Source organism: Phacochoerus africanus, chromosome 8 (assembly GCF_016906955.1).
Source record: "Phacochoerus africanus isolate WHEZ1 chromosome 8, ROS_Pafr_v1, whole genome shotgun sequence".
In the NCBI taxonomy this organism is placed as follows: domain Eukaryota; kingdom Metazoa; phylum Chordata; class Mammalia; order Artiodactyla; family Suidae; genus Phacochoerus; species Phacochoerus africanus.
In genome coordinates, this window is record NC_062551.1 from 77,014,348 (window position 1) to 77,085,268 (window position 70,921).

Here is a 70,921-nt window from a genome sequence, read left to right on the forward strand (position 1 = left end):
CACAGATATCGAAATCCAGCTTTGCTGGAGTCACTTACAGAAAAGGGCACAGTACAGTCAGCCCTCCCTATCCGAGGATGCAAAACTTGCAGATTCATAGAACCAACTATACAACAAGTGCAAGTCTTAGCAATGGTAAAAGTAAATCGGGATTGGTTGTGGCCGTTTTTCTTCACCCTTAAAGAAAACCCTAGTCATGAAGCCCAGATCACACAGGCCAATGTCTCCCTGAATTCAGCCATTAGCAAGAAGAAACTAGAACATTGGATGGTGTCAAATCCAGGGCCTGGGAGGTGGCCTTTCAAGGACACTGTGAGGCGGTTTCAGAAATGGGGTCAATGTGATTAATAGGACCTCAATTCCAAACCAGCCTGTGCCAGTTATTCAGTCTGTGATCTCTGTGGCTCACTCGTCCTCCTTGGTAAGATGCGCAAGATAATTCCTGCTTTAACTACTTCCAAAGATTTCGTTGTGAGATGCAGCTATAACAGGTGATGTGACATTTCTGTATTTGATCACTAATTGGCTAATTACTGTTTTACAGTTTTTATGTGGCCCTCTGTCTTGTCCCTCCCTCATCGCCACTTTATCCCTTATTTATTTATTTTGCTTTTTAGGGCCGCACCTGCAGCATATGCAAGGTCCCAGGCTAGAGGTCCAGTCAGAGCTACAGCTGCTGGCCTATGCCACAGCCATAGCAATGCAGAATCCGAACCCTCATCTTCATGGATCCTAGTTGGGTTCATTAACCACTGAGCCACAAAGGGAATTCCTATCCTTAATAAAAATTAAAAAAAAAAAAAAAAAGCACGATCAATTCCAAGACATTTCACTTTATTTAAAAGAAGCCAATATACAGGATATAAAGGGCATGATATTTACAACAGTACAGTAAACAGGTTGGTTTCCGGTAGGATCAGTAGTCTTTCAATGAGTATAAACACCCCCCTTCCCCTCGACGCTAGACCCAGCTGGCAGACAAACAGCCACAGTGGGGTGGGATGGGACAGGGGGATAGAAAGTCTCCCCAGATGGGACTAAAAATCAGGTAGATGCTAAAATGTCCACGAAGGGGTCTGGGTGAGCGTGCCTTTGCTTCATTTCTTTGACAGCTTGGTGCAGGGAACAGTGAGGGATTTGCCCAAAACTAACACACAGCTCACCCTGAGCCCGAAATCTTCCACGCGTGGAAAATTCCCTTCCAGAGCGACTCTGCCTTTACCCCTCCCTGGCCGCCTCCAGACTAACCACTCTAGTTGAAGGCCCTTCTAGAACCACAGCTCAGTGTCCCAAGGTGGGACGGGGTATAAGGAAGCCCCCAACACCTTAGTTCCTCATCCAGGGCTCTGGAGGAGCATTATCAAGGATGATATCCCAGGCATTGGCCTGGGGGAAGCACAGCCAGGGCTGGGTCATGGGCATCTCATGGCATTTCCACTCCTGCTCCAGCTGCCTGACCACCGGGGACCCACAGGAGCCCAGGCCCCAAGGAAGCCGTGCGCTCCCTGAACCAACAGCCACCGTCACCCACACTCTGCTGCTTCTCAACCCTCTCCCAAACGCAGCTGACTGGGAAATGCGTCTGGGCAGGCCAGAGCTGAAGCAGAGCGTGTCCCCTACCCAGCACCCCTTTCCCCTCCCACCACCCGTCTCCATTCTGAATGCCCCATTGCCCACCCACTCCCACAAGTGCCCATCCCCTAGGCCTCCAAGGACCAAGGAGCTGGGGGATCAAGGGACAGGGAAACGGGGTGAGGGGGGGAACTCCACTCTGCTGAAGCCGATCCTGGGTGTGGGTGAGGAGGCAGTGAGGATGGGGAAACAGGGTGAGGGGAACTGATGATATTAAATCCAGCAGCAACATGCACCTTGTCCACAGAAAAATGCTGGGCTACCACAACTGCCTACCCTAGATTTAAAAAAAACCTTTCCTTTCATAAAAATAGATGAGTGTCTCTTGCTTTATAAATAGATTACATTTAGCTTAAGTTACACTTTATATTACCCCCTGCCCCACACCCCCTCCCCCATCCCAAGCCAAAGTGGTTTCATCTGAGCTACACCGACAGAGCCAAGGCCAAGACAGATGGGCCTGTCAGAGACCTCTGGACATGTCACCGCAAGAAAACACAATGTGTTTACTTGCGAATCATGTTTTTCCCTGTTAAGAGTCTCAGAGTAGTGTGTGTGTGTGTGTGTGTTCCACAGCCAGGGAGCCAAAAAGAAGCTACACTCCCTGCCCCTCCCCAATCCTCTCTTTTTTATAAAACCCCCCAAAATAGGAGAGTGAGAGAGGGCAGCACAGGAGAGCCCATCTGAGAACAATTCTAAAATACCAATGTCAATATGACACTGGGCTGAGAAATAGAAAACCGAAATTAAGTATTTACAGCTTTACAAAGGACGGACCAGTTTGTCCCAACTGGACCTGGTGCTGCCCCAGCGAGCGTTGGGGTCTTTCTTGGCAAGCTGTGGGCTCATGGCGAGGGAACAAGCAGGGCCCACTGGCAACTAACTCAAAAAAGAACTTGGATGGAGAGGGAGGCAGACATGTTAAGACCCAGGACCATACCCAGGAGGCAGGTCACCAACACTCTTGCTGTCCACCCCTCCGTCTGCCCCACGTCCTTGCTCCCCCAGGAGAACAGCTATTGAAAACCATCAGGATGGATCTTTCTGGCCAGCATCTGTCTCTGGCTCCCGCCGTTTCCATACACCCTAGGCAAATTCGGAGTACCCTAAGCCCCCAAAGACAAACATCCTATGTATCCAAGGGGAAAAGCAAAAATAATACTACTGGACACCAGTCACCATGGTAACCTTCGTTACCCCCAAATACTTACATTGTTGCCTTATTGTCTTAACTCTAAAGACAGGTCACCCTCCCACCACCTTGAGAAACAACCCAGGGCTGGCTTCCACTCTGCCTGCCTGCCCCTGGCATTGGATGCCTCCCTCATCCTGGTCAGAGGAGGGCCAGGGGGCGGTTAGTTTCCCGCCCTCCTGGAAACGGAAAATCTTTTCAGCAGCTGAGGTCCAAGCCCAACTGGCTCTGGTAACCTTTGGTTAAAACACAAATTTAAAAAAAAAAAAAACCAACAATAACAATCATGACAATAATAACCAGGTATGTTTGAACCCTGTAACCTTTAGAACAAGGGTTAATGAGGAGGAGGGGAAGGGGCAGAATCTCCTCCAAAAAAACCATCGTCCCTTCATGTACCTAACAAGGGACTGTTTGGTTAACAAGAGATGCTAGGAAAGGAAGGCTTTCAGCCAGACTTTCACAGGGAACCAGTAGAAGGTTTCCCCCAACAACAACAACAACAACCAAAAAAAAAAAAAAAAAAGGAAAAATTCACAATAAAGGCCACCAAGTTCTGATAAATAAAAATGACACACAATCACTAACACTCTCCTCTCTCTCCATATATATATATATATGCATATATTACGAACGTAATGTACATTAGTTTTAAGACTGAAAAACAGGTGGGGGAAACAGAAGAGAGAGGACGCCCTTACAGGTCACTGGTACCCTGGGGAGGAAAGACGGGACCTCATCTACTCAAGGCCGGAGCCCCTCCTCTGCCTGCAGACACAAGCTGCGAAGAGCCAGGGGTTCTGTTCCTTGGGCACATTTTGCTCCTTTCACCTCCAGGGGGAGCGCCTGAGCAAAAAAAAAACAAAAATCACACCCACAGGAGTGGGTTCAAAACAGAAATTAAAAACAAAAAGCAAAGTCTGTTCTGCTGGCTCCAAGTTGAGATTTGGGGGCAGCCTCCACACAGTGCCTTTGACTCAGGCCCACTCAAGTCTGGGGAGACACTGGCTCAGATTAACTCCCCAACGGGCTGGTCAATCAAAGAATTATGGAAAGAGGTAAGCATATGTCCATGAGCAGAGCTCCGACTCCCCCACCTCCTCTCTGCCAGCAGCCCTGCTGCCTCTCTCCCTTTCCTCTTCCAGTGCCTTCCAAGAGCCAAACAGTGGGCGACTGGGGCCCAGTGGGGGAGAACCAAGATGGCAGGCGGTACCTACCCAGCTCCGTGATGGAGGCGGGTGGACACCAGGCCTGGCCCCCTTCAGACTTTCTCACAGAGAAATGACAGATCTATAACCTCTTATTGTTGGCTGAGAAAAAAAAAAAATCATCATCAGGACAATAAAAGACACCTCCCCCACAACCCACAGAAGTCCCAGGAAAGCAAGCAGCCGGGTGGCTGGGGGCCTCGCAGGACCCAGGCCTCGCTACCAACCTCAACCCAAAGCCCTCCCAAGTCAGTGCTCACCCTCAGAGTTTTCGAGAGACATCACTCTAGCTTCGGCCTCCCTCCCAGCTCCAGGGGAAGCAGGGACCTGGGAGAGGGCCTACCTTCCACAACGGTATAAGGCAAGCTGCTTTTTTTGTTTTGTTTTTTGCATAGTAGTTTAAACACAGTGAGGTTCCACCTTCCCCCACAGTGCCTTGTCCCTCTGCTTTTGCCACTCGATCCAAAAACACAAAATAAAAATTTGTCTCCCCCCCCTCCTTCTTTTCTCTCTTTTGGTAAAGTAACGAACCCTTGGGAAGTCCCCACCCAGGCCTGGAAAGGTCAAAAAGGCAAATAGCTCTTTCCTGGGGGGAGGTTGACCATCCCAAGCCCAACTGCAGCAGAGGAGGGAGGGCAGCATTTATGGCCAATCGGAGGAGCAGGTGGGAGGGTAGAAAATGGCATTGAACACGCCAGGGGCCCCCGCCCTCACCTTACAGTTTTGTATAAAAACACCTGCTAGGAATAATTCTTTGGAGCTCAAAGTGGCTCAGCTTAAGGGAAAAGGCACAGTTAACACCGCATCGTCCGGACAGAAGTCTGCATTTGTAACGTGGAGAACAATAGAAATTGACAGCACCATTCCTTGGGTGGGTGGATGGAGAGGGGCACTGGTGGGCGGAAGGGAGGGAGGGAGGAAGGAAGCAGCGGTCCCTCGGGGCCTCCAGAGAAGGGAGGGCAAAGGAAGTCTGCGTGGTGAGGACTGGACCCCACTCCGAGGAGCCTTCCCGGCCCCGTGGGGAGAGGGTGGCAGAGGGCCCATCACCAAGACCACCAGGCACGGGCTGGGGGGGCCTCGGTCATCAGCTGACCATGGGCTCCACATCCGCCTCCCGCTCAAACTCGTCCTGGATCTCGTCTGTACTTCCTGAGTCACTGCTGGCCACGGAGCTGGGAGACGGTGAATTCCTGGAAGGCACAAGAGAATGGGGGACATCAGTGGGCAGCCTGGGGACCATGGAAGGGACTCAGAGAGCAGGAAAGATGGAGCAACCACTCCTGGAAAACCTAACCTCAGAAGAGGATCCTGCCCTGAGACCCGCCCTTGCTCTGCTTTCCCTAGAATCTTGGAAGCTCAGGAGTTGAACGTGGCACTTGAGACCACTTTGGATGCCCTGCGCCAGCCTCTCTAATTGCCCTTGGTGCTGAGAGCTCCTTGGGAGCAGGAACCGTGGGTCAAGTTCAGTTCTTACCCAACCATCATCTAACACAGGCCTGGGCAAGTAACTCGGAGCTCAAAGGGAGGCCATACAGCATAGGGTTTAATAGCACAGGGTGCAAATCTGGCTGTCACTGGTGAGCCAGGAGGTTGGGGACAAACTATTTTCCCTGCCTACATGTACGTACCTCCATCTGAACAACGGAGATAACAGCAGTGGGTTCTGGGAATCAAGCCGCCAAAGGTGTGACATGCTAAGCGCCCCCCCACACACACACAACTTCCCTCTGCCTCTCCCACTCTTAGAGCCCAAACCACAGCCTGCAAGGACAGTCATAAAGAGAAGCATCAGTGCTTCATGCCAAGCATTTTACATGTATCATCTCGTTTTATTATTCGCAGGTCTGTCTCCCCCAAGAGGCTGTGTGTTCCTTGAGGGCAGGGGCTCTGTCTTTATTTTGATGTCCCCCGGCACATAAAAGAGGCCAGGTACATATCTGTCTCCTGGGGACACACCCACGTGGCCTTGGAAAAAGATGGAAAATTGCTTCCTATGGACACACTTGAGCCCCGCTCACTGCCTCCACGCACCGACTCAGCAGGAAGTGGGGCATGGGCTCCAGGGGGGGCAGGGGCTATGACGGTTCTGGTCATCACTGTGTCCTCGTGGCCTTGCACAGAGCAAGCCTTGCACAGTAGCTGTTGTATCAATAGGGGCCGGATCATGGTGGGAGTCTCATGAACTTAGATGTGGAAGGCATCCGCACACAGTAAGTGACCAGTAGTCACTGGACCCGTGGACAGGTGGACGGACAGATGGACAGAGGGGCTGGGCAAATGAAATGGCCAGGCTATAAGCTGCAGCCCCACAAATGCCCTCACCGCCTGCCCCCCTAGGTCACCACCATAGCATCGCCAGGGAGGATAGGGCCGGGTACCTGTCTGCGGAGCCTTTGATGAGCCGGCGGCAGGTCTCCATCTGCACGTCCAGGCCCCGCTTCATGCTGCACATCTCCATGTACTCATGCAAGTGTCGGTTCATGTCGCTCTTGGCCGTGGCCAGCTCCAGCTGAGAGGAACCAACATGGGATGAAGGGGATGCCGGGTCATCCTCCCAGCAGACCACTCAGCAGCCTCCCAGCCTCAGTGGTGGTGGCATCGGGGCCACCCTGGGACACCACGCCCTCAAGGCCCTCCCTCTGCTCTCTGCTACTGGTTCAGGGCCCCTGGAACTGCTTCTGGTGGAAGGGGAATGGTTGCTTAGCAACCACAGGGGCAGCCCTAGTGACTCCGCGCCATCCAGCATCCCTGCACTCCTCTAGGCGGGCTGGATTAGAAAACTTCTGCAGTCTCTTGTTTCTGACCCTTCTCCTCCAAAAGTGACATATCCCCCAGGGAAGGAGCTGGCCTTCTCTTTCTCTAGCGTGACAATAGTAGTGACTATCACTGATAGAGGTGGCCAAGTGCACAGGCTCCAGGGCAGGGAGAACTGGGCTTGAAGGCTGCTTCCTCGCTGGGGGGCCTTGGGCAACTCACTTGGGCTCTCTCTCTTTTTTTTTTTTTTTCTTTTTCAGCTGCCCCCGTGACATATGAACCTTCCCAGCCCATGGATCAAATCCGAGCCGGAGCTGCAACCTACACCATAGCTGAAGCAACCCCGGATCCTTAACCCACTGCCCTGGGTCAGGCATGGAACTAGTGCCTTTACAGAGACAAGCCAGACCATTAACCCACTGTGCCACAGAGGGAACTCCCCACTTGGTCTTTTTAATGTCATCTCCTCCCCTATAAAACGGGGGCGCACAGTACCTACTGCATAGGGTGAAGGCACCTAGGTCCCTCTAGGCACTTGTGGCTACCAGGGAGGGTGTGTTTGTAAAGGGCTGACTGAGTGCCCAGTGTCACTTGATGTCACTCAAACATCAGGTCTTGTTATTTTGAGATCGCCATCTCAGTCAAATAACCTTTTTTTTTTTTTGGTCTTTTTAGGGCCGCACCCACGGCATATGGAGGTTCCCAGGCTAGGGATCAAATCAGAGCTACAGCTGCTGGCCTACATCACAGCCACAGCAACGTGGGATCCGAGCTACATCTGCAACCTACACTGTAGCTCACAGCAACACCAGATCCTTAACCCACAGAGTGAGGCCAGGGATTGAACCTGTGTCCTCATGGTTACTAGTCGAGTTCATTATTGCCTAGCTACGATGGGAACTCCTCAGTCCAATAACTTTTGAAATAAACCTCTCTGAAGCAGACAGGGACCACCACCCCCACTTTACAGATTAGGAAACTGAGGCTCTAGGAGAGGTGGGACTTGCCCAGGGCCAGGTAGGGGATCCCTAGTCATCCCGACTCCGGATCCTGTGTCTGCCCAGCTCTACCAGCCCCTGTCCACGTGGGCACTTAACCACCAAGGGGTCTCGACCAGGTCACCAGGGGGCGCCTCACCTCGATCTGGCCTATCGTTTCCTGGTACTCCTTGTCTCTCGTCTTGAAGAAGGACTCCGTCTCGTGGATCAAGTTGCCCAGGTTTTCCTCTTGCTGGGAAAACAGAACAGAGGGGACAACTTAGCCGGGCGCTGGGGGCTCAGGGAAAGAACAGGGGATGAGGGACCGTCAATCCTCTGGGAAGCTGGGCCCGGCTCACCTCGCCCTGCAGGTCGATGGTCGGATTGCAGTTGGTGAAGTCTTCCCAGAGCAGCAGCGTGTCTTCATTCTCTTCCCACGTGAGGCTATCACAGTCATCGTCAAAGTCAAAGGTCTCTCGCCTACGGGGAGACACGGAAGGGCATGACTGAACAGAAGCCAGGCTCCAGGGGTCTAGACAGGGGATAGTGAGGGCCACTGCCCTGATGGGCAGGCTCCTGCCAGGTGGCCACCCAAAAAGACAGGGGACGGTGGCCAAAGGGGGCAGGCACCTGCTCCATGGAATTTAAGTCTTTTCAAATGCAGAATGTATTTTTATTTTTATTTTTATTTTTTTGTCTTTTTGCCTTTTCCAGGGCCACTTCCCATGGCAAATGGAGGTTCCCAGGCTAGGGGTTGAATCAGAGCTGTAGCCGCCCGCCTACGCCAGAGCCACAGCAACACGGGATCCGAGCCGCATCTGCGACCTACCACCACAGCTCACGGCAGCACCGGATCCTTAACCCACCGAGCAAGGCCAGGGATTAAACCCGCAACCTCATGGTTCCTAGTCAGATTCGTTAACCACTGAGCCACGACAGGAATTCCCAAATGCAAAATGTATTTACATATTATTTATACAATTTAAAGTGTATATTCCTAAAGATGCCAGGCCTTCATTAATGGAGGCTAAACATATTTTTCTCCAGAGTCCAATCTCGTGACTGTTTTCCAGGCATTTAACAGCTCATTTCTGGAGCCCCTACTATGCCCGGGGTGATTCATATCATCTTCTTCACAACTCGGAAAGGTGGGTACTCTCATTCCCATTTTACAGACTAAGAAATTGCGGCTCAGAAGGAATAATTCACTTGTCCAAAGTCACATAGCTAGCCTGTACCAGGAACTAGGCAGATCTTTCTGTTTCCTACAGCTCTTTCCTCCCACCAAAACATCACCAAGCACCTACTATGTGCTGAGCACGAGACCAGCCACTAAGCATATTCAAATGCAATTCATTCCATCCTCTCAACAGTCCTATGAGGTTAGTGTGATCATTAGTCCCATGTTACAGGGTGAGGAACTGAGGCACAGAGGGATTAGGTGGACTTCTAGAACAATACATGCTGGAAATCAGATTTGAATGCAAAGCCGGAGCGATTTCTGGGCTCCCCTATTCACTAGACCCGGAGGGAGGGTGATGGACCATGTAGGAACTGGGGTTTCTGGAGATGCACTGGTTGCCCCAACTGGAGAGGACCATAAAAACCAGTCACCTCAAATGCCCATTATTCCAATGGGAAGCCTGAGGTCTGTAGGACATTCATTCATTTGACGCAGTGAATCAGCCACAGAGGAATATGTGGGTCCCAAGTCCTCAGACTCCCACCCCCAGGCTCCTCACTGCCCACGCTCACTCCTTCAATTACCTCCTGGATCCTACAGAGCATTGCTATCAACTTGCTGACCATGGGCCCCCAGGCAGAGCCCAAGAATTCCAGGAAAAGAGCTGCCCAGAGCGCCCCCTGGAGCCAGGGTCCCCACCAAAAAGCAGTTCCTGAAGGAGCCTGCAGGTGGCTCCCTGCATCCAGGGACCAGAGCTGGGGCAGGGCTGCAGGGGGCCAAGGGGGAGGCACTGCCTGGTGGGTGGGAGAGGGAGGAGCAGCAGCTCCAGGAGAGCCCCTGGGTCACTGGTGGACCCATTGCCGCATCACATACTAGACTGCTGACTTCACTTCCTTCCCAGTGGCTGGGACCCGAAGGAAACCCCAGCTGAGTAATGAGGAACAAGAAAGGACAGGAAGCTGGACAAGAGAAAGGGCTCAGAAGAGGTGCCCCCACTCCCCCCAGACCTGGAGGGCAGGGCTGAGGAAGAGGGCTGCCTACTGCAGCAGAGAAAGTAGCAAATTCCTCCCCTTCTCCTTGATCTGAAGCCCAAGCAACCGATTTTGATCAAAACAAAACAGCCCTGACACGGGTGCATTATTCAAAGACTTCAGAGGAACTGGCCGGGGGGCAGCTTGTGGCTTGGGTCTCAGCCCATAGCTAGTGGAGACGTCGGCTGGAGGGGGCCAGGGCCCCGCCTAGGGTGCGGTCTGCCGGTGCGCCCTTGGCTCAACTACAAGGGAGGAGGGGTGATCAGAGGATATACATTTTTTGAACTTAGCTTTACAACCAGATGAATCCAATTGGATACTGAACCCAGTTCAGACCTGGCAACGCTCAGGTGCCCATTTCTGCAGCATCAGCAAGTTCCTTCACACACACGGGAGCACAGCTCTTTAGAGCACCCCCTTCCTGGGCAGCCTGGGAATTCCTGGTGACTTTATGAAAACCGGGGACCACGGTTTCTTCAGAGAAGCCCTTGAATTCAACCAGATGAACCCAGCTGTGTCTCTGGGGCGTACAACCCTGCCCTACACTCAGGAAGGCCCACAGCAACGTTCAGAAAACCCACGTCGGCCAAGGGTTCTCTCCCAAAGCCGCTCTCGTCAGCGAAATACGAGCATATGAGAATGGGGGATGTGAGAAGGGGAGTCAAGCTCAAAAGATAATGAAGAATCTAGGAGTCCTCTTGTCACCCTCAAAACAGCAACAACCCCCACCTCCCAGACACAGCCCCGTCTTAGTTCTGTTTCAAGGAAACAGCCGGTATCCGAAGCGTCAAACCATCCTGCCAGCTCTGACTCCTAAGTCGACAGGGTGAAGCGAGTATGGCAAGGGCAACGAGGGAAAAATCCTTCTGAGCAGGAAGACAGCCAGTTGGGAGCAAAGCACTGGACCAAAATTTGGGGGCCTGGCTCCGTCCCCACTCACACAGCCCTCTCTGAGCCTCAGTGTCCTCCCTAGGCCATAAGGGGACCAGATGGAGTGATCCTTGGACTCTGCCATGCGAGGCCAGCTCCGAGCAGTGCAGGAAGCAATGGGACAGGCCTGTGCCCCTGGCTCTTGAAAGGAGTATGAGGCAGGAGCACCAGCTGATTGGGGGCGCCCTCCTGGAGGGCCCCGGGAGGTTTGTGATGGCTCATTAGAGCCAAGCGCTCGAATCCAGCCCTGCTTTTGGAAACCCAGGCGTCCCAGGAAGGGACATCAGGCCAGAAGGCGTGCGTGGCCCTGAGAGTCGGATGCAAGGGGGCGGAGGGACGGGACGTAGGGGTGGAGAGGGAGAATGGCATTCTGGGCAAGAGCTGACTTCCCAGGGCCCCAGGGCCCAACTACAAGGGATTCTGGGGAGAGAGCAGGTGAGAGCAGGCCAGTGGGGCAGAGGGAAAGGTGGACTCCAGAGGCCCAGTCCCAGCCTGCCCTCTGACTCAAGGCCTCAGGTGAGTCAGTCAAGGCCCGCAGCTGGCTGCTCCCCTCCCCTCCCCCACCCCGCCCGCGAATACTGCACAGATTAGAGCGAAGATGGATCAGGATTGCAAGTACACTGCATCCCTGCCCCAGATGACCATACCCAGCGAGGTTCTAGTAGACCAGCTTGTCCGAGAGGGGCGGGAGAGGGCTGCTCACACTGGCAGCATGTGGCAATTTCCCACTGTAGCCAATTTGAAGCTACAAATGTGCCACCCCTGAACCTGGTGTGGGCAGAGATGCATACAATCCGCTTTCACGAGCTGGTCCAAGCCGGCTCAAGCCCACCACTGACCATCCCCAGCCCAGACTCTGCCTCTAACCCAGGCAGCAGTGCATCCCGAGAGGGAAAAATAACCAAAAAAACCAACTTTGTATGGTGATGGAGGTGAACTAGACTTATTGTGGCGATTTCCCCACGCACAGAAGCATTGAATCATTACACTGCATACCTGAAACTAACACCATGTTACACATCAGTTACGTCTTGATTAAAAGAGTCACCCACAAATAGGACCGCCATTTGGCCCTTTCTGAAAATGTAAAACTCCCAAATGCTAACTGTTGGAAATGAATCCAAATTCTTTCTAGAACACCATGCCGGCCAACCAAACACCTGCAGGCGACTTTCAGCCCCGGCCACTGGTTTGCCACCCCTGCACTAGGGCCCTCCCAAGCGCCTGAGCAGCCGGGATACTCACAGCTGGTTAAACATGCGTTTCATCTCGTCCGTGATGTTCATGGAGCCGACCTCGTCGTCCGAGAACCGGTTCACCTCCCCGTCCTGCTCAGAGATGTCATCGTCCGAAGCCACCTTACGCTCTTTCTTTTTGGGGACCACCTGACCCGGAAAGGAAGAGATCCAGGTAACTGGGAGGCTCAGCCAGCATGGAGGGCGGGTGGACTGGGAAGGGGGCCGGCGTCCCATGGGATGGATGGAGGTGGCTGGGGCCAGCCGCTGCAGGATAGATGCGCAGGGCGTCTAAGAAGCAGGCGACGTTAGCAGGAAGCGTGAGGTGGGAGGGAGACATGCAGGATGGAGGAACAGATGGCCTGGACCCTTCCCTCCCCTGGGATGCCGGGTGGTTGGGCCAGCTCAGCTCACCCCTTCACCAGGGAGGCAGCCCCATGATTTGGGACGAGGCCAGGCTGGGACACCGCGTCACCCAGGGTGTCTCAGAGCCAGCCAGAGAGACAGAGAGCCCCTGACAGAGGCATGGACGGCCCTAGGCTTCCCAGGGTCATCTGCTCACATGCAAAGGTGACCTACAGGCAGACAGCCCCAGGTTCAACAAGCCTCCACGCCAAGCAGACAAGACGCGACAAACCAGACAAAGGTTGAAATGGTCTCCCCTGCTTTGCCGCTGAAGGGCAGTAAGAAGGCACAAGATGGATAATGGGCCCGGCGGAAGCCCAGACCTCACCCCACAACATCCAAAGTCACACACTTCAAGCGACAGCACGCCACATGGCCCTGGGCTCAAGCAAAAGCCAAACCACAACCCCAAACTCAAGAAGCAGCCTTCAGAGAATGACACAGGCCCTTCGGGCAGCTGGACGAGCCCCCGGGCCCCTCACCAGTGCTAACCCATTGCCTTTGCCCAGGACACACACACTTGCTCATCGGCATGGGGGAGGGGAGCATCGAGAGTGTCCGCCGTGGAAACGGAGAAGAGTCAGTGGGCAAGGGCTCTTCTTCTGAAATCTGAGGCTCACGGGCCAGGGCTCAGGTCAGCTCACCCAGCGCTCCCAGAGCCTTGGCCAGGGCTCCCCGACCATGGCGCTAGCACCCTGTTCTGGTTCCCAAAGGAAGAGCCAGGAAGCAGGGCAGTGGACTCAGTGGTCGGACGGACCAAGCCCTGGCAGATCAGACCCGAGTCCTGGTCCCAGCTCTGCCGTTTCCTTCCTGGAGCCTGTTCCCCCACCCACCCATCCCGGTGGGTGGTGTCCTCAGCCATGTGATGACGTGGTCAGCCTTGATGATGGAATCAGACGGGCCTATCCGTCTACGCATCCCTGAGTCTATGTTTTCCTGCGGCGGCCAGAGGGCTGGGGGAACGCTACCTGGGGGGGAGGGGGTGTGAGGGAAACGGGGTGACCAGGCAGGGTGGAGTGGCGGCTGGTGAGCAGGGCGGCCCTAGTCACCTGGAAGATCTTGGACACGTCTTCCGAGTTCCGCTGCTGTGCGACATCGCACAGCTTGGCCGTGATATCGATTCGGCGGCAGATGTCCATGTCCACCTTCATGGCCTTTTCTTGGATCTTTGTGTCCAGGTCTGTCATGGGCTGCAGGGAGGACAGCAGGGGGTTACGTGAGCGAGGGATGGAGCAAGCGTGGGGGCGGGTGGGGGTGCTCCCTGGCTCCGGCTGGGCGGAGGCGGCGGGGAGCCCTAGGTGTCAGGCGGGAGGCCCGGGAGTCCAAAGAGGGCCTTGAGCCTTTTCTGGGTGGAAGGGTCGGGACAGCCGCTCAGGTTCAGGGCAGGGGGGCGGGGGGACTCTGGGAGCTAAGGGCTTCGGCGCCAACTGGACAATGTGAGACGGTGTTTGCCGGTCTCCCTAAGGGCTGGAAGGCATCCTCGCAGCAGCCGCAGAGTCAGTGTTTATTTTGTCAGAGCAAAGAAAAAAAAGAAAGACAAGTCCCGCTGTTGAAAGAGCTCCCTGCTTTCCCACCCGGCCTGCCCCCCACAGAGACTCCTCCCCTGGCTCTTGGAGGGGGCTGCCTAGGACGAGGAGGGGGTCCCTCGGACCCCACTGGGGGTAAGCCAGGTGGCCTCTTCCAGCCCCAGCCTCTCGACCGTCGGGACCAGAAACCACGTCAGGCTGAGTCACCTGAACTAGGGCTCCTTCTCCTTTCTGAAGACTTGACATACTACCCACTGCTGGAAGGTGGCGGGAAACTGGGTCCCCAGCAGGAAGGAGGCCCTGGTTGCCAATGGCTGCCCCCACCACACCCACGGTTACTCAGAGGGGCTCCGATCATCCCAAGGACACATACACTGGCCTGTCCCAACTTCCAAAACAACCCTGCCGAAGGCCGCTGGCCCGGAAGCCTCTCAGGCAGGCCCCCACGGCACCCAGACTCCGAGACCCAAGGCCACCCTCCACCCGCCCTCACCGTGGTGAGCCGGCAGGAGGCGGAGCAAACACACACAGACCATCAGAGGAGCCCCGGGAGGGCAGGATGGGTTAAGCAGCAGATTAATGCATCTCTACTCAGACCAAGGGGAGCGGAAGTGGGGAGGGGGCCGGGAGGGGGGCCTGGTCTCCAATGATGCATCCGTCATCCTCACGGGGCAAACGCAGCCAGCCAGGACTCTAACTAGAAGCCGAGCTCTGGAGCCTCGGAGTGAATGAAGCGTTTTGCATGATGGGTGTGGGGGAGGGCATGACGCCTGGGGTTGGCTGCCGGTGGCACTTACGTCACTCATGAGCCCCTTAAACACCACCAGCTCGGCCTTGAGACGCTCAATCTTCTCGTTCATCTCCTCCTGGATGGCTTCGGCCTCCTGTGCTGCCTACGGGGGATGGAGATGGCGGAGGGTTTAGGGGGGCTGCGCTCCCTGGTGGGGACGCCTGATATCCAACTGAGCCGGGCACCTGAGTGCCAGGCAAGAAAGGGGTGCCAAGGACCTCGTCCCAGCCTAGCCCCCCACTCCACCCTTGCTCACTGCAGGGCACTGCTCAGCTTAAAACAGTTCTCAAAGGACTACTTATTGTATGAAAAAAATGCATGGCACGCATTAAGAGAAAAAGAACAGGTAAAGGTAAAAGTGATCCCAATAGGTTAAAAGAGTAGATCCGTTCATGTGAAACTGCTCGTGTTTGACCATCTCTGGTCTCCAGAATGGCGACGTCACATATGTCAATGGACCCAAATATGCATACCCAGGGCTTGTGTGTGACTGCACAGAAAGGACCAGAAGGTCACACACCAACTTATCAACAGTGGAGAGGGGGAAACTGGGGGTATGTTTTATTTTCATCTCTGCATTGTTCTGAATTTTCCAAATATTTGAGCATCAGATGTTATGTTTGTAAAGTAAAAAGCACTTTTGTCATAAAAGAAAAAGAAGGCTGTTCATCCTTTGCCTCCTACATATTGACATTATTTAAATCTGTCTCTAATTTTGTAGAAAATCAATGTTTAAATATCAGAAGGCAATTTTTTTTTTTTTTTTCCCGCACTTGCGGCATGCAGAAGTTCCTGGGCCAGGGATCAAAACCTGAGCCACAGCAGTGACGACGCCGGATCTTTAACCCACTGAGCCACCAGGGAACTCCCAGAAGGCAATTTTTTTTAATGCTTGAAAGAGCTTTGCATGCCTTCTCATGGGGTCACCACACTGGTGGCTGAGAGGAAAACAAAGGCTGAGAAGGTAAAGTTTGCTGCCCAGAGCACACAGCTGGCGAGTGAGGAGCAGGGCCCAGAGCACAGAGCCGCCGAGTCAGAAGAGCAAGAGAATGTCCCCAGACCCACCATGGACCGCCCGCTGGGGCTGGGAGCCCACCCAGTGTCACACCTACCACCCTCTTCAGAGCTCTCAGCCCCAGGTTGGTGCCTGCAAGCCAGGGGCAGCACCTGGACTCCCATACTGGAGCTTTCCACAACACTGGGTGGTGCCTTCAGCCCTGAGGCCGGGGAAGCGAGGCTCCACCGAGGAGAGATTGAGGAGCAGGAGGTAACGCAGCACTGAAGCTGTGCTGGGAACTGCCCCTGGCTCTGCCCCTCGGCCACATGGCTCTCCTGAGAGCCTCCTCAAGCCGGGATCTCTTACCTCCTGCAGTGTGTCCACCATGGTCTGGAGATTCATGCGCTTAGCAAGCTCCTCCTCCCATCTGCAAAAGCCAAGAAGGACAGTGGTCAGAGGGGCCTCCTGAGGTCAGTCCCACCTCAGACACAATGCCAGCACCCACCCTGAGCCCGTTCCCGGGCTGGGCAAGGACCTGACTCCATCCCCATCTGTCCCTTGGGAGCTGCCAGTCTAGGGTGGGTGGGTGGGTCAGTCAGGTTGACCCATAACCATAATACCAGGTGGTACTGACACATGCCAGGCTGAAGGCATGAGAGCACCCCTGCAGGTAGACGACGGCAGAAGGGACCACCACCCCTGCTTCACACAAACTGTGAAGCGCTATACAAATACTACGGCTCCTTCTGTTCTGTAAGAGGGAGTGCTGAGGCTGCTCTCAGGAGCCAGGCTGCAGCCAGCACCACGCTCAGACTCTCCTTTGCCCCCGCAAGAAGTAAACTTTTATTGTGCCAACCCCTCCGTCTTGGAGTCTATTTGTCCTGCAGCCTGCCTGAACCAACAGCTATCTCCTGCCTCGCTGTTATTATCCCCATCTTACAGACAGGAAATTGAGGTTCAGAGAGGTTAAATATCTTGACCAAAGACACACAGCTAGTTAGTGGGTGGGGCTGGATATCTCAACTCAGATCTGTTTTATTATATTAAAACAAAAAATAAACACAGCTCTCGTCTATTTAATATTTATGAAGTACCAGGCTCTGTTCCAGGGGCCTTACATGTATCATCTTCTTGGCTAAAGCTGGACAGGAAAGGACAGAAGGGAGAAGGCACACGGGGGCCCACAGTGTACCCCCCGCCTTAACTGGAGGTACGATGGGGTGATAATCACAGGAGTTGCCACCACAATGCCAGCTCGCCTTATCTGACTGCTGACTGGGGACCAGGCACTGCTCCACCTGGTGCCATTCAATCCTCACAACAACCTCTAATGTAGGTGCCACCAGGATCCCCACATTATGGGCGAGGAAAACAAGGCAGAGTCAGGTGCCCAAGGTCAGAGTGAGGACAGGTGAGGCTCAGACGCAAACCAGGCTCCAGATTGAGTGCGTCACCCTGCCAGGCTCCCTGTAGACCCGGGACGCATCAGAGCCCCATCCCGCTCCCCACACAGATCCCCCTTGCTCCCCAGAGGGCAGGTCCTTCTCCAGCCTCCATCCTGAGACGGGCAGGCCAGGAGCTTCTCTTTCCTCACCCCACGGCTGCCTCCCTACATGGCCTCAGAGCAGGCAGGTCTGGAAGCCTTTTAGGATGCTGTCGGGGCCAGCTAAAAATAGGCCAGAGGGGAGGGATGGATGAAGAGTGGGTTACGTCACCGGCCTTTGGAAACAAGAGAAAACGGATACTGTTTGCACACACAGAGGAAAATTCCTCCTCTTTCCCACACAAGACACGATGGCCCTGGCTAGGGCTCCCAGAGGACACGCACACACTCCCTCCCCCGTCCCCTTTGGTCCTTACCAGCCCCCCCCCGCCCCGGCCCCGTGGCGGCAGCCAGGCTGAGATCTGCCCTGGGCTGCAGAGTTCAGAACCCAGTGGCAGCGGGGCTGGGTCGGGGGTCCTGGCGGGGCTGAGGGGCACGGAGGAAGCTAAAGGGGCAGCAAGAGAAGCTAAGGGTCTAACGCAGGCAGGAGCATCTCCCTGAATACCCTCCTTGTACAAATAGGGAAACTGAGTCCCAGGGCGCACGAAGAATTTGGCCAAGGTCACTCAGGATGGCAGCGCAGAGGCAGCAGTCCAGGCCCAGGTCCACCATGGGAACAGGAAGTCCAGGTGGGGAGACATTCACGGGCCACCCTCACCTCCTCCCGCAGCCGGGGGCACCCGGAGCTTCCCTCGGGAACACAGGTCCCGAGCTGAATCATCTCTCCTGGCCGTGCCATCCTGGCGGGGGCAGGGAACTTGGTTCCAAAGCCCCTGAGCAGAGCGGGGACAAGGGAGCGCCTGGTGTGGCAGTGGCCGCAGCCTGGCTCCTGAGGCCAGCCTCGATACTGTGTCTTACAGCAGCAGCAGCAGGGGCAGCAGAGGAGGGGAGCCAAGAAGGGCGAGGCGCAGGCACCCAGGGGCACGTCACCCCCATGCACGCCCATTTCCCAGACAGGCTTTCGGGAAGGAGGCCCTGCCTCCCCCCTGCTCATTTTTCCTTTAAGCCACCTTCTCATGAGGAAGGTAGGGCAGGGGTCAATAGACCCATTGAACAGACAGGCAAAATGAGGCCCAGCGAAGGAAAACAACTTGTCCCAAGTCAACCTAGAGTGGGAACTAAAGCCATGGCTTTGGTGATCTGGACACTTCAGCTGCCATGGCAGTGGCTACTGAGTGGTGAGCACAGTCTGGGTCCCGAGCACTGGCTCGGTGCTTCATACACATCACAGCAGCTTCCGTGTGAATGATTAACCTTCTCAAGTAAAGAATTTTCCCCCAAACCCATTTTTGCCGATGAGAGACCTGAGGTTCAGAGAGGTGAGGTAACTATCTAAGGTCACAGAGCAAGTAAGCAGGGATGGGACTGAAGCCTAGCTTGTGCTCTAAAGCAACCAGGTTCCCACTGAGATGTGCATGGGAACCTCTGAGGTATCTCGCTCTCACAGAGACCCAGATCCCACAGGCCTGGGATGGGGCTCACTTCTAGCTAGCTGCCCTGCAGAAGGCACTGTGGCAGCCCCCTCGCCTGGCTGAGCTGCACCCCAGCAGATGAGCTTGCACAAACGATTTCACGAGCCTACAATTTCCAGAGCTGGATGGGTGGGCAGCTGGTGCACCTGCCCCCAGGAGACCGAGGAAGGACCCCAGTGTATTGATAGCACCTGGCTTGACAGACCAAACCTGCTGCTCGTACTGACGTCCCCTCCCAGCCGCGGCGGGAAAGCTTGGCTTTGCTGGCTCTGAGGTTGACAGTGCAGAAAAGCTTTGCCCTTCAGCTGCACCAGCTGACTGGGATGAACCGATGGATGGGCGATGTTTCTGAAGGCACCCCAGATGCTCTGCATTCACTGCAACTCAGCCCAGGGGGAGGGAGCCTGCAGCTTAACCACAAACTGGTCCACCAAGTTGTGGGCTCCAACATTCCACAACCTGCTTCCCAGGCCCTGTCTTGTCCCCTGACCTGGATCTGCCCACGGTAGTAAGGTTTCTGTAGGACGGGTGTCTCAGGCAGCAGGACCCACATAAGCAAAGATGGGCCAACAGGAAGGCCAGGGGATGGCCAGTTGCCACCGAAAGGGACACACCTACGATGGGTTGGGGCTGGTGCATGTCATGTTCTTTAACCTTTTGCCGTCCTGACTTTTATGTCCGGCCCACTCCTGAACAAGGGAGCTCACACAGTGGGCTCTGAAGCTGGAGAGAAATCGCCTGCCCATTTCATGGGTGGGAAAATGAAGACTCGGTGCATGCAGACAACTCCAGTCAAGGCCAAGATGGCCTGAAGCCCTTAGCCCCACGCTTGCCCACCCTGACCCACCAGCTCATAAAACTTCCAAATTCTATTCTCTTGAAGGGAGAGGAGAGAGGGAGGGTCACTGGTCACCTCCTAGGTAGTGTTCACCACGCTGGGTCTTCATATGTTTGTAAAATATAAAATGTCACTTAATCCTCCTCTAAAAATGGTCCCCATTTTGCAGATGAGGAAACAGACCATCAGAGGTAACGTGATGCCCCTTTCGCTCCCTCCTCCTCAGCCTCCTCAACTCTATCCATTCTCCCAGGCTTGTTTCCAATGTCCTCGCCCCCAAGCCTCAGCAGCCACTTCATTGTTTTCCCTCCCCGAGCTCAGGCTTGAGGCAGCAGGGCTTGGGGGCCACCGTCCCCAGGCGGCCTGGCTGGGGCATCTCCTCAAGCATGGCTCTCACCCAAAAAGCCAGCCCACAATGCCAGGAACCGTGATGGATGGGCCGTGCTCCATCTTCTCCACCTCCAAAGCGCTCAGGCTCCAACCCAAGCTGCTCGCGGCCCCAACCACACCACAGAGACTTCTCTCACCCCAGCACCCCACCCTCAGAATGCTCTCACTCTCCCCCTATCTGCAGACATCCTTTGACAATAGCCTCGGACCCGTGCCAGCTCCTCAAAGTGCTCTTAGTCTACAGATGCTCATGCCAGCCTCTGCAGGCAGAATGGATGATGGTGGCAGTGACGATGGTAATGGTGGTGGTGGTGGTGGTGGTGATGATGGTAAGGATGATAATGATGGTGGTGGTGGTGGTGATGATGGTAAGGATGATAATGATGGTGGTGGTGGTGGTGGTGATGATGGTAAGGATGATAATGATGGTGGTGGTGGTGGTGGTGGTGATAGGGATGGTGGTGGTGATGGTGGTGGTGGTGATGGTGATGATGATGATGATAAAGATGATGGTGGTGATGGTGGTGGTGACAATGATGATGGTGGTGGTGATGATGATGATGATAGGGATGGTGATGGTGGTGATGATGATAATGGTGGTGGTGATGATGATGATAGGGATAGTGATGGTGGTAATGGTGATGATGGTGGTGGTGATGGTGGTGGTGGTGATGATGATGATAGGGATGGTGATGGTGGTGATGATGATAATGGTGGTGGTGATGATGATGATGATGATAGGGATAGTGATGGTGGTAATGGTGATGATGGTGGTGGTAATGATGGTGGTGGTGGTGATGGTGATAGGGATAGTGATGGTGGTGGTGGTGATGATGATGATAGGGGTGGTGGTGGTGATGGTGGTGGTGGTGGTGATGGTGATGATGATGATGATGGGGATGATGGTGGTGATGGTAGTGGTGGTGTGCTCAGAGAGTCAACCCAGAATGAGTGCTTATGACGTGCCAGGCACCATTCTCAGGTGCTTCACAGGTAGAGCCTCATTTTGGTTTTGCAGTAACCTTGAGGTTAGGTTATGATTACCTCCATGTCATTGATAAAGAAGCTGAAGTCCACAAGCATGAGCACCTCACCCCACATCACACAGCCAGCAAGTAGGGGTTGTTTCCATTTTACAGGAACAAGAGACTCTCAGAGAATCTTCAGAGGCAAAGGCTGAAAGAGACCAAGGTTCACCTAGACCACGCCTTTGAGGGTTCAGATAAGGAAACTGAGGTGCAGGGTCACCCGGGAGTGGACAGCTCCGTGCCCTCCCCTCCCCTGGCCCAAGCGAACACTCGTGAGGAGTGAGGCAGAAGGACATGAGTCCAAACCCGGGGTTTGCCTCTGATCTGTCGCCATCACCCAGAGCCTGGATCTCTCCATCTTTAATGAGATGGAGTATGTGAGCCCAACACATCCCAGGGATACTGTCTGATGGGCAGGTGACCAGCCCACAGCCACAGGCCGGCTCTGGTTGGACTAGGTCTCAGGGCCCAGCTTCTGGCCCGGCCCTGCCTACTGCCCCCTGCGACTCAATCACCACTGTCTCTCTGCTGACCAGTGTCCAAACCCCGTGGGCCTGATCCACAACACGGCCGTGCTGGACAAGGGCAAGGGCAGTCCAGGAGGGCAAAGGACAAGCAGGGGCACAGAGTGTGGAGCCCACGGGTCGGGAACGTGGATGTACAGGCAGGCAGCACAGCCATGCTCTCCAGCACTCATCTCAGGAGGTCTCAGGCACCCTGTTGGAGCGTAGAGGAACCATGGAGCAGACGTGTGTTCAAGGTGAGAAAAGAGGTCAGGTCTAAAGCTGGGGGTCTGGCCCCTCCAGCAGCCAGAGAACTAGTTATAATTACGACTAGTTATAATTACGACTATGCTCACTGCATGTGGTAAGGAGTCAGACAGTTGCTGAATGGATTCGATGAATAAATGAATAACCCAAGTGACGATCACGCCTCGTTCCCCTGCCTGTCCCCTCCCCAGCCAGGGTGCCTGAGCCTGGAACATTCTCAGTCTGCTGGGCCCCAGCCTGGGGGCTCTGGGGCCTCCCCCAGGAGAGGTCAGGCCAGGCGGAGGGCCAGCCTGGGCAGGAAGTGGGCAGGAGGAAGGAGAGAACTTCCCACAGCCCTGCCGGCCAGGGAGGGGAGGCAGGGCCGTCAGGACAATACGGGCGGGGAGAGGAAAGGACACCGCATCTCGCGGGGCTCGGCCACCATCTTAGCAGATGGAGCACACGTGTGAGGAGGAGGCTGGGACGGGGAAGGAGGGGGCCGCCCCGCCTCAGCCAGATGTGGTCTCCCCACATTCCTGAAGAGCCACCGCTGGACCACGTGATGGACGGGAAGTCTCCGCCGGCCACTGGGGGGAGGGGATGGCAGCTTCAACAGCAGCCCCCACCCCCAGTCAACTCGCGGGGCCAGTCTCTCCCCTCCCCCATCAGCTCAGGATGACACATGGACCCGCAGGAAAGGGGCCACAAAGCCTGGCCCACTGAGCAGCGGAAAGCCAAGCTGAAGTCACTGGCAGAGGGACTGACTCAGAGATTTTTCACTTCCTGTGCAGTCACGGAAAGAGGCTCCGGGGTTCCAGCTCTAGGGGAAACGGGGTGCAGCCCCAGTGAAACAATTTAGTCTCCTGGGACAGCCCTGGGGCTTCTGGGGAGAAAGTCCTAGAGACTCCTAGGTAGCAAGAAACTAGGTTGGAATCCTGCCCCTGCCACTTCCCAGCTGTGTGACTCTGGGCAAGTCAGCCACCCTCTCTGGGGATCAGTGGCCTCATCTGTGCGATGGGAAGCACCCCACCCCTTTAGAGGGTGATTGGGAGAGGTACCTGAGGTGGTGCAGTGCGATCGAGAACACCCAGTCCCACCCCTGGCACAGCAGGCAACCGACACTCCACAGCTCAACCTGATCTGGAGAATCCCACGGCTGGCTCCAGTGGGCCAGATCTCAGAGAGCTGGGAGGGCGCCCCAGGAATGGTCCACACCTTTCAAGGGGAGGCGGGCTGCCGGCACACCCAGGCCAACTCACTCAGGTGATGGGAAGCAAAAGCTCAGGGGAGGCTGGAGTGCAGAGCCGTCAGTGGAAAACTTCATTCTGGGCCAAGCGTGGGCCCTGCCTCGGGCGGAGGGCAGAAGGGTGGAGGGCAATTGCTCCCCTGGTATGGGGAGCTCACCCACTGCAGCACAGCCAGGTACAGGCTGCCAGGGGAGGGGACCCCTGCAGGGTGGGGTGGGGGTGGATGTGCCCTGCCCTAGCCTCACTGCCCTGACTGGCAGGTCCTTCTCTAGACTGACATCCGAGCTGGAGAAGAGGCTGCTGGCACAAAGCAGACCAGAGGGACCCTCCTTCCAACGCAGTTTCACAGAAGCCCACGGGTAACACAGTGGGCAGAAGATCAGGGCTGGCACTCACCCCTTAGCTTCTGCACAGCTCCCAACAGCTCAAAAAAAATCACAACTGGATCAGCTTCCTCATTCCACACTACCCTGATTGTCTAAGACTATAACAATTCACCGTTGTGGCAGAAAAAATCACAGAGGAACCAAAAGGGCAGTGGGAGTGGGGGCGGGGCCAGGAATGCACCGCGAGCGAGCTCCGCCCCCCGAGCAGCCAGTGCTGAAACACGTGGAGTCTCTCCTCTCTTGACTTCCTCCTCGTATCTGGTTTACACTAAGGATCTTCTCTCTCCAGTAAAAGGAGGGCCGGAACCCCCAGCCTGTGAGCGGAGAGGCGCCCCCATCCCAGCAAGCCCCGCTCTCACGGGTACCTCCCAGCACAGGCCTCCCCCGCCCCCCGCGCCCTCAATATCCTCCCCCTGGACTCTGGGGCCCCCTTGGGCACCATGCCCCTGATCTGGGGAAGGGACGCCTCGCAGACGTGCCCATCAGAGGCCCAGCTGCCCAGCTGTACTCCGCGGCTCAGAAGGAAACACAAATTAAATGTCAACTGATTGTCTCCGCGGAGGAGGTATTAATTTAATGTGAACACTTAACCAGGGCAGCCGATTCCATTACAGGCGGGCGGTAATGGCCCAGCAGCCCCAGCACAGGCTGTGAGCTGGTGATGGGCCGGGTTGAGCAGCCACCACATCAAGTGTGCACCTCTCCCCAGCATGCTGCCACTGCACGCGCACATACACTCCCCCCCCCCACACACACACCCAGGCCCACTTTTCAAGCTGGAACAGCAGACGCTTTCAGGGATGTCAGCGGAGAGGTCTGTGCAAGGCTCCTCCAGAGGAGCGGGGAGTCTGATGTCCACAGGGAGGCACCCTGTAGAGGAGAAGGTTCTGAGCAAGGGAGCAGGAGATCCTGGTTCAAGTCCCAGCTCTGTCGTTGATCCACCGCACCACCCCAGCAAGTCCCTTCTCTGCCTGGGCCTCAATCTGCCCAATGATAACATAATTCCTAAGAGTTCCTCTGGATGTGACACCATGCAGCACCATTTGCAGACCTTGGATGTGGCCTTTCCTTGGAGCCTGAAAGAGGTGACAGCCTCAGGGGATGTCACTGCCATCCAGAGTCATCCTGGATAATGGTGTGGGGCCTTTGGCCCCTGCCGTCACCACCGGTGACCAAGCAGGGGGAGTGGATGGTGGCCTGCAATGGTTCCTCGCTGTCCACTCACTCACCCAGTCGGCTTGGCCCTCATAGAATCAAGGATGATAGGAGTCTCCGCCAGCCCCACCAAGAAGGGCGGAAACTGAGGATGTCGTCTGCCTCTGTGTGGTCCCTGGAGGGCCCACTGACCACCAGCTAGAAACCTCAGTCTCCTCCTCTGTGCAATGCGGGTAGCGATCCCACTTTGTGGGGTTCACGGACATTAAATGAGCTCACGTGAAGGACACAGGCACCCTTGCTGGACAATGGCTTTTGTCATCGCTGGTACTATCCTGCCTGTGCTTGTCTGGGGGAGGCGGGACAGGTGGGTACGTAAGGCCTGGACAACCTAAGCAGGGACACTTCTCTATCCTGCCCTGACCCTCTGGGGACCTGGAAGCAGCTGAGAGAGGTGGTGAATGAGGTTTCCCGGCAAGGAGGTGAATGCAAGCCCCACCAATGGACCGTGGGGCTGAGCCATGTGGAGGCATCCCCCTCCCCCTTCCTGTATCAGTGACCACGGGTACCTCTTCCAGGGCAGCTGGCCTATGGGGCTCCCACCAGGTCTTGGGAGAGGTGGGAGGGAGAGCCCGCAAACCTGTCACTGGATCACAATCCCTGGGTCCACCCCGCAGCCCCAGGCAACAAGACAGCCAGTATTGTACACGCATCCTTGTCTCTGCCCTGAACTTGCTGTGTGACCTTGGGCAAGTCGCTCCCCCTCCTCTAGCATCGCTTCCCCATTCTTAAAGCAATGGTGTCAAACGAGATACATTCGAAGGGCCCACCCACCCCACCCAGGCCAGGAAACAATTTCCATAGTGCCCGGACAAACACCCCACAGTGCCGGCAAAGCTAGCAGATAAACCACAAGGTCTCCAAGCCAATGGGGACACCAGCCTTTGAGCTCCAAGCAGTGAGCGCAGAGGAGAGAAGGGCAGGGGCTCTGGAGCCAGAGGGTCCTGGGATCAAACCCCAGCTACACATCTTGCAGCTCTGCAGCCTGGAGCAGACTGCTGACCCTCTCTGAGCCTCAGTAAGATCACCCACCTCACAGGGTTTTCTGCAAATAGTCAATGGCCTCGTGTATGACAGGCGAAGTCAGTGGCATCCTCCTCACAACCTCCGTGATCAGAGAGACTGGAAGGGTGGTCCTGGACCCACAACGCAAGTGATAGGGCCAGACATGACCTCAGGACTGGCTGACCCCAGAGCCTCTATGCCACCATAACCATCACATCAATGATGAGAATGAGAATGAACTGGCTGCCGCTGTCACCTGGCTGGGGGACCAGGGGCACATGGACATGGGGGTGGCCGAGGGAAAGGAGCCAGATGCTGAGAGTGCTGATTCGACTGCCAGCAAAACCCAGCAAGTGTCCTGCTGCAGCCTCCATGCCCCAGACGTGCCCCAAGAATGAACAGGCACGTGCTTAGGCATGGAAGTCTGTCTTAACAAGTGCCACCATGAGAGCAGGAGAGACTCAGGCAGAAGGTATCCTGCCAGCCAAAGCCCTGCTGGCCTCATGGGGCCACCTCAGCAGGCACAAGGCACTGAAGAGCGTTCTCTTGGGCCCGGAGATGTCCCTGGTCACCTGCCCCAAAGCCAGTCTGAGGTTCCAGCTGCTTCCGAGTCTTCCGTTCCAGTCACTCAGTGTCCATATCTGCCCAGGTGCCCAGTGTCATTCCCACATGGGTGTCATTTATGGAAAACCCCTTGGGAATTCCCGTTGTGGCCCAGTAACAAACCCGACTACCATCCATGAGGATGCAGGTTCAATCCCTGGCCCCGCTCAGTGGGTTAAAGAATCCATTGCTACTGTGAGCTGCGATGCAGGTCACAGATGTGACTCAGATCCCGCATGGCTATGGCTGTGGTGTAGGCCAGCAGCTGTAGCTCCAATTCGACCCCTAACCTGGGAACTTCCATATGCCACAGGTGTGGCCCTGAAAAAGACAAATAAAAGAAAACCCCTTTGGAGACCTGGCAGTTCTGTGGACACCTGTAACCCAGAGCTGTGTGCAGGGCAGGGCCTTCCTTCTAGCACTTCTGTCTAGAGACCACACCCCAGTGGGCACTGTCCCCTACCAAGCAGGCCACTCTGAGAAGGAAAGTGACTCGGCAAGTGTCTTGTGGTGAAGAGGAATCTGTGTCCCAAACTGCAGGCCACCGTGAAGTTCCTGGGGCACCATTTCCAACCTCTTTCAGACTTGCGACAAACTTCATCACCTCCTCCAGGAAACCCTTCGCGACTTCCCCAGAATGAGTCACTATGCCCATCCCGGTTTTTCCAGGTCCGGCATGTGCCTTCCTCATAGCATCCAGGATGCTGTAAATTTTCACTCCTCTGCCTCTCTCTTCAGATTCTGCTCTCCTGGAGCGAAGGAGGACATGCTTTTGCTATAAAAGGCTTGCTCTGCACTGGTCTAGTCACTTGACTGCCACCACAGCTCTGTGAGCCAGGCGTTATCATTCCCACTTTACAGATGAGAAAGCTGAGGCCCAGGTGGGATGACTTGCTCCAAGCCAGGCGCAGGTCCATCTGGCTCCCACATCTGAAGAGCCTCTCAGAGGTTAAGAGTGTCTCTTTGGCTCCCTTAACCCTACTCCCTACCATGTCCCCAGCACGCTGCTCAGAAGACACCCCAAATGACCCTACCAGGGCCAGCACAGATGTGCACTCATGGAGCACAGTCACTGGGAGGACAGCCACTTAGCCCAGGTACCTAGCCACTTTGCCCATTGACTCAGTTCTTGGGGCCCTAGAACCCGGGTAGAGAAGGGCCCTCGCATTCCACCTCCACTGGCCAAGACAGATTGGCCCGCAGCCCTGCCACCCATTCCACCCCTGCAACCAGCTGGGGCAAAGCACTGAACCTCCTGAGCACCTGGTTCCCCATCTTTAAGGTAGGGGCTCATGGAAGCACATGCCTCGTGGGGCTGCTGAACGAAATGAGTCAGCCTCCGTTATGCGCTTAGCACAGAGCCCAGCTCTTAGTTAATGCTCGAGAGGTGGACCTGATCAGCCTCGGAACGTGGGCTTTACGTGGTTTCTCCCATCCAGGGGAATGGGCGGCTCACAAAGAAGGGGTGGCCAGTGGGTGGCCAGAGCGCCAGGTACCAGCAGGATCCCCAGGTACCAAACTCCCTGCATCAATGCTGGTGACACATGGGGCCATCAAACAAGTCTTTGGAGGCTTGTCTCATCTCAGGAGGACGTCTCACCTCACTTGTGTCCAATTCAGTGCCACATCCCAGCACCGGCATGAGACTCGGCCCTAAGGATGTCACAGTGAGTGAGCGTGGGGTGTTTCTGCCCACGCCCAGCAGCCTCAGCATCTGCCGCAGCCCTACCCTCTGGCTGTTGGCTTTGATTCCATCATCTTTCCCCATGAGAGAGCCAACAAACATTTCCCAAGTGCCCTCCCAGGGGCACAAGACTGAATTAAGAGGGTTCTCCTCCCATCAAGAGATGGGTGGTGAGTTCTGGAGCTCTCTCTTCTCCACCCCCCAGCCCTGGATCCTCAACCCCTCCAACCCAACAGGTCTCGTACCCTGGAAGTGGAGATGGGAGGGGGTACACCTTGAGTTCTCGGGGCTGGGAGGCATCTTTGCTCTGCCCACAAGTGAAGGGGCCCCATCAAGTCACCCCGCTTGTTGGTACTCAGGGCAGGAGACAGGAAAGCAAGAAGCAAGGATCCACCACCACACTGAAAATAGCAGTTCCCTCCAAAGAGAGAGTCTCATGGCTGGGGACAGGGTGGGAGGGAGACTTGTCACTCTGCCACCTTCTGTACCTTCTTATAAAATATTCATAATATAAAATCTGACCATGTTAACCATTTTTAAGGGTACAGTTCAGTGACATTAAGTACGTTCACACTGTTATGCAAACATCGCCATCAACCGTCTCCAGAATTCTTTACCTTGCAAAACTGAAACTCTGTCCCCATGAAACAATAACTCCCCATCCCCCCACCCCCAGCCCCTGGCAACCACCATTCTACTTTGTCTCCATGAATCTGACTACTCAAGGTCCCACATATAACTGAAATTATATAGTATTTGTCTTTTGGTGACTGGCTTATCGCACTTAGCATGATGTCCTCAAGGTTCATCCACATGGTAGCAAGTGTCTGAATTTCTTCTCCTGCAGCAACATGAGCTGCTGCAATGACAATGCTGGATCCTTAACCCATTGCGCCATCAGGGAACTCCTCCTGTATCTTTTAAATTTCGAATCATGCAATACCTGACCTAGTCAAAAAATCAAAGCCATTTAAATTTTACAAAAGACAAAAACACCTGCTCATTTCCCCCTTGTTTTAAACTGCACGAATAGTTTAGAATGATACACACACACACACACACAGAAAAAAATCAGATAAGTCAAACAAATGAAAAAATTCAAAACCCACCCAATCCTCCATCCCTGAGAGAATCGCTCTTAACATTGGCTGCGCATCCTTCTCATTGCTTTCTTAGGAGGTTCTTTCTCTGATGAGATCTTCTAATAGGGAAAATGGGATCAGAGCATGTGTGGTCTTCAAATGTGCTCTTCCCCTTAACAGCAGGCATCCTTCCCAGCAGGTGATACAGCAGGTCACTGTGGTACCACTGACCTAATGGGTCCTGCACTGTCATTCCCAACTCCTAGCAACCTAAACAGCACTGCCAAGAGCATCTTGGTGCATAATTTTTTAAAAATCTTTTTAGGGCCTCACCATGGCATATGGAAGTTCCCAGGCTAAGGGTCGAATTGGAGCTGTAGCTGCCAGCCTATGCCACAGCCACAGCAATGCGGGATCTGAGCTATGTCTGAGAACTACACCATAGCTCCTGGCAATGCTGGATCCTTAACCCACTCAGCAGGGCCAGGGATTGAACCAGCATCCTCATGAATACCAGTCAGATTCATTACCGCTGAGCCCACAGTGGGAATTCCTCGGTGCACACATATTTGCACATTTGACCAGTTATCTCCAAGGAGTGGGTTGCTAGGTCAAAGGTACAGTGCCCCTTGGAAAGGACGGGGTGACAAGGCTGCACTTTCTTGGGGCATGGCAGCTGCCCAGGGGCCCAGGAAAAGCAGGGTCCCAGGTCCTTAACCCAGCTCAGCAATGCTATTTTGTGCCTCAGTTCCCTCATTAGTCAAAAGGCTGCCTCATCCTTGGGTGGAGGAAGACCCCACCATAAATACTGTCCCCTCACCCTCACTGGGGTGGCACTCTGCCTTCCCCAAGGAGCAAGGGCTGGGCGACCAGGCTCATATGAGAAATGGGCCCTGTCACCTCTCTTCTAAAGGGGTAGAAATTACCACCTGGTGCATGATGAGCCCTGGAGCAGGTGGCCACATCCTAGGGTGGGGCAAGGCTAAACAGCATCCCCCATGGTACCTCCAGCCCCGGGCGTGCCAAGCTGCATCACACCTCCAAGCCCTCGCGTGTGCTGTGTACCCTTCCTGGGAGCCTCCGCCTACATGCCCCCTTTGTGGTTCTCTCTCTCCTTATCTTATGCCAACTTCAGGACTCAGCCTGTATATCTCCTCCTCTAAGAAGTCTTCCATGGTCAGGGTCAGGTACTCCAAAGGCCCGGGGCACTTTCTACAGAAGTTATCTGTTCACCTGTTGGTCCCCCCAACCTAACTCAGCCCTTGTAAGATGAGGCCCATCTCTGGCTCCCAGCTACAGCTCCAGAGCATAGCATGGAGCCTGGTACACAGTAGGTACCAAATAAATACTCACTGGATAAAGAGCCAGTGGAATGTCACCTCCAGGACCTTCCTTAGGAGACCCAGTCAGTGCTGCACTAACTCACTGTGTGGCCTTGGACATGACCTCCCTGTCCGTCCCGCCCCTCCCCATCAGCCTCAGTTTCCCCGGACAACCTCCACTGGCCCTTCCAGCTCTTCTACTCTCCTCCAACCATCCTCTTTCTCACCTTGACCCTGGGCCTCCCTCTCATGGGTCAGACAACGGGCAAGGTCATGCTCACAGCTCTCCATCCCCAGGACTTAGCTTCTCCGTCCAGCCTGGCCGAGCCCCCAGAGACTCTCCACCCAACCCCCATCCTGGGTATCAGTGACTCAGCTTCCAGGGCTCCAGCTCTTGTGCAAGTCCAGAAGTCAGGAGGGGGTCTTGGGCACCCAGGCCAAGAAGCGGGGGGCCTGGGGGGTCTGTGCCCAGGAGGCTGGGGGAGCCCCACCCAGGGACATGTTTATAGCTTTCAGGAAAAACAGCAACTCCCAAGGCTATTTTGGAAACCTAATGTGCACTTTGGGTCTCTCTGTTGTTTATTTCAAGTGACTGTGCTGGCCCGCAGGTAAACGCGAGGCACTGTGGGTCTGCGGTTCAACGCCGTCTCCCCATCAAAGCCACGTCACTCACCCTGAGCTAAGCACGCCTGGACCAATGAGGTGGTCAGCAGCCACACAGAGCCCACCAGGCAAGAGTTGGCACACACCCCATCCTGGGTTTAAACCAAAGCCCTGCAGCCTTGAGCAAGTCACCACTCCAAGCCTCAGTCTCCTCATCTGTGGAATGGGGGAGAAGGACCCCCTTCCTGGATTAAATGAGGACTGCAAGCACAGACAGGCTCCAGGTGTAACAACAACAACAAAAATCACAGTACATGTTTCCCCCGGACCTCAGAAGGGGATGCTCCGAAGCCCAGGCCATTTGGAAATAAGAAGCCTAAAGCTCAGAGGGGTGAAGTGACGTGCCCACGGTCACACAGCCAGGCAGTGGCAGAGCAGGGATCAGAACCCAGAGCCCATGTGCTTCCTGCCAGGCCACAACTAGGGGGACAGCACAGTCCTGAGCAATCATCAGGGAGGAAGGAAGAGTGACAGGGACCTGGGAAACCAATGACACGTGGATCTGGTGCAACAGGGATGGGTTGCGGCAGGTGCTGCTTGTATGCACAGCACTGTCATTTGTCATAACTGGCCAGGAAGGCTGCAGGGACAGCCGGGACAGGCAATTAGGCTGCGATCACCCGTACAGAGGGCTTAGTGACAGCACACAGCTCAAAGGGCCGGACTCTTTACTTAACGTCAGCCTCTTGTCATCATGCAGCCCTGACATGCAACTTGTGAACCAGCAGGGAGGGCAGCGGGGCGCCCCCAACACACACATACACACACACACACACACACACAGAGTGCTGCTCCCATTCATCCATGGGGCTGGAGTACACCTCTGAGAGGAGTGAGAGGTCAAAAATTAGCAGATTCCCAGAGGACCTTCTGTGACAGTAATGCCCTGGCGCATAGCACCTTATCGAAGCCTCTAGTTTCTTACCCCCCTTCTGCGGATGGGAAAACTGAGGTTCACGCAGGTAAGGCAACTTGTCAGGGTCACGTAATTGTAACAGTTAACGATGTGAAGTGTTAGGATGTGATAGGCACTATTAACTCATTTAATCATCACAAGAGGTAGATATTACGCTCTTTTTACAGATGAGGAAACTGAGGCCCTGAGAAGTAAAGTAACGTGTGCAAAAGGCCACAGAACTCAAAAGCGGTGGAGCCAGGACTTAAATCCAGGCAGTCTGGCTGCAGAGCCCAAACTCATAACCACCAGGCACGCCTGCCTCTACTCCCTGTAAAGACAGAAGCCGGGTCTCTCTGCTCCCAAAGCCTGGGCTCCTCTCTCTGTGCCAGGTGGCCTCACGATGGGAGGGAGAAGGTCAGGGAGCATGGACCTCAGTCTCCCAGGCTCAGAATGGACCCCAAGTGGCATCGCATCCAAACTGTATGAGAGGCCCCCACTCTGGGCCACCACGGGCCCCCAAGAGTGTGGCCTGTGAAGTGAGGTTCTCCGAGGCCCAGTCCAGCCGCCAGGGCCCTCAGATGGGCAGGGCGTCCTGCAGACCCTAGAGATCCTGCCCGGATCCTGCCAGGTGCCCAGCCCAGAGGGAGCAGGCAGAGGGTCACCAAACCCCAGCCCTGCCAAGGGACCAGCAGGGATTCCTTCTCAACTCAAACACAACTGAGGCCTCTTTCCCCCTGAAACTTGGTCCTCTAGCCACACGATGCCTGGACTTAGTAAGAAGCCAAAAAGAAGATGGCTGAGGACAGAGGCACAAGGAGGAGTGGCCTGGAGGAAGGGGTGGGACCACTTATTTCAAAACACTAGGACGTCAGATAGACTCAGCCAGGCCCCAGCTGGTGACTTGGTAAAAGTGACTTTACCTCCCCCAGCCTCCGTTTCCTCATCTATAAAGTGGGGGTAACAACAGTATCTACCTCAATGGGTTGTGAAGTTTATATAAGATCATAAATACCAAGCATCTAATGTTATTTTGCTCATCTTAGTGAGCAGGCCCCAATTCCAGCTGCTGCTGTGTGTGTGTGTGTCAGGGGTGGGGGTGAGTGGTTCCAGGGTCCAAGGTCCTGGGCTTGGCTGAGATGCACCATTCTACCCATCAGAGGCTTCATTCTCTGGGTCCTTCTCACCCATGCTGGGACCAGGGTGCTGCCAGGCATCCAAGTCTCTGAGCACCTAGCCACTTGCAGGCCCTCCCCGGGTACTTATGCACTGGATGAATGAATGAACTTACAGGCTGGAGCCATGGAGCAAAGTCGCAAGCAGGGCCTGGGTATGAGTCCCACTCTGCCTAGGTCCCAGCATGCCCAGGACCCATCTGCACAGGGAAGCTCTGACCACCCCTGGGAGCTCAGGCCCTGCCTTTGCCAGCCACCCCCTGGGCAGCCTGCCAGTGGTGGTCCCTTTTCCCAATTTGCCTGGCCTCCTAGGGACAGCCGCCGCCGGTCTACACCCACCCTAGCAGGCCACAAAGGCAGCAGGCGGCTTCCTCCCAGTGACTTTGCCTTGGAACTTGGTGTGACGTCTGCCAAGCCAGATGGCCTGGTTGGCCTAAAGGGCCAGGACACCAGCTGGGAGTCCTGTCCCAGCAAGCAGGGCCGCTTAACCCCTTCCTGCCCCAGCCTCAGGAGCTAGCATCCCCCCCGGGCAATGTAATCACTGACATAACATTCAGGCCTCCTGCCCTCCACCCTTGGAGGTGAGGGGCCTACAAGGGGCCAAAGGGGAGTCAGGAAGGTGGTGGAGTGAGAGGGAACCGTGGAGCAGGAGGGAGTGGAGGAGGTATCACTGCTCGGCTCTGAGGGCAGCCTCGCCCGCCAGGAATCTGCCAGCCCAGAGGGAAAATAGGGAGGGTACTGGTTCCAGGCTGGGAGCCCCGTGGAGCCAGGTGGAACCAGCTGCCTTGCTTCCAGGACATCCACTTGGGGCAGAGAATGCCAGGTCCAAAGGCCACCAGCTACCTTTATCAGACTAGAAAACCCACGGCCCCCACCGCCAAACCCCAGAAACAGCACTGCCCTATGAAGAAGGTGATCCAACTCTGCCAGTGTGGCTGAACGGCCATAGACAGGCCACTCAACCGCCCTGGGCCTCAGTTTCCTCATCAGGAAAGGGGGGCTGGGGTGATCCCTGGGCTCCAGGCCCACTTCCGGCTCAGAGGACTCCACGACTCCCGAGAAGGAATGTGCCTCCTCCCCCCACCCCCACCCTCAGGAACTTGTGGAATCCTAGAGGGACCAGCCAGATCCCTTCTACATAAAGAGTGTGTTCCAACCAGCATGCATGAGTCAAGGGGGACTTCCGGTAGGAAGAAGGTAAGCTTCCAGGGTTCAGCGGGGAACCGATGCTGCCTTGAGAACCTGGGAAGGGTCTTCACCAGGCAGCTGATGCCCACCCAGTCCCTACTCCACAGAAGGCTAAACAAGGCGAAATGCAGCATACGGGATCCGGGCTAGGGCCGGGAAGCATTAACCAATGGAAGAGGCTATGAGGATGCCAGGGGGCACATCTAAGAGAGGGCTCTGGCATGTCCTTCTAAGGCAGTAAAATCTTTAAATGGCATTTGCAAAGGGAGGGAAGAACAGATGACCTCTGGAGACCCCTGGGGACAGCCAGCTGGTGTCCACAGCAAAACAGGGCTTCAGAGTCTCTGCACTCAGGTGCCCAGCCAACCTGGCATTCCAAGTAGCCAGTGGTGTCATCTCAGGGCAGAGCACGGCCAGGCTCAGCTCCAGCCTGAGGCCTGCACGCTGGTCCAACCAGTATCTCTGGATGTCTCTCAGGACAGAGGCTGTGGAAAACTCTAGAAAAGCCTAAGAACACATCAAAATAGGCAAGGAGGGAAGGGCTGGGTGAGAAGGCTGCCAGCCAGGAGTGCAGCCATTTGTCAGCGTGACAGAGATGCAAAAACATGTGGCAGGAGTCCACAGACACGGCTCTGAGTCCTAGGTGTGTCTCCAACTTGCTGTGCAACCTATAGCAAGTCACTACCTCTCTGAAAAGTGTGTGTTAGGGGGAGAAACTGAACATCTCTTCTAGGTCTGATTTAGGAGTCATTTTGCAAGCTCCCTAGGTTCAGGAGTCTGCCTTTCCAATCCATGTAACATCATCCCCAGGGCCCAAGCATAGGGCCAAGCACAAGTGCCCTAAAAATGATAGATGGAGGGCTAGATGGAGGAATGGGTGGATGGAAGAAATGATAGATGGTTGGATGGAAGGATGGATGGATGGAGAGAAGGATGATAGATGAATAAATGGATGGATGGATGGGTAAATGGATGGATGGATGGATGGAAGGGTTGGTGCGTAGATGGATAGAAGGATGGATGAAAGGATGAATGGGTGGGTGGATAGATGGATGGACAGATGGAAGGATGGGTAGGTGGATGCATGGATGGATGGATGGAAGGGTGGAGGGATGGATGGATGGATGAATGAATGGATAGATGGATGGAGATGGATGGATGGATGGAAGGGTGGGTGGGTAGATGGATGGATGATGAGATGGTTGGATGGACAGAGGGATGGATGAATGAATGATCAAGTGGAGTAATTCCAGAAAAAGAAGAGCAGAAGGCCCTAGGTGTCCCCTGGGAGACTTCCTTACACTTGCCCATTAGGCCTCCTTGGAATCACCTTCCCATGACTACAGACCTTCCAACATCCAGCTCCCTCTTCTAACTTGTACATAGATGTGCATACACCTACATATACACACTAAAATACACAACACATGCTCCAAGCACCATGACCTAACTCTGAATCCTGAGAATAGAAGCTATGGATCCCCAGTGAGACTTGCCTGCTGCAGTCTTTTCCCGGGGCATTCGTGCTTCCTGAAGCACCCTCCCAAAGCCAGGTTTGAAATGAGACTTGACAGTGGTAGAACCCAGTGAAAATCTTTTAAGATCCAAGTTTACATGCCTGCTCTGCCACTTTCTAGCTATGACAAGCAAGAAGTCATTTCACTTGCCAAGACTCGGTTTCCTCATCTGTACAGTGGGCATAACCACAGCTTCCCTACAAGAGTGTCGTGAGGTTCAGGAGAACACACCCGTGAAGCCTTGAACTGCATCAGATACACAAGATGTGCTCAGGGAACGGTGAGAAGAGTGTTACGGGGTTATGAGGTCCTGGCTTCCTTCTTGGTGGAGCCGAGGGTGAGCCGAGCCTCCTAGGGCTTCTCTGCTTGGGCCCTGCAATCCCTTCCACCTCGTTTCCCACCTTGGGGAATGATGTGTCTGGGCTTAAACTGAGCAGAAGCTACAAAGCAGCCTTTGTCTCAGAGACGAAACCCTAAACCAGCTGCCCTTGACGTCCACCCTGGAAAAACAACGCCAGGACAGCCTTCGACGTCACTTCTCTGCCAAGGCCTGGGAGAGAGCGCTTCACCCACAAGGGCTCACAGAGACAGTCTGTGGGCTGGACAAGAACCCAGAAGCCATCTTCCCAAGGCCTTAAGGAAGAACAGCTGCCTTAAGGAGCAAGAGAGGACTTGAACCCCTCTATCTCCACCACACTTAGCACTCAGCACTATCTCACTGGTTGTTCACCACCACGTGTGAGCTAAGGTCATCCCGCTGTCACAGAGGAGAGAGCTGAGGCCCGGGGTGGGGACACGAACTCAGGCAGCTTCACTCGAGGATCAGAGGTCCCTCCCCAAGGGCCAGGGCCAAGAATATGCAACTCATTCCTCAGCCTGGAGGACTGAAGCTGGGAGGGTGGCAGGAAGGACACTGGAAGGCATAAAGCCCAGCTCTGCCTCGTGGGGAGGCCTCGGCCAGGGATGTGACCTCCTGAGGCTGCCTCCGTATCCTCGCAGGGATGCTGGCCCTGACGGGGCCCCTCCCCTGGGAGGCAGGGTCGGGGCAGACCCCCCATTCAGGATCACCCTCCACCAAGGCCACAGGCTCCAGGTGACACACTGTGCTGCCCACAGCCTTGAATGCTAGGTCTAGCCCTACCAGTGACCACGTGGTGACAATCTGCTGGGGAGGAGAGGGGATGTGACCGACCTCCTCCTTGGCCGCATGCAGGCCGCTCTGCTGGGGAAAGGAAGTGCTCTGATCACAAAGGCCACTCTGTAGCCGGAAGCAGAAGGGAAGAGGCCATTCCCACTGTATGGGGCCTGGGGGCCGGGGAGGGCCGGGCCGGGACAGAAGGAACAGAGCCAAGAGGGCTCAGGGGCCGGCACCACACTTAGCACTCAGCACTATCTCACTGGTTGTTCACCACCACGTGTGAGCTAAGGTCATCCCGCTGTCACAGAGGAGAGAGCTGAGGCCCGGGGTGGGGACACGAACTCAGGCAGCTTCACTCGAGGATCAGAGGTCCCGCCCCAGTGAAGGCCCTGATCGCAAGCCAACAATGCAACCAAGGAAGAGGAACAAGTTCCTCTTAACTCCTGTGGGTGTGTTATGCCGTAAGGCCCAGAAAGGAAAAACCCTTGAGTTGGGGCTCCCCTGAACTCAGCATTAGGGTTTTTTCCTGATTTTTTGGTTTTGTTTTATTTTTTTTCCTTTTTTTCTTTTAACTGCCATACCTGCAGTGTATAGACGTTTCCAGGCTAGGGGTTGAATCGGTGATGCAGCTGCCGGCCTACACCACAGTCACAACAACACTGGATCCAAGCCACATCTGTGACCTACACCACATCTTGCAGCAACACTGGACCCTTAACCCACCGAGCCAGGCCAAGGATCACACCCACATCCTCACAGAGACAATGTCAGGTCTTTAACCTGCTGAGTCACCATGGGAACTCCCAGCATCAGGTTACCCTTGACTCTGTTAGTAGCCTAGAGAGCTCTGGCCTCAGTTTTCCCACTTGAATAAGTCCTGATGTTTTCAGTGTATTTTCTTTAAAGGCAAGTGTCAAGCCAGTTGCAATGTAATATTGAGACTCTCCATGTAAAACAGCAGACAGATCCAAACGTAGACTTTCCATGTAAAAGAGTAGACACATCCAAACGTACTGGTTGTCGGGTCTCAGCCGCAGGCTGGGGACTTGGGAAGCATGGTCCTTGTAAGGACCAGGGCATCAGCCTTGGTGGTTCACCAGCTCCTCACTGTGGGCAAAGGTCTCAGACCTCCTAGTCCAGGGCTCACCTCTCAGAAAAAGGGACAGGAATGGGCCTCACTGCACCAGGCTCATCACCAACCCTGAGGATCTCGCCAGCCCATTTTATACAAGAAGGAAACCAAGGCACAGAGAACGATGCAGCTGAGCACACAGCTGGCAGACAGGGACGGTAGGTCAGTGAGTCAGTCAACACCCCAAAACCTCAACACCAGGCAAAGACTGGGGAAGTGCCTCCTGTTACAAGGAGACAAACTCAAGGCAACCTCAGATGTCTCGTTTGTAGCCACAAGAGCCTCACGAGCAACACCGAGGACCCGGATGTCTGGCCAGGGGGCAGCCCTTGGTCTATGTGGGCTCTGCCTGACAGGTTCCAAGGTCTTTTCACTCCAAGTTCTCTAGCCTCTCGGAGTTATCCGAGCCCCTCCTCAAAGGACAAGCAGCCTCCAGTAGGATCCCCTAGTGCAAGGGTTTCACAGGAACCCTGTTTAGGGAACCTGGGTTCTAGCCCCTCCTCTGCTGTGTGACCTCAAGGGAGCTGCTCTCCTTCTCTGGGCCTCAGTTTTCTTATCTGTAAAAAAGTCATGGGCATATGAGTGGGGACAGAGAGAAAAATACAAAACAGTGAGCGACAAACTCTCAGAAGGTCTTCAAAAGACACCAGGCACATCTAGTCATCTGGGATGGCAGGGAAATAATGTCGCCTGGAAGTAGGGAGATGGATTAAATGACCTCAGAGAGAGCGTCAAACCCTCTGAGCCCACCAGGGGGGAAGAGGAAGTAGCGGGTGTGAGGTAGAAGGGGCAGGCAGGGCTGCCAGGCAGGCAGGGAAGGTGAGCAACCCCCCAGCCCCACACCCCTGCCCAATAGCCCCAAACCTTGATGGGGGCTGGGGAAGCCGAAGCCCCATGACCAGCACTGACCTCTAACCCGGTGCTCTCCCTCTCCCCAGGCCACCTCCTCCACTGCCCACTGTGATGTCAAGACCCCAGCCCCGCAGTACAAAGGGGTCTGGGGTGGACAGAGGTGAGGCCCTGACCCTTGGGGCTCCAAGTCCACAGGGGACAGACGGAGGCCCCCAGCCCCACGCTCACAGACACGTGCACACATGGCCTCACAAAGCCCCAGCGGCAAAGAGCCTCCCACCAAGGCCTTGGGCAGAGGGGTGGCGGACAGCGCCTCACAGCCCTCCCCTGCCTCTGATGGGCACAGGGATGAAGGAGCCAGCCCTGGGGAGTGGAACCCAAAACAAGAACAAAGGAAAAGAGGGAGAGGAGAGAGGATGGGAGACAGCAAAACAACCAAGAGAGCCAAAAAGGCTGCAGGGGTCAGGGGAGAAGACAGAGCAGGCAGGCCCAGCTTTGGCTGTGTCCAGACTCCAGCCCAGGCACGGGGAACACGCCAGCATGGCAACTTCACCCCCAGGCCTTTGCACAAGCTGCTCTCTCTCCCTGCAGCACCCTTCTTCCTTCTTTTCCACTCTCATTGGACCTTCAAAACACAACTCAGCTGATGTCTCCTCCAGGAAGCCTTCCTTGACTGGCCCTAAGCTGGCTCAGTCATCTTGGAGAATCCCTGGCTTTGGGGCACTACACGGTTTCACCAGGGTCTGGCCCAGCCCTCCAAGGCTCTCTCTCTCTCTCTGCTCCTGGGTTCTGACTTTGCAACAATCTTTTCCCCAGTCCTATTCCAATCTCAGTCTCTACCCCTACCCTGCCCCTAGGCAGCCCTCTGCCCATTAATACTATGGCCAGGGCAAACCGGGGGTACCTAAGGGCCCAGGAACAATGCCCCAACCCTGCCCAGGGAGGAACCTGTCTCCCCGGGGAATTTCACAAGGTCCACTTAGACCGGCATCTTTCCCCTCCCCCCAGGCGGCAAATAGGCGGCAGCGAGCCAAGAAGCTTCTTAAATAACCCAAGTAATAAAAATGGCCAATTAAGAGGATAGAAGGCAGTGTCTCTAGTGTGGGGGTGTCTCTCTGTTGAGCAGCAGACGAGCGGGGGTTGCGGGGGGTGGAGCTGTGTCCAACTGCACGTCCTGAAGTCGGTGAAAGCACGCAGGCCAAAGAGTGCTGAACAAGCATCTCAGAGATGGCTTGCAGATAGCTCCTACCCAGCATGGCCCAGGCCATGGTCCCAGTGCCACCCAACTGCCCCCACTCCTCTCCCCAGAACCCCCAGCCTCATTTAAGCATCATCAGGGCAGCTGCCAGTGTCTAGCACCATCACTTCCCTGGCTTTCTCATGTCATCCAAGCAACAGGACCAGCCATGCCCATTCTGCAGATAAGGAAGCAATGACTCTCTCAAGGTCACGGAGCTGATAGGCACTGGAAACATTCCTGGATTCCTCTCTTCCCAGCTTCCAAGACCCACAGGTCTGTGTCTAGCACCCTCTGCCCAGCTTGACTCAGGATCCAGGGGAGACAGGAGGACAAAGGCAAGAGGTGGACAAGACTTTTGTGGACCTTCGAGGAGCCCCAGGTTGCACGGGGTGGGGGAGGGAGCGGAAGTTGGAGAAGAAACAGCAGTATGGGTCAGGGCTTCCATCACTTAGTCACCACGGGCACAGCACTCAACAGTTTATAAAACGCTTCAACAGTCATCACTCAGTTTAGTCTTCCAAACAGCCTCAGGAGGCCAGATTGATTATCCCCATTTCACAGAAGGGAAAACCAAGGTTCAGGGCAGAAAAGCTGCTTGCAATGGACGTACCCCTTCCTGGGGACCGCACGGGTTAAAAGGCTGGGTCTGGAGCCTGACTTCCTGGGTTCAAATCTTGGCTTGCCACTTCCTGTCTTGGCCCAGCTTCCTTCGATGTCTCTGCGGCTGTTTCAGCATCTCTAAAATGGGCTAATGACAGTACCCAACTCATAGCGTTATGAGGTTACATGAATTAAATGTTCATAAACTGCTTTGAATGGAGCCTGACAAAGAGTAAATGGTATGTAAATATTTTAATTAATTAATAGTTATTATGCCCCTCATATGCATAGGCCCTATTTGGGCAGGTACTTGTCACAGGGCACTGTCACATTTGCCTGTGTCCCCAGACTCTGAGCCCCAGAATATGGAACACTGGTGTTTCAGACACCTGAACCTAGCAGTCTCATCTTCCCCAATAAGAGACATGGGATGACAGTAACAAGTTCTCCGTACCCTGGCAAAGTTCAAGGCAACAACCGAAAGCCAAAGTCAGGGACACCTGAGCCCAGGGCAGAGGCCGGCTTCCTCCAGCCACCAGAATGCCTGCTGCATCAGGTGGTGAGAGCCCCTGGCCACTGCCCTAGGGATGCCCAGGTACTGGGAGTGACAAAAGGAACATTAGGAGTTCCCGCTGTGGTTCAGTGTATTAAGAACACAACATAGTGTCCCAACATAGTGACCTTGCTCAGTGGGTTAAGGATCTGGCATTGCCACAAGCAGCAGCATGGGTCGCAGATGTGGCTCAGATCCTGCCTGGTTGCAGCTGTGGCGTAGGCCTCAACTACAGCTCTGATTCTACCCCTAACCTGAGAATGTCCATATCACATGCCACAAGTGCAGCTGTAAAGAGAATTTTTAAAAAATTAAAAAGGAGTATTAACACTGAGACCCACATCTAGCCCTGGCTATGCTGTGTGACTTGGGGCAAGTTAATTTTCCTCTCTGAGACTCTGTTTCCATTGTGCGGGGTTGGCACAAGATTTAAATCAGATTGCCGGGGAAGTGCCTGATAGGTAATGATTTCTGTTTCCTGCTCACTATCCCTTCCACCGCCAGAGCTTCCAGCCTAGGGGCGAAAGCCCAGGAACTACCCCCCCAGCCTATGAACCACCCCGGACCCAGAGCCCAGGCTTCAAAGAGCAGGGGGCTGGCCTGCCCTCTATGGTGGCCCGGGAGGCTCATTTGCTTGCCGCTGCCAGTGATTCATTGGCTTCTCAAGAAATAATTACTATAAAGTCACAGCAGGAAGTCTTCTCTGCATAGCAGCCACCTCCTGTTCTGCCACCCGCCACCGCAATATTGTGACAGCCGCGGGGAGACCCACACCTCAGCCTGCCTCCCGCCTGCCTCCTCCACCCTGTGCCAGCCTTTGTCAGCCTTTGGGCGGCATGAGACAAGGCCAGCCGTCTTCTCCCCTGGGAAGAGCACTGAACTTGGGGTCTGGAGACCCAGGCTGGGCTTAGATTTGGGGCAGATTTCCTCACCTTTCTGAGCCTCTCATCTGTAAGATGAACATAATTCCCGCCCACCCCTTTGGGAATGCGCTCATAATGAAATCTCACTTATTTAAAGAAGTCACCCCAGAGCCTAGAACGTAATAGGTACTCAGCTAATGGTGGCGATTAAGTCGCTACGATTTATTTTAAACCTTCTTGCAAATGTTTTCACAAGCCACAGTTTCCACCGGTTTGTATATCAACCCTCAGAAGCAAAACTCATAAGAACTCTTATTCCCATTTTACAGAGGAACCCATCGAGGTGCAAGAGATTAAACAGCATGCACAGACTCTAGATCGCTCCAAGAAAGTAACAGAGAAAACAGTCTTTCTGGGGCATCATGCGAGCCCATCTTCCCACCATCCCCACTTGCACGTGGGCAATAGGAAGCTTCGATCACACCACAGGCAAGCCAGGACCACGACCTGGACTCCACACCCCAAGGGGCTCAGCCAGGCCACAGCTCCTTGAGGGGAACAGAGCCATTTGCCAGGTTTCCTACTCCTTTGCTAGGAACTAGAGTAAGAAACCACATCCTGCCCAGAAAGCCAAGCATGGGTGCCCACTGAGAGGGGAGGGCACTGCCCTGGCAGGCAGGCAGTAGCAGCAGCGGAAACCTTCACCAGCCTCTCATCTGGCCTGGAATCCTCTAAGCATCTCATGGCCAGCCATGTACAGAGGCTGCACAACCCCTGATGCTGCCAGCAAGGTCACGGAGCCCCCTCTCCCCAGGTCCCAGCCCAGTTCTTGACTTCTGCCCACCTCCCAAAGCCAGTGCTGCTCACCTCTTAGGGCGCCCACCCTGCCGCCCTGTGAAAGCTGTCTGCCTAACTCTTGGAACATCAACATCTATAAAGTGTGCAGCTCCATGAGCCCATTTACAGCTCCCACATTTTGGGACACAGACCTCAGCCTTCCCCTTTTCCAGATGAGGAAACGGAGACTCAGAGAGGCAAAGTGACCAGCCTAAGCCTGCTCAGCTTTTAACTTCTGCGTTGGGGTCCCAGCATCTAGTACCAGGAGATGGATGTTCATTCAGACTTGTTGTACTGATATGTCGGGACCGGAGCATGGGGTCTCCTGACTCCAAGTCCAGACCTTTCCCTCTGCAAGCAAAGCTCCCAGATGCAGAGGCCATGTGTGTTTGGGGGTGGGGGTCACCGTGTTGGCCGTCACAGAGCCCCCCCTCATTGCATAAGTACCTGCTTGGCATGGTCTCTGGCCAAGCCCCAGCTGGGCTCTGCGCACACAAGACAAAGAAGAGAGAGCTGGAGCTGCCCCCCACCGCCCCGAGCGTATAGTCAATGGAGGGAGCAGACACATCCTAGGCAATTACAGTTCAGGGTGTAGGTGCTGTGATGGGGGAGGTAGTGGGCACTCAGGAATGCCCGAGGGAAGAAAAATCAGAGAAGGGCGATGCATCATGAGCAGAGGGGAAAATAGGGCTCCTCCTTCCCTGTCTGAGGCCTCCAGCCATCTATGACATGAGAAATAAACTGAGTGCCAGCCTGGCTGCATCTCATCACTGTGATCAAAAGCCACGACTCCACATGCAATGTCCACAGCCTCCAGCATCACATGGCACGGTTCAGATCAATTCCCGTGGAAGTCCCCGCATCTCCTAGCAGCAAAGGACTTGTGCAAGCGCTGGGTCTACCCGCTATGTCCTTCAAACAACTGACATGTGGGGATGCAGGCATGGGCTTGGAGAGAGAGCCTGCGAGGGTGCATGTGTGAGTGAGTATGAGAGTGTGTGTGTGTGTGTGTGTGTGTGTGTGTGTGTGTGTGCGCGTGTGCGCGCGCGCGATTGCTGGTGAGGCCCGGGGGCCTCGCATCCACATCCGGTGGCCAAGGCAAAAGCCCCGCCTCGAATTCCTGGGAGCAGGAATCCTCGGCGTCAGCTGTCTCCCTGTTTCCTCCTTCCTTTTCTTTTCTTGGACCTCATTCCCCTCCCTCGAGCTGGAGGCTCTGAAAATCCCTCCCAAATTTGTCCCCAAAGAGCCTGCCAGCCTCACCAAGAGACTTTGGAATATTGAGGAGCTGGAGGCGCGCGGGGGGTGGGGGGTGGGGTAGTACGTTTCTTTTAAAGGAGAAAGGGCAGGGGGTGGCCAGAGATTTCCGGAGCCACAAATCAACCACTAAGAGTAGGAAGAACAGCCTCCTTAGACACTGGACAAAGAAGTAGCCCTTCCTCCCTCCGCCCCCAGCACCATCTCTGGCGCCTTCCACGGGACAGAGAGCGACGGCGCGTCCTGAAATGGATGTGCTGGGCAGTCCGGTGCTGTGCTGAGAAATCCTGGTAAATGAAGGGAACAGACACTGCAGAGGAGGGGGGCGTGCGCTGGGATGGGGGCCATTCCGGGAGCCTAGCAAGCCCCAGGTACCTTAACACAGGAGCTCCTTCGCTCCTTCCCGATCCCCAGGGGAGCGACGTTATTCTCCCTCTTTTACAGAGAGCGGTGGCCCAGGCAGCTCAGCGAAGCCAAGCAATTTGCCCACAGTCACACAGAGAGTGGCAGAATCAGGATTCAAGCTCTTTTTCCACCATCCCAGGGTGCCTCCCAGGAAAATCAGAAATCAAGAATCCGTATCAGCAGCAGCTTGACAAACAATGGGAGTGGCAGGGAACGGAGCCCTATGACCACCTTTCTGGGGTAGTCTGGTGGCTTGGGGGCACTCAAGGGCCTCCCAGGTTGTGATGGGAAAAGGCAGGGGCCATGCCCGCCGGCTCCCCCACCAGCCCTTTTTGGAGACCTCCACTTGGGCCGACAGCCCAGCCCCTTCCGGCTCACGATCAGAAATAGCTGTGACAAAGGTCCCTCCCATCCCTGAAAGTGACTTTTTAAAAATGCTTAAAGGCAGACACATACAAAGGTGGAGAGAATCCTGCAAAGACCCGGTGGAAGGCACATGGGCAGAAGTTCTGCCCAGCTCTGCTTTGTGGTCCAGCTCCCTCTGGGCCTCGGTTTCCCCATCTCTAAAATGAAAGCATTCAGCTGAATCAGTGATTTCTTTCTTTTCTTCTAAAATGTAGGGCTTTGTTTTCTTTCATTTCTCCCAAACTGTAGGACCCTACAGGACACTCAGAATATCAATCTGAGAGTCATGAAAACGAACCCACTGTGGTTGATGTAGGCCAAATCTTAGGTGCTCAGTGCCACCCCCCCCCCCCGCCCCGACCCAGAATCACTCCAGGGCACCCTGCTCTGGACCCCAGGGCTCCAAAGGGCCCATTGGAAAACCACCAAGTTAGGGAGTTCCTGTTGTAGAGCAGTGGAAAAGAATCTGACTGGTGTCCATGAGGATGCAGGTTCGATCCCTGGCCTCGCTCAGTGGGTCAGGGATCTGGCATCGCTATGAGCTGTGGTGTAGGTTGCAGAGGCGGCTCAGATATCTGGGTTGCTATGGCTGTGGCAGAGGCCAGCAGCTGTAGCTCCGATTCAGCCCCTAGCCTGGGAACTTCCATATGCTGCAGGTGCAGCCCTGAAAAAAAAAAAAAAAAAAAACCCACCAAGCTAAATGATCACTGTGGTTCCTCCTAACTCAAAAATGAAGCTCTGGGGAAAACAAACCAAGACTTTCAGGCTGACTTGAGTCAGGGGCATAGACACTTAGCCACTTGCAAGGGGAGGCAACAAAACCAGCCTACTCCAAACCATGCTGGGCCTGAGGCGGGAGAAGGAGAGGCCCAGAAAGGAGAAAGCCCATACTGTCATTCCAGGAGGCAGAAAGAGCACACTCGAATCAGGCCCCTCCAGTTCACAAATACAGAGCGAGCTGGAAGGATCCCCTATAGGAACATTTGAGGTCCTAAGGCTCAGAGAGGGTAGCAATTGGCCCAAGGTCACACAGCACCTAATGGCAGAGCCAGATCTGGAGTCTGGGTCTCTAGGATGTCAATTCAGAAAACTTTCTGCTTGTCTAAAGTTCAGATAGATTCAGCAGGAATCTCCCAAGGAAAGGCCCCCCCCAGCGCGCAAAGTCAGAACGGGATATTTTGGTGGCTCTGGGTGGTAACAGAATAGAGATGTTTGTTTTGGTTTCCAAATCAACGCTTGACAACCTTGCCGGCTACAGTTTCAGTGACCACAATTCCCTCACAGTAAAGAGCTGATTGGACCACGGGGAAACCAAAGCAGGGGTGAGCAGGGCCAGGGCCCAGGCACCCCAGGCCAGGGGCTCTGGTTTAGGGTTGGTGTTTCCAAAGCATGGATCCTACACCACTGATGGCACACGAGATGAGGTGGTACACAGACCATTTTTTTTAAATTTACATTTTATTGACTAGGTATGTGAATGGATAAACAGTAGAATATTATTGAGCGTTATAAAAGAACGTGCTGCTGATATAAGCTACAATGTAGAAGAACTTGAAAAACATTCTCCAGGTGAAAGAAGCTAGACATAAGAGACCACCTACTATATGGTTCCACTTATATGAAATGTCCAGAAAAGGCGAACCTGGAGTTCCTGTCGTGGTGCAACAGAAATGAATCTGACTAGGAACCATGAGGTTGTAGGTTCTATCCCTGGCCTCACTCAGTGGGTCAAGGATCCGGCATTGCCATGAGCTGCGGTGTAGGTCACAGACACAGCTCAGATCCTGCGTGGCTGTGGCTCTGGTGTAGGCCGGCAGCTGTAGCTCCGATTAGACCCCTAGCCTGGGAACCTCCACATGCTGTGGGGTGTGGCTCCAAAAGAAAAAAAAGCAAAAAAGAAAGAAAGAAAAGGCAAACCTATAGAAATAGAAAGCAGATCAGTGGTTGCCTTGTCTGAATTGGGAACGGGGATGCACTGCACATGGGCATGAAGGATCTTTCCAAGATGATGCACGTGTTCTAAAGCTGGATCGTGGTGATAGCTACAGAGCTCAGATTGGGACTGACTAAAAAAATCATTGAACTATATACATAAAATAGGAGAATCCTATGATATGCAAATTATACCTCAATAGAACTGTTTAAAATATTTTACATAAGTAATAATATGATGGTGATAAGTGAATATGCCATGATTCATGGAGGTGGAACCCAAAAATTCCCCAGCTTGGAGGTCACTGCGCTACACATGCCAGGTTGCCCCCTGTAAAAGCAGAGTGAGCATCTCCAAGGCTGCGAGTCTCTCCAGGTGGACCAGCGGAAACCCTGGGACTTTCCTTTCCCGGCACAGGCTCCTTCTGTTGGTCACTGCTTAGGGCTCCATGCTGGATATCCTGGAAGGATCTGAAGCCTCAGTGGCCAAGAGCCCAGGCAAACACCTTGGTCTCACCCTCTTATGAACAGGAGATCAGATGGGGGCTAGGAGCTCAAATTCAGATTTATACATTGTCGAGGCTGAAATCATCTAGCCCAGTGGTTCTTAAACTTTTTCAAAAAGTTGATCACAGGCCTGCCCTCTTCCCAAAAGAAAATTCTTATAAGCAAACCAAACACAGAAACAAGTAAAAACAGAATGTGGAGTTCCCGTCGTGGCGCAGTGGTTAACGAATCCGACTAGGAACCATGAGGTTGCGGGTTCGGTCCCTGCCCTTGCTCAGTGGGTTAACGATCTGGCGTTGCCGTGAGCTGTGGTGTAGGTTGCAGACACAGCTCGGATCCCACGTTGCTGTGGCTCTGGCGTAGGCCGGTGGCTACAGCTCCGATTCAACCCCTAGCCTGGGAACCTCCGTATGCCGCGTGAGCGGCCCAAGAAATAGCAACAACAACAACAACAACAATAACAACAACAAAAGACCAAAAAAAAAAAAAGAATGTTACTTATATAAAATTTATATTGTAGGCTCAACTATATAACAGTTACCCATGCTAAATCCAGTCGATGAGGTTGATGAGGCTATTTCGATCCATTAGCATTTAGAACTGGGATTATAGGTGACAGTTCCACATTTGGTTCAATTCTACCTCCGGTTTTGGCTGCAGAGTATTGAGAAAATCCTGACGCACACAGATTAGTAGCTACAAATGGGACTGGTTTTTAGCAGTTTGCTTTGTAACCTCAGAATACCCTTCAGACAATGAGAAAGCAGCGGCGGGCTATAACTTGAGGCCACCTACTAACAAATCAACATGTAAGTTGACGTCTGTACGTTAACAGCAAGAACTTAGAAGTGAGTGAGCACAATTTTACACCATTTTAACCTTTTTTAAATATTAATTTTTATTTACTAGTCAAGGAACCCCTGAGACATCTCAGAGGCAGCCTGGGGCTCCAAGAAGCACAGTTCTAGCCTACCCTCCTCCCACTTTACAGATAGAGAAATTGAGGCTCAAAGAAAGGAGTACACTGGCTTTGGACAAGTCTAACTTGAGCCCTGAATTGACTTCAGAAAAGATGCATCTCCCCAATTCACACACACACACACACACACAATGAGGAAGAGAAGGTGCACAAAGCACCCAGAGGAGTGGGAAGAGAGACACCGCATTCCACCTGTCTCAGCAGTCCCATCTCATTCCAGGGCAGCGCCAGAAGCTGACATCACACCCCACACCCTGGGTGCAACTTGAACAGGGCATTGCTCAATGCCAACCCATCTCCCTCTAAGACTGGGCACGGTTTTTCCATCTCCTTAGTAGCCAAGTCCAAAAACGCATACAACAATCAAACAAACACAGCACAAGCCTGGGGCATGACGACAGCATCAGCAGTGGCAGACAGAAAGGCCCCTCCCTCGGAGTTTCACCATCGAAAGCAAGTGCCTGTTTCCCTGTTCCACCCCCAAGGAAGCTGCCCACGAGGCGCAGAGAGGTGGCCTCCCCATGGCGAGGCACCAGGCCGGTTTCTGGTCCTTAGGAGAGACCATTAGCTCAGGAAAGCAGCTCATCTCCCAATGGGGTCTAAGTTCTACCCCAGGAAGCCAAGCCCTGCATGAAAGACCTGAGACTTCAGGCATCTGCTCCCTGACATCTTGACAAAGAGCCTATCATCTTTAATAACATTAATTCGATTACTTAATAACTTCCAAAAAGCATCACCAGCCTACTGACCTCTTGTGCAACTGTGGGTGGATTTTATTATTCCCATTTCTCTGATAGGCGAACAGGCTTCTGAGTGGTTCAACAACCACTCAGTTCAGCCAGTGGTTCTCACTGGCAGGTGATGGAGCTGGCACTCGAATCCTGCCCAGCGGCCAGCCTGCCCAGGAGAGGAAAAGGAAGGAGACCCATGCCTGCTCTCTGTGTTCATGTGAGCATTAGAACGCAAGGAGTGGAACGAAAGTTGCTTCTCCATGCCTCCTCCAAGCCCTTGAGTTTGGAGCCACTGCTCTCAATGCAGAGTTGCCCATGCCTGGGACAGCAAAGAGCCCTGCCCCCATCCAGCCCTGAGCTACTACAGACAGACCCCTCTCCTCTTACTGGAAAGCAGATTAGACAATACTGTTAGCCAAGCTCCAGGCAGGAAGCAATGTCAGTTTCCCAGCTAGCGAATCTGGGCTGGGCAGGAATGTGCTAGCCAGTTCAGCAGGCAGTCTGCACTCCAGCCAGAGGCAGATTCAATAGCCAGTCTTCCAGCCCAAGGTTTATCTCCTACTCTGGGCCTTTAGGGCTGAGTATGTTGGGGTCCAAAAAACCATGAGAACTGGGGTAGAGGCTGGGGAGAAAAATGGTGGCAGGAGATGTTTTTAAAAGCTCATGGCCAGTCTAATGTAAGTCTGGTTACCCAGCCCAGGCAGCTGGACCTTACAGAGCTGGGGCAAGACGGCAGACCCTAGTCCCAGTGGACAGATCTAACCGTTTTCAAACATATGATCTCTTTTAATTCAAGGATAAAAGAGCCAGTGGATTAGTTAAGCGTTATTTCTTTTCCCCCGTTGAGGGAGGAGAGCCTATCTTCTACATCTTGGGCAAAATACTAAGCGGGAAGACAGACTAGCCAGGAGTAGTTCAAATCTTGGCTTCACCACCTATTAGCCAAGCCATCCTTGGCAAGTCACTGGCATCCCTGTGCTTGGATTTCCTCACCTACAAAATGGGGATAAGGATGCCCCACAGCTCTGCGTTGCCGGTGAGGATTAGATAAGATCGCGTAAAACACCAGTGGTCATTATGTCACCTGGAAAACAATGTGCCCAGTCCAATGACTGGGCGGAGGTGTCCCCTACCGTAGACGGCGCCTGCCCCATTCTTGGAACTAGACGACTGGGTTTTCCAAGCGCGTGTAAGGCACTCCGCAAACACAGCTTTCAGCCCACCTGCTAGGACCAACTGGCCGCCCCTGGCCCCTCCCAAAAGCACACATTCCGAACGCCCCCTCCCCAGGAGTGCAGGGGGAGGGACCCCACTCACCTTCGCTTGTACTCATCGCGCTCGCGCTTCACCTTGGCCAACACGTTGTACAGCGCGCGGATCTCCGGCGTGATGGTATCGATCTGCACGCCCACACCGTCGGGGTGCACCCACGACACACCGGGGCCCTGCACGGTCTCCACACCGCCGCCGCCCGTGCGCCGCACCTGCGTGTAGCTCCAGATGGTACCAGGCAGGCGGCCGTAGTGCTGCGGATGTGAGCCGCCGCCGGGGGGCAGGCCGCCCAGCGCCACGGCGTTGGCATTGACGCCGGCAGCCGCGCCGCTGCCATACCCGCCGCCCGGCGCGGGTGGCCGCAGCAGCTCGGGCCCGGTCTGCACGGCCTGCTCCCGGGAGAATGTCTTGTAGCGCAGCCGCCGCTCGCGCTCGCTCTGCTGCTGCTCCAATTGCTTCTCCAGCAGCCGGTTGCGCCGTTCCAGCTCGTGCACCTTGGCCAGGAAGCAGCGGAAGCGCACGTTGAGCCCCTTCAGGAGGTGGATATTGGAACCCAGGTCGTCCCGCAGCGCCGCCGTCACTGGCGATGGCCCTGGCCCGGCCCCTCCGCCGCCTCCCCCACCAGGGCAGCTGCCGCCGCCGCCGCCCGGCGGGCAGCCGAAGGCCAAGGCCATCTCCCCGAACAGCAGCGAGTTCACCATGCGCCGGCTGCGCGGCTCAGGGCCCCGGGCCCGCGGCTCCAGGTGCGGCTCCAGCTCCGGGCAGGGATCCCGGCGCGGCCGGGCCAAGGCGGGCGCGGGCTCCAGCGCGGCCGGCCGGACGGTTCCAGATGCGCTCCAGATGCGGCCTCCGCAGCAACGGCGAGCCGGACCGCCCCCGGATATGGGCGCCGAGACGAGCAACGGTACTCGAGTCGAGGTGGAGGCCGCGGCGGCTAGGTCGAGGTAGCGAGGGTCGCGGGTAGCGGCGCCAGGGCTGTCAGAGACGCTGTGGAGGCGCCGCGGCAGCCGCTCGCAGAGGACTCTCCGCCGGCACTGCCCCTCTGCAGCGGGCCCCGCCCACTGCAGACACAGGCCCCGCCTCCAACCTAGCCACGCCCACCCTTCCTTCCACTGCAGAGCTCCCCGAACTCGAGGCTCCGCCCCCGAGGCCCGCAGCGCCGGGCCCCGCCCACGGCTCTGTGGCTCCTCCTACTCCGCGGCTTTCTCGTGGTTCCGCTGTCTGCAGCTCTGGCTCCACCCAACTCTGGGCTGGACCACTCCCCGACCCTGCACCGGGTCCGGCTGCCCGGCCCGGCTCGGAATCTTTGCCCAGGGACACGGACCGCAGAGCTGCACCAGGGTCTGGGTTACGTGGAATCGCCGCAGAGCCAGCCCGGCCTCTTAAAGGGACCGGCAATCTCGGCAGCGATCTTTTCCCCCTTTAGGGCGCCCCATCCCCCACGTCCTCTACCATGGAGGCTCCGCTTCTCTCCCATCACACCCCACCTCCCCAGGCCCCCAATTCCGTCTCGCCCTGGAAAGGCAGGGGTATCAGAGCATCTGAAGTTGCATCCGCACCCCACCCCATTCCAGCCTGGGGCGGCCTAGATCGACCTTCCCAAGATAAGGCCGCGCTTCCGCTGGCACGTCCCCCACGCGGTGGACCCAGGAGGGCTTCTCAACCGTTTGCCCCCGCTTCTAACTACCGGCTTTGTTGTCGGGAGATCTGCCGGGACATTGCCGAGCCCGCCAGTCCCCGGGGCCAAAGATGTGCTGCGCGGATGGTGGGAAGGAGGGGAGACCCAGCGAAGACCCTCCCGGAATGTGACACCCGCAAGCTCATCTAAGGCTGCTGCCGCTTCCTGGCCCTGAATGACCGCCTCCTCACCACTGCACAGTCATATGCTGAGATGCAGCTGACCCCAGAGCTGGGGGGTCCTTGTCACTGAACCGCCCAGGGGGCAGCTTGAGCGCAGAACCGGTCTAGTGGGCGGAGCCAACCCGAGGACACATTCATTCGTTCATTCAAATCTGTTTTCAGATCTACCACCCTAAGGACGAAGTTCTCCAGTCTCCTGGTGTCTCTTAAACCAGTTTGCAAAGATCTGCCGTTATTTTTTGAGTGCTAATAATAGTTCCCATTATTGAGTGCTAAGTAAGTCTATGTGAGGTGCCACAGTGATTATCCACATTTTACAGAGGTTGCTGGGACCAGAGGAGCAGCAATCCATCCCAAAACACATGCTGTAAGTGGCCTGTAGAAGCTGGTGGCCTCTCATCCACTTCCCAGTTTGATCTTCACCACAAACCTCGGGGGGGGGGGGAGGTGATTCCCACCTTTGAACGCCTGTGGCTTGCACTGTGTGCACTTAACCAGATGTGTGGCATGTTCCAGATTCTTCCGACTGCATTTTTTGCATTGCAATTTAATTTATGTCTTGTTATTAACTTTTCTGTTTGTTCTGTCTCTTTGTTGTATAAGCTTGAGGGCAGGTGCCCTGTCTTGAGGGACAATGTCTTGGTGTTCTCAGTAACAGAAGACACACAAAGGAGACACAGGGATGCTCTGGGGTGAGGCTGTAGCTGTGATGTTAGTCACTGGCTGGTTTTGATTCAGTCACAAGAGCAGACCGTCCCCATGTTCCCTGAACCCCAGCTCCTTGCTCCCTTTCAGAATAAGGTCACCTTTCCAACACTCTGTGCCAAAATTCACCTGTCTTGAAAGCTTCCTCTGCTTAACCCAGCCCATTGAGGTCACTGCTGTTTACTCTGTTCTCTCAACTCGTGGTGATTTTCTTGTTTGTCTACCCTAAAGAATCAAAACCTTTGCTTTCAAACAAGAGTTCACAGACCCTAAGGAAGCTGAGGATAGAATTCTGAGAGGCCCAGGACCTAAGGATGGACAAAAGTTATGCCTTTATTTTCACTAATCCCTAAATGGCATTTAGCATTTGACTTGATCATGAACAGAGGCAACAAGTAAAAGTCTCTGTGATTTTTTGTCACTAATAGAAATCACAGGGGGAGCTCCCACTGTGGCTTAGCAGATTATGAACCTGACTGGTATCCATGAGGATGCGGGTTCAAACCCTGGCCTCACTCAGTGGGTTAAGGATCCAGCATTGCCTCGAGCTGCAGTGTAGGTCTCAGATGGGGCTTGGATCTGGCATTGCTGTGGCAGTGGGTGTAGGCCGGCAGCTACAGCTCCGATTAGATCACTGACCTGGGAACTTCTATATGCTGCAGGTGTGGCCCTAAAAAGGAAGGAAGGAAGGAAAAGAAAAGAAAAGAAAAGAGAGAGAGAAAGAGAGAGAGAGAGAAAGAAAGAAAGAAAGAAAGAAAGAAAGAAAGAAAGAAAGAAAGAAAGAAAGAAAGAAAGAAAGAAAGAAAGAAAGAAAGAAAGAAAGAAAAAGAAAGAAAGAAAAATGAAGAAATCACAGGTATTTTCATATCACCTTCAGGTACTGTAGATATCTCAAATTATCATTTAAGCTACCACAACTCTGAAATTAAGGTCAGATTTGACTCACCACTAAATCTCATTTTAAGCATTAACAAAGAAGCACATGGCACGATGTCACAATTTTTTAAATATTTCGATAACTGTCTTTTAGTAAAATTGTTTTCTTTGTTATCCGAATGCAATCTTTAAAAAATTATCATGAGGAGGGGTCCACAGATTTCACCAGATGCCCAAGGGGCCTTAACCCACAGAAAGGGTTAAGAAGCCACACCTGGGGAGTGGTTACCTGCTGCCTTTTCTTGGAAGGATCTATCCTGCCAGCAGCATTGCCCTGGAATTGGGGTGTGAAGCCCTCCTGGACGGGTGGGGTTGGGGGAGAGGGTGGGGCAACCAGCCCTGTCCTGGGCCTGGAGAGAGCCAGACATTCCAAGATCATTTATTGAGTACCTGCTTCTGTACAGACCCTGCCCTAATGCTGGGAAAACAGCCGGGAGCAGTGGAAGAGCTAGTGGAGACAGACGGCCAAGCAGACTGCCCTGAGATGTGGGAGGGGGGTTCAGAGGAGGGAAGCCTGACCTGGAGGAGACGGCCGATGGAGATCAGGTCTGATGGAAACAGCAGAAGTTGTACCCAGACTCAAGTGAGGGGTGGAAACATTATTCATACAAACAAATTGGCTAGAAAATAGTTCTGTGGCCACACAGGAGCAAAAGCAAGATGCTGTATATCTTGCTCTTTGTGGGCAGGATGAGAGGGGAGGCCAGCCTAAAGTTCTTCCAGCTAGGAGACCAATGGTCTCTATTTGCCCAGGACCAAGGGACTGCCCATGATGCGAGGCTTTCAGTGCTAAAACTCAGAAAGTTCTAGGCAAACTGGGATGAGTCGGCCACCCTACTTCCAGCTCCTGTAGCTCCTGAGCCATCTGTGACTAGAAGTCCTGATCATCCATGTCAGCCAGACAGAGCTCAGAGTGCCGCAAGCTCAATGCTCCCAATTTAGAGACGAGAAGTGAGGCCCAGAGAGGGGTAGGGTCTAGCTCCAGTTGCCCAGGTAATTCTGTCCCCACTCCCTGTCCAGTGCTCAGTCCTGCCACAAGTTGTGCGGAGAAATCAGTTGCCCCTTCCCTCAGGCCTGAGTACTCCCCCACCCATCATCCAAAGGGGCTACAGGGAGGTCCTCACCAGGTAAGGAAAGAGGTCTTTCCAGCAGAGGAGTGTCCCCGGGGGGATGCCAGCCTCCACCTGCTGATCAAGGATGGGTTTCCTTGGAGTTCCCATCATGGTTCAGCAGGTTAAGAATGCAACATAGTGTCCATGAGGATGCAGCTTCTATCCCTGGCTTCTCTGGGTGGGTTAAGGACCTGGCATTGCCGGAGGATGCAGCGTAGGTTGCAGATGCGGCTCGAATCCAGCGTTGCCATGGCTGTGGCGTAGGCCACATCCACAGCCACATCTCTGATTCAAACCCTAGCCTGGGAGCTTCCCTATGCTGCAGTTGTGTCTGTAAAAAGAAAAAAAAAAAAAAAAAAGAGAGAGAGATGGGGTTTTCCTACCATGGCCCTCTAAATCACAGCAGTGTGTTTGACCTGGCCAGCCTCTTTTTGGAGACAGGAGAGAGAATGGTTCCAGAGATGGACTTGTGAACCAAAGTTGGCTGGCTCTAGCTGTGTGACTTGGCGAGTCACTTTACCTCTCTGAGGCCCATCTGTGAAATAGGCATGACTTCACCCACAAGGCCCTTCTTATACCCTCTGCCTCTGTCATGGCCCCGTGGCAGACTCTCAACAAACAGTTGCCGAATGAATGAACAAAAGAAATGATTGACTGAACGGCCAAGTAATTTTTTTAGGATTTTTCCTTCTTTTTTTTTTTTGTTTTTGTTTTTGAGGGTCACACCCACAGCATATGGAGGTTCCCAGGCTAGGGGTCGAATCAGAGCTGTAGCCGCTGGCCTAAACCACAGCTACAGCACACCAGATCTGAGCTGCATCTGCAATCTATACCACAGCTCACAGCAACGCCGGATCCTTAACCCACCGAGCGAGGCCAGGGATTGAACCGGCAACCTCATGGTTCCTAGTTGGATTGGTTAACCACTGCGCCACAACAGGAACTCCTTATTTTTTTCTATTATAGTTAATTTACAATGTTCTGTCAATTTCTGCTATATAGCAAAGTGACCCGGTCATACATACATATGCATATATGTATGCACATTCTTTTTCTCACATTATCCTCCATCATGCTCCATCACAAGCAACTAGATAGAGTTCCCTGGGCTATACAGCAGGATCTCACTGCTTATCCACTCCGAATGCAATAGCTCGCATTTACTAACCCCAAACTCCCAGGTCAAACCATGTTCATTCTCCCTACCCCACCTCCCTGCCATTTCATCTGCTAACTACCCCCTCATCCGTCAGGTCCCAGCCCCTCTGCCCTCCCCGGTCCCACCAGGTCTGGGTGGGAGCTTCCTCTGGGCTCTGTCGGCACCATGCCTACCGCCCGACAGCCCCAGGTACACCCTCCTGTCGTCGCCAGCTTTCTCATCGGCATCTCTACCCCACCCCTACCCCACACCCCAACACCGACTAGACCTACACCCTATCCCGGTACATAATAGGTTCTCAACAAAGATGAGTTGAGATAAACAACTGAATGAGCTGTTGCCACTGGGAGAAAAATTCCTGTAAGTTGCATAAGGGTTCCATAAATGTGAGATTTTCACATTTTAATTTATTCGTTTTACAACTTTATTGAAGTATATTTTACGTAGCATGTAATCTGCCCTTTTTGACGATTTTTAGTATGCTAACCGAGTGGCACAACTATCACTATAAATCAGTTTTAGGGTCGGTCAGCCCTCCCCGTCAGATCTCTTGTGCCATTTGCTCTTGATCCTTTTCCACTTCCGGCCCCAGGCAACCACTAATCTGCTTTCTGTCTCTACAGATTTGCCTTTCCTGGACCTTTCCTATAACTGGAGTCATGCAATATGTGATTTCTTGGGTCTGGCTTCTTTCACGAACCTCATGTGTTTGAGGGTTTTTGCATCCACGTTATAGCATCTGTCATGAACCTCCTGTTTGTAGAGGTTTCGATGTTTTTCTTCCACGTTACAGCATGGGTAAGGCCTTCCTTTCCATGGCCAATTTCTTTTTAAACTTTAGTAGTTTGAATGTTTTATTACTTTATTGACCTGACTTTTCTGTATATCCATTCCTCATCAGGAAATACAGCTAATAAGAATATCTACCCCAGAGAGTGGTTGTAAGGGTTAAACGGGTTCGTGCATGTAAAGTCAGCCTGCAGTAAATGCTCCGTAAGTATTTACTATTATCACCATGATTTTTTAAGTTCTTTTTTGCTCATGCTGATGTGAAAAGCCCATTTATGGGAAAGCAGGAGAAAAAATAAGCCTCTCCAGTGACCCCACACCTGGCAGCCCTGATGCCAGGGAGAATAAACTGCCCTCTCCCCTGCGTCTCTCATCCCCACCCCAGGGTGCAGTTTCTAGAACATTCCCATCAGGTTTCTTCATGGTGAAATGAAAGAGAGCTGTAAAACATGACGGCACAGAGGAAAGGGAGCGGCTGCCTGTTCCACATGATGTTACAGGTGAAAATTAATCCTTTAAACGGCACAGGCAAATTCTTGACATGGCCCGTCTCTCCTCCCCAAAAACAATAATGACAATAACAACAGCGAAAAAAAAAAGTCTGGCAGAAAGGGTGACTCTTGCCCGTCTCAGCAGAGGTGGCACGTTGCCTGGCCTCATCCCTTCCAGGCACCTCCAGGCTCACAGGCGGCTTAAGCTACCTGTTGGCTCAACAATTATTCTGGGTGGATGTGCCTTCTTTGAACAGGGCGTGGGTTTCGTGGACCACAGGGCGCCAGAGTGTCCCACTGGTAGCCTGGACAGCACTGATCTTGGTCAGCAGCCTTGGGGAGCCCTGGCTGCTTCCAGCACCTTCTTCAGGCCTCCACAGGCCTCTCTCATAAAGGTCGGTGGGTGTAGGGCAGGGTGGTTATAAGCAGGGGAGGCAGAGCCGGGCTCTATCAATGAACTGCGCCTGAGTTTCTCCCTCTGTAAAACAGGATGAGAGTAGTTCCCGGAGTTGCTGTGAGAATGAAACAAGTCCACAGATGTAAAGAGCTGAGAGCAGTACCTGGCATGTATTAATCTCCAGCTATCACATGAGTCAATGTTCTTCAACCCCTGCCAGGCAGGCATCGTTCTGGGGGGTGGTTGGAGCTCCACATGACAGGAAATTAAGGCCGAGGGTTGAAAGAAGCCTAACCAGGGCCATGCTGGATCAATCCAGGTGGAGCCATGAGTCTGGGAAGGTCCTTGCTTTCAGGCCTTAATCCCCGATTCCCACAGGACAAGCACATGTTAAACATCTCCTTTACCCTGTCTCCATCACTAAAACTCCCCCCGTTAAAGACCCTTCTTAGAGATGGGGAGCCTGAGGCTCATGGGTTCAAGGGCCTACCCAAGAACACACAAACCATGGCCCCAGACAGCCTTGAAATCAACTTTGAGCTCAACTTTGAGCGCAAAGCCCCATCCATCCCACTCAGTCCTTTGTCTCAGCTTCAGCCACCAGAGGTGGAACATCCAAACACTGATCTGAGACGTGAGCCATGGAAGTGGATTCCACCACCCTGTACCACAGAGGGCCTTCAAGTGAGTGGAGAGAGGCACAGGGAAGCAAGGGGCAGGGCCTTCATCAGATGAACCCAGAGGCACGATGAGAAGCAGCACAGTGCAGTCCTACCTCTGGGCCTTTGCTCATGCTGGTTCCAGCTCCAGGGACACTGTTCCCCTTCTTGCCAACTAGTTCTTACTTACCCTTCAGATCATGGCTTGGGTAGCACTTCTCCTTCTCCATCTGCTGTCTTGTTTTGACTTTACATTAGGGGCTAATGTACGTTCAGCAAACTGTGCCAGTGTCATGAGTATGGCTCAACAAAGTTCTACATAAGCACAGCCAGTGTAGTCCTCACCCAGCTCATTTCCCACACACGGAAGGCTCCCCTGTGACCTCTTTCAGGGACACCTCCCAAAGGTAATCCGGTTCTGACTTTTCTCACCATGGATTCCTTTCTAGCCTCTCATAAGTGGAATTTTGCCGTAAGTTTAGGCTTCTTTTGCTCCGTCTTGTCTGTACGAGATCTGTCCATGTGGTTGAGTGTGGCAGCATTTTGTTCTTCTTTGCTGGGTAATACTACCTGCTGTGAGCATGTCACAGGGCACTTACGCACTCTATTGCATGGGACATTTGGGAGGCTTTTAATTCAGAGTAAAACTGTCATGAGCTTTCTCATTTCTGTCTTAAGGTGAACATAAGCACTCGTTCTTCCTGGATAGAAATCGAAGGACGGGATTGCTGTGTTGCAGGGTATGTTTATGGCTTTTGTCATTGTTGTTGTTGTTTTCATTTTGTTTTTTTAGGGCTGCACCCATGGCATATCCCAGGCTAGGGGTCGAATCAGAGCTGCCGCTGCCAGCCAATGCCACAGCCCACAGCAACGCCAGGTCCAAGTCACGTTTGCCACCTACACCGCAGTTCACGGCACACTGGATCCTTAACCTACCGAGGGAGGCCAGGAATCGAACCCACATCCTCATGGATACTAGTCGAATTCTCTTTTGCTGCGCCACAATGGGAACTCCGGGTATGTGTATGTTTAGAGTTAATAGACACTGCCAAGCAGTTTTCTGAGCTGACCATATAAATATATACCCCCTTCAGCAGCACAGGAGTGTTCTGACTGCTCCACATTCCAGCTAATATTTAGAATAGTCTGAGATAAGCAACAAGGATTTACTGTGTAACACAGGGAGCTATATTCTCTTTCTTATAATAATCTACAATGGAAAAGAATCTGAAAATTTTATATTAAAAAATCATTTGGGGAGTTCCCTGGTGGCTCAGCGGGATAAGGATCTGGCATGGTCTCTGCTATGGCTCAGGTCAGTACTGTGGTGTAGGTCGGATCCCTGGCCCCGGAACTTCCGCATTACGTGGGTGTGGCTAAAAAAAATATCACTTCATTGCACACCTGAAGATAACAATGCTGTAACAGAATGCTACTTCAATTGTTTAAATATTCAGCATAGTCCGTCCTTTTTATTTTAAATTTCCTGGGGAATGTGAAGGGTGGCACTTCCTCCTGAAGCCATTCTACATCTCCAAAACCAGGGTAGATAGGGGTCTCCTGTTCCTCCCCAGGGCAGATTCCTTTGTAGCCTTCCCACCGGTTCCCTGTCACCCTCATCTCAAGAAGGGAGGGCTCCCAAAGGACACCATCTATCTGACCCACAGTCCTTAGGAGGAATGCTTCAGACCCTGTCCCCCCCGGTCTCCCGCCACTCACCCTCTGCCAGTGCAGCCAGGAGTCCAGCCCCAAGGATGCAGGACCCCTCTCTCTGATGTGCCCTAATCAATTTCTAGCCCAGGACTTAAGGAGACAGCCCCTGCCCCAGCGTGTGATCCGGGACCTCTCTGAGCCTGTTTTCCCGCCTATAAAATAGGAAGGCTGCCTCTGCCCCACAGGGTTATGAGGGCTGAAAGAAGCGCTGTGTATTAAATCCCCAGAAGGGAGCCTGGCAGAGGGTGAGGGGCGCTCTCTGAGGTCATCCTCAAGCCTAAGGCCCTCCCTCAGAGGAGATGACCTCTCAGCCCTCATTCTTGTCATCAGAGAGCTCTGAAAAGTGCCCAGCTGGGTGACACGACATATCCATCTTTCCCCAAAGAGGCGGGCCCTGACCTCCAGTACCAGCAGGTCCTGACAGCCTTCTCGTGGCTCCACATGTGGCATTTCCCTGATTCCTCACGCTCGCCTGCTCGGAACGGTTCCCGTAGAAGCAGTTTACGTGCCCAGCATTGAATCAATGCTTTGCAGGGATCATTCTGGGTCTATCCTAAGCACCTGACCAGTTCGAGGAAAGGACCTCACTCCTATTTTATGGATGGAGATACTGAGGCTTGGGGAGGAGAAGCTGGGCTCTTGCCCCCTTTTCCAGCGCCTGGAGATCCTAGGTCCTTAAGCCAGGTCCTGCATGGATATGGCAATGTCCACACCAGTCTCAGGATGGGAGAGGGCCCTGTCGCTGCGTGGGGACTGGGATGTGTGCACGGCAGCCACGGAGGCCCTGGGGGTTCCAGAAACTAGCAGGCAGGGAAGGACAGGGGGAGTCCTTACCCCCGGGGCCTCTCCGATGAGGTGGTAAGCTGGGTAACCCCCACTACCTCACCTCTGATTTCTGGGTGGCAAACAGCCTTTCCCGTGTCAGGCCCTCCAAGGAAAGCAGGCTGGTCCTCTGTGGCCTCGTGGTCCTATTTCTGCTGAAGCAGACACCCCAGCAGTGGGGACACCTCCCGGGAGGTGACTGCCAGAAAGGAATGAGTCAGAGCCCAGGGGACTGCCCCTTCCAGCACCTGAACTCATCCCAGGCCCTGATGATGGGACCAGTTCCCTAATCGTCCCTAACGCAAATTTGAAATTACTCGCCGCACAAGTCACTATGTCAGCCTTGGTGATTTCCCCAATGGCTGTTTTGTAACCACAGAGGCCTCAGTGAGCCAGAGGCTTCCTTGGTCTACACCCACCCTGGGCCTTCCAGCCCAACTCAGACAGGTGACAGACAGCACCTAGGTGTCCTGCAGCTGGAGATTGAGAACGAAACCCAGGCACATCTGTAAGAAGCTGTGTGCAAGCACGCTAGTGGGCCACACGCACCTAGCTTTTTGGCATAGAAAGAGGTCCACCAGCTATCACTGATGTGAAAAGGCACAAGGTTGGAGTTCCCACTGTGGCTTAGCAGGTTAAGAACCTAACATAGTGTCCATGAGATACAGGTTCAATCCCTGACCTTGCTCAGTGGGTTCATGATCCAGTGTTGCCGAAAACTGTGGCATAGGTTGAAGATGTGCCTTGGATCTGGTGTTGCCGTGGCTGTGGTGTAGGCCTCAGCTACAGCTCCAGTTCAACCCCTAGCCTGGGGTCTTCCATGTGCTGCCGGTACAGCCATAAAAAGAAAAAGGAAAGAAAAACACATTGTAAAACACTATAAAACCATATCACTTATATGCGGAATCCAAAAAATAAAACAAACTGTGCATATAACAAAAAAGATAACAGACTCACAGATATAGAGAATAATAAGCTAGTGGCCGCCACTGGGGAGAGGAACAAGGAGGGGACTAGCAGATACAAACTGTTACAGCACAGAGAACATAAACACAATTTTGTAGTAACTATAACCTTTAAAAATTGTGAGTCAGGAGTTCCCATTGTGGCTCAGCAGAAACGAACCCAACTAGTATCCGTGAGGACACGGGGTTCAATCCCTGGTCCCGCTCTGCAGATTAAGGATCCAGCATTACCAGGAGCTATAGTTTGCAGATGTGGCTCGGTTCTGGCATTGCTGTGGCTATGGCGTAGGCCAGCCGCTATAGCGCCAATCTGACCCCTAGCCTGGGAACCTCCATGTGCCGCAGGTGCAGCCCTAAAAAAAAAAAAAAAAAAAAAAAGGTAAATCATGATGTTGTATACCTGTGACTATGTAATACTGTACCTCAGCTGTACTTCAATTTAAAAATGAAATAACAACACTACAAAGCCCATTTTTAAAGTATTCATTCGTCTTATGTCTTTAGGGGTGTCTATGTGTATATATGTAGGAAAAAAAATCTGTAAGGATATCTAAAAAATCAGCTGATGGGTTTTACCCTTTCACATACATTTAAGTTTTTCTGAATAACAACAGTAGTAACAAGCTCCCCACCCTGGTAACTGTGTCACCAGCGTTATCTCTTTTAACCCTCACGTCACCTGACAAGGCCTGTCAAATTCTTTTGTTGTGTGAGGGGGTGTCTCTTTAGGGCCGCACCTGCATCATATGGAGGTTCCCAGGCTAGGGGTGAATCGGAGCTGTAGACGCCGGCCTACATCACAGCCACAGCAACTCGGGATCCGAGCCACGTCTGTGACTTACACTACAGCTTATGGCAACACTGGATCTTTAACCCACTGAATGAGGCCAGGGATCGAACTTGCGTCCTCATGGATACTAGTTGGGTTCATTAACACTGAGCTACATGGAAACACCTCCCCATTTTAAAATGAGCGCATACTACTTTTAAAAGGAGAAAAGTGGAAAAGCTATTTTCACTTGAAAAAGAAAAATGTTATTGCATAAGATGGAAAGCACTGGGCCAAGTGGGAGATCTAAAGATGTGTGGGATGTGGCCTTTGACTTTAAGAAGGTTCCAGCCCCAGGTCCCTGAATAACTGGACACCAGATCACCTCCAACAAGTGGACTGAGAGAGGCACGAGGCAAAGTGTTATGAGAATGCAGAGCAAATGATGCTGAATTAGGGGAAATGAAACAATTTCTTGAGCACCTACTGTGTGCCTCCTGCTCTGAGCATCTTATCTCATTTCCGGCTTACAACAGCCCTTGAGGTGGGCATAACTTCTGCCTTTCTGCTCATGAAAATATCCAGGTTCAGTAAGGCTCTGGAATTTTCCCAGAGCTGTGAAGCTAACAGTAGTGGAGAGGAGATCCGAACTTCTGATTCCAAAGCCAGTCAATGCCTTCTGTCCCACCCCTGATACTCCTCCCATCATACCCAGAGCGTGTCCAGGACAAAGCAGTTCCGAGTCTAAACTTGCTTCATAGGGATTATTGCAACAGCAGGAGAGACAACAGAAAGCAGTTCTCTCTCCAGGCCTCTGTTTTCTCCCCTTTAAATTGTGGGTAAGAACACCTACTTTGGGAGTTCCCTGGTGGTCTCGTGGTTAGGACTCAGTGCTTTCACCATTGTGGCCCAGGTTCAGTCTCTGGTCTGGGAAGTGAGATCCCACATCAAACTGCTACATGTTGTGGCCAAAAAAAATTTTTTTAAATAACAGTAACTACTTCATGGGCTGGTGCGAGGGTTAAAAGAGAAATTCGACGTATTGCCAGGCAGAGGCAGTGGAGCTAATTATGCGTATAAAGCATCTTGAAAACATGCCTGAGGCGTGTTGAGTCCTCAGTTAAATAGAAGCTGTAGTGGGCTCTGGATTCGGCCAGGCTGGATTTGCGTCCCTTCTCGGCCACTTCCTGTGTGATGTGGCACACGCTACTTAAGTGTTCTGTGCCTTACTTTCTTCATCTATAAAATGGGGGTGACGATAAATGTCCCAAACTCAGACTTTTGTTGCAACAATCACATAAGGGAATACTTGCAAGGGATTCAGAGCGATGTCTGGCACGTGGCAGGCAGTTAATAAATGGTCATCACTGTTATTAATATTATTTTGCACTGCAAAGACTTCTGAAGTCATCTGAGCCTGATCTTTGCCATCACAGGTTTTAAAGGACCCCCTGAAATGAAAACATTTCCCCCCAGGAGGGCAAACCACTAGTGTCCATCGGCTGGTCATTTGCAAAGAGGGAGGAGACAGTGTCACAGGTTAACAAGGAAAGAGGGAGACTCAGGGGTCAGAGGGGCCTTGGAGGGGAGGGGAAGACCCTCTCCCAGGAGAGCCTAATCTGGGAGGAAATGTCCTCTCAGACTCCAGCATCTAGCGCTGAGCCCAGCCCAAAATCAGGGAGAAAAAGTTAATTCACTAGAGCTCATCTCGCTGAGCATTTGCTATGGATCAGGCGCGACCCTCAGCGTTATTCGTGCAGCCAGTCATTTCATCTTCACCCAATGCTGAGAGCTCATGCTCGCCTCCTCATTTTATAGATGAGGAACCTGACCTCCAAAGCTCAAATAACTTACAAACATCACACAGCTGATTTGGGGTCCGGCCAGGACCAGACCTCGCGCTGTGCAAACCCAAAGCCCATATTCTTTCTCTAACCTCACACTCTGTCCCTGGGACTTGCATTCCCCCAGAGGGAGTGGATGGACAGACATCTCCCGAGACCCCTCAGCTCCCCAAAGTCAGATGGTCCCCGCCTCCTGGGCAGCCAAGGCAAGCCTCTGCCATTGGGCTGGAATCCATCCTCCGGGGCTTGTGGCCTTCGTTGCAGACCACCACGGGGGTTGTCCAGGGGAAAGAGCGGGTCTGGCCAGCTGTCAGGAGTCTCTGGATCTCAGCCCTCTGGTGCTCCCTTTTGAGGTTGGCCACCACCTCCCAGGAGGGGTTGAAACCACCTGGCCCACAGCCAGGAATGATGTCTGTTTGGGAGGAGTCCTTGGGGGAGATGCAGCTCATCCCCTGTGACCTGGACACTGGTCACTTGACCTGGAGTCCAGATGGCCGCCCGGTCCCCATCGGTGCCATGGGTTAGATGAGAGAGGGGTGAGCAGCTGCAGAGGCAACACTCAGGGGTGGGAAAGCAGGATGCCTCGGCGAGAGCCAGAGGAACCCAGGAAAGAGGCTCAGGGTTTGTGACACCAGCTTCTGTCCTGCTGTTCACTTGGGACCTGAGCCTTCCTGGCTGAAAAATCAGGGGCTGAATGAGAGAGTCTCCCAGGACCTTTCAGTTGCTCCCAAATTCAGGGCTTCTGTGACAGAGTCCTCTTCCTTCTTGGTGTCCACAGAGGAGCGGGAAGACATAGTCCCTATCCTCAAGGAATTCAGGAGAGGCAGCAGGAATAGTGTGAAGACAGTGAGTTCAAATCCCAGCTCCAAGGATGTGACTTCAAGTTATTTAACTTCCCAAAGCCTCAGTTTCCCCCACTGTAAAATGGGGCAGTAAGAGTTACCTCTAAAACTATAGGGATGGGCGTTCCCATTGTGGCTTAGCAGTAACAAACCCTTCTAGTATCCACAAGGACACAGGCTCCATCCCTGGCCTTACTCAGCGGGTTAGGGATCCGGCATTGCCGTGAGCTATGATGTAGGTTGCAGACGCAGCTCGGATCCCGCATTGCTGTGGCTGTGGTATAGGCCAGCAGCTGTAGCTCCGATTCGATCCCTAATGTGGGAACATCCATATGCTGCAGGTGTGGCCCTAAGAAAATTATAGGGGTATAACTACATGAGATATCACTTCACACCCATGAGGATGGCTAACATTAAAAAAAAAAAGAAAGAAAGAAAAGAATAAGGTTTGACCAGGATATAGAGAAACTGTAACCTCCCTGCCCTGTTGGGAGGAATGTAAAATGATGCAGACATAATGGAAAATAGTTTAGCAGTTTCTCAAGAAGATAAATATAGAAATACCAGCAGCTCCACGCCTAGGTGTATGTTCAAGAACAGAAAGCAGGGACTAAAATATATACCGGACACCAATATCCAGAGCAGTGTTTTTCAAAATAGCCTAAAGGTAGAAACATCCCAAGTGTCCATCTACAGAAGGATGAATAAACAAAATGTGATAGAGACATCCAAGGGGCTATTACTCAGCCATACAGAGAAGGGAAATTCTGACACATGCTATCACATGAATGGACCTAGAAGACATTATGCTAAGTGAAATAAACCAGACGCAAAAGGATAAACATTGTGTGAGTCCACGTCTGTGACCAGGGGCTGGAGAGAGTGGGGAAATGGAGAATTATTATTTCATGGGTACAAGGTTTCAGTTTGGGAGGATGAAAAAGTTCTGGAAACGGATCGTGGCCATAGGTGCATCATATAGTGAGTACGTTTAAATACCACCAAACTTAAAATGGTTAAAATGGTAAATTTTATGTTATGCACCTCTTGCCAAAATAAAAATATTTTTAATATACCTTATGAAAAAAACCTTAGCGGGAGATTACATGAGACAAGTGTATCATCCCCAGGATATTCTTTGACAAAAGTCATGTCACTTTCACACAGTTTCTTGCCAAGAAGGGACAGGAGACCCAGACAAGTCCACCAGCAGCAGGTGGGCCCTCTGCTGAGCCCTGGGGCAGACATGGGGTGGGAGAGTCGGCAAGGCTCTACAGGTCCCTCTCTGCCGGACACCTGCCCTCAAGGAGCCTCCATTGCCCAGGGAAGGGACCAGGCTGGCCCCTCAGTGACACCCACAGAGGGTCAAAAGTGATGAAACAAGGTCGAGAGTGCTCTGGGAAGTCAAAGCCATTCAGAGGAGAGAGCGCGTACACAGGGCCGGGAGTGGCAGCAAGGCGAGATGAGATGTGGTCCCATAAACCAAAGTCCTGGGGAATTCGAAAGTAAAAACAAGGACGATGGGGCTGCTGGGAACATGGCAAGGCTTCCTGGAGGAAGCAGTCTTGAACCTGGTCTTGAAGGAGGCAGAGATGGAACACTCCCTGGGGCTCTTGAATTTTAAGCAACCCTTCTGCTTGGGCTGGATGCTGTGAAGAATCATTTATGGAGCTTCTACCCAGCATTTAGCTCACTCAGTCCTAACAGTGACCCTGTGAGGTGGCTGTCGCTGTACCCAGGTAATAGAGAGGGAACCTGAAGCCTGGAAGACTGAGTAACTGGTCCAGGGTGGCATCAAGAAGGTAGAAACCCAGGTTTATCTGACCCCCAAACCTGTGCCACTCCCACAACATAAAACTGGTCATGTGGGGAGTGGGATTAGGGCTGGTCCTGCTCCCCACATGACCCACCCCACTTCAAGGCCTGGGCCCGATATAGCTTTCCACTATATTTGCTGGGTTGCCCGGGGAAACACACTCAAATTCTCTGATCCTTGGCTTCCTTATCTGAAAGATGGAGAGTATAAAAGTTTACTTGGAAAGATTCCTGTGAAGATTAAACAAGATACTGTAGCTGATTTGCACAGTACAGTCCCTGGTGTATTATAAATACCCAATCTTTTTTTTTTTTTTTTTAAGGGCCACACTCATGGCATATGGAGGTTCCCACGCCAGGGGTCGAATTGGAGCTGTAGCCACTGGCCTACACCACAGCCACAGCAATGCCAGATCCAAGCTGTATCTGTGACCCACACCACAGCTCACAGCAGTGCTGGATCCTTAACCCACGGAGCAAGACCAGGGATCGAACCTTTATCCTCATGGATACTAGTCAGATTCGTTTCCGCTGAGCCACAACAGGAACACCATAAATATCCGATAATTGATAGCTACTTTACCATTATTATAATTAGATGATGATGATGATAACTGCTATTTCTGTTATTATTAAGACAGAGAGCATCTATTAATGACCACTCCAAATACCTACAGTGGCTGAATAGGCAACACACATCTGTGAACTGGACCATGCAAGGCAATAGGGGTTGGTAGGGTCTGTGGCAAAGCAGAGTGTCCCTCCCTGCTCCTGCTTGAAGATGGTCTGTGGTATAATAAAAAATAAATATTTCTTCTTTGCCTAGTTCCTGGTTCCTGGCACACAGTTCCTAAACCCCTCAGAGTTTACTGTCTTTTGTACACTAGTGCGATGCCTCATGGAAGGGGAGCCTTAGGTAGTTTCAGGATGAGGGCTGGTTGCCAGAAATATTAGGGTGTTGGGCCTTTCAGCCTCCCATCCCCAAGTCCCTGGGAAGAGAGAGGGACTGGAGATTAAGTTCAATCACCAACAGCCAATGACTTCATCAGTCATGCCTAGATAATGAAACCACCCTAAAAATCCCTAAATGGCACATTCGGAGAGCTGATACACACATTAAGGTGCTAGAGGGTGGCGGACCTGGTAGGGGGTCAAGGAAGCTCCAGGCCCATCGTGCCCATAACCTTGACCTGTGCTTCTCTTCTATTTGGCCATTCCTGCCTTGTGTCCTTTATGACGAAGTGGTAAAGGTAAATTAAGTGTTTTCCAAAGTTCTTTGAGCTATTCCAGTGACTCATCAAACCTCAGGAGGGGTCATGGGGACCCTGGATTTATAGCCCGTTGGTCAGAAGTACAGGTGGTCCCCAGGACTTGGGATGGGTGTCTGAAGTGGGGGGGAGGGCAGTCTTTGGGATTGAGCCCTTAACTTGTGGGGTCTGTACGAATTCCAAGCAGGTAACGTCAGAACTCAATCAAATTGTTGGACACTTAATGGGTGTTAAAGAATTGCAGACTCCGTGTGAAAAAAAAATGCACACAATTTTTTCTAATTTTTTCTAATGGTATCAGAAAAAAAAGATACCACATGTTCAAACTGAAAAAAATGTTTTCAGTGATGTCAAGAGATTGGAGGGGACATGAGGGTGTCCCCGGGGACCTGTCCTGCTGTACTTTCTCGTGGCCTGGCTGGTGGTTACACAGCTGTTTGCTATGTCACAGTTCGCTGAGCTACTTAATTATGCGCTGTGTATGCTTCCGTCTGCTTTTATGACCTCATAATAGGTAATGAATCCCAAGTGCTGTTTTCTAAATTTTAACTTTGCTAGTTAGAGACAAATAGCTCTAAGGGCCCCCTAGGTAGCAGGTTTGCAACCCCCGAGTTAAATATTTTCTCCCAGGTGGACACCTGGCCACTGAAATGACCCAAACAGGATTGGAGACTCGCCTCAGGTTAAGAGCTGGCAGCACTGAAACAGGGCCTCCTCTGGGCCCATCTGGTCCAGCCCCCTTCCTCCTGCACACAAAGTATTATCATCCACATTTCTCGGATGAGGCCACTGAGGTCCAGGAATTTTCAACTAAAGGCCCCACGTCAAAAGTTATCTTCTCGGAGTTCCCGTTGTGGCTCAGCAGGTTGAGAGCCCAACATAACGTCGTGAGGAAATGGGTTTGGTCCCTGGCCGCTCCCAGTGGGTTAAGGATCCGGCATTTCCGTGAGCTTCGGTGTAGGTTGCAGATGCAGCTCCGATCTGGTGCTGCCGTCACTGTGGTGTAGGCCGGGCCGGCAGCAGCTCCGATTCAGCCCCTAGCCCGGGATCTTCCGTAAGCCACAGGTATGGCCTTAAAAAGAAGAAAAAAGTCACCATCTCCATAGTCTTGTTTGAGATGTCAATGTCAAATTTCCTAAATTTGATCATTGGACTGTGATTAGGTAAGTGAATATCCTTGTCATCAAAAAACACACATCGAAGTATTAGGGAAATATAATATACATAGAGCTTATGCATTTAATATTGTAATAGCCATTACATTTGATATGTAATAAATGACATACATAGAAAGAGTAATAAAGCAAATATGTCGGAATGTTAATGATTGATGAATCTGGGTGTAGGGTGTGTGACAATTCTTGTTACTATCCTTGCAATTTTTAAGTTTGTAATCATTCTCAAAGATATAAAGTTAGAAAAAAAAAATCATCATCTCACTCAAGGCCTCCCGACAGCCTGAATCTGTTAGCTCATTTTCCTGTGCCTCCCATAGCCCCTGCGGTCCTCTGCCTGGAGGGGGCAGGTAAGGCCCCCAGGCTGTCTCGGTCAGTTGCCGTTTGCACCAGGCCCAAGTTGCTTTCATGGCTTTGACGCACTCTTGCTGCAATTTTAATTATTATTTTAGGGATGCTTTTAAAAGATGCTCGGAGGCCTTCAGGCACTAACATCTCATCAGCCAGAATTCTTCACCATTACTGCGATTAGTATTTTATTAACATTAATAATTCCCTGTACTGGCCATCAACTTGTCATTAGGTGATTTCAAAACACTTACAGAGGTTGACTCACACCCCACAGACTGGTCAGAGGCAGCGTTTTTCCTCCCCCGATAGTAAGAGACCTCAGTTAGAACTCAGGACTGCATGCCACCATGAGCAGTCTCCGTGGTCCTGGCACTTCGATGACATCAGAGCCGGCTCCCACAAGAGCAGGTTAGGCCATGTACGATGCAGCTTAAACACTGACTTCTTTAATGAGACACCTTCTTGTTTATTCCTTTTCCATACTATCCCCCCTGAATTTGACCAGGAGAAAGTCTGTCTTATTCTATTTGTCCCTGGCACCTCTTTGTCTTTTTTTAACAAAGAGAGAACCGGCCCCAGGCTTGGACTCTTGGGCTGGACCCCGTGAAAATTTAATGATGCCAGTTTGCTTTGTTATGCTATTTTTCATGGTCACCTTCTAGTCACGTGACATGATACTGATGCGAT

The 70,921-nt window shown here is 53.2% G+C and overlaps 1 protein-coding gene across 2 annotated transcripts; it reads right to left on the bottom strand.

The window, feature by feature from the left end:
* Positions 1 to 817: 817 nt before the first annotated feature.
* Positions 818 to 51,603, bottom strand: IFFO2 (intermediate filament family orphan 2). Of its 2 annotated transcripts, XM_047792160.1 has the most exons (9): positions 50,608 to 51,603; positions 16,227 to 16,287; positions 14,871 to 14,966; positions 13,597 to 13,737; positions 12,153 to 12,292; positions 8,123 to 8,243; positions 7,924 to 8,016; positions 6,411 to 6,541; positions 818 to 5,222 (listed from the first exon to the last, which is right to left on the bottom strand). In XM_047792160.1, exons 1-9 carry the CDS (start codon positions 51,261 to 51,263, stop codon positions 5,117 to 5,119), a joined length of 1,545 nt encoding a protein of 514 aa, XP_047648116.1. In that variant the 5' UTR covers positions 51,264 to 51,603; the 3' UTR covers positions 818 to 5,116. The 2 variants fall into 2 exon arrangements, with proteins under 2 accessions (XP_047648116.1, XP_047648117.1); XM_047792161.1 differs by lacking the exon at positions 14,871 to 14,966.
* Between the last annotated feature and the right edge of the window lie 19,318 nt (positions 51,604 to 70,921).

Coding starts and splice junctions, on each gene's coding strand:
- IFFO2 (XM_047792160.1), bottom strand. CDS start 51,263: ATGGTGAACTCGCTGCTGTTCGGGGAGATGGCCTTGGCCTTCGGCTGC. Junction 8,017..8,122: donor CCATCGACCTGCAGGGCGAG/GTGAGCCGGGCC, acceptor CTGTTTTCCCAG/CAAGAGGAAAACCTGGGCAA. Junction 6,542..7,923: donor AAACGATAGGCCAGATCGAG/GTGAGGCGCCCC, acceptor GGTTCCTCTCAG/CTGGAGCTGGCCACGGCCAA.